A 62,997-nucleotide genomic window follows, 5' to 3' on the forward strand; every position below is an offset into this window, starting at 1 on the left:
TATATTGATCGTTTTACACTTTCATTAAATCTAGCCACCGTTAAATGAAATTAAACAGAAGACTTGTGGACATCATTAAAGTGCTATTCATTAGATTGTTGATCAAATAAAGTGGACCAAGAAAGCTAAAATGATTAAATTGAATTAGTTTTTCTACATACCTGTTCAATTCAGGTGCTCTGAAAAATATACACATGTATTCGATTTTGTGTATCCATATTTCATTTATATTAGGAAGGAAGTGATAGACATAATCATATTGAATGTTATTGGTTGGGATTTGTATTATTACAACGACTCAACTAACTATTTCTTTAACATAAAGAACTTTGAAAAAAATGAGTGTTGAAGTAAATAGTCTAAAAAAAAAAACAAAGGACTTAACAAATTAAGATATCTTAAAATTCCTAACTCTTAAAAACCAAAACATAAAAAATGTCTCATACTCTAATAACACTTTCATTTGTTTGACACTCTTCACAATAAGCAGTATAAACAATGATCAGTTTGACGACAAATCCTGGCCTTAATATCCAGTACACCAACAAACATAACATGAGCTACTGTACCTTTTTTCTCTGTATACATCTCACTCCTGTTTTTATCCTAGGTAAACTTCCTCTTTAAGTTTTTTTTCTTCTCCTTCACAGCCTGTATCAGGCAGATCTCAGTCGCTGGTCTCCCAACAGGAGGTTGCTATTGATTGGAAATCAGAACCAATGGCTGAAAAATCCGCAGTTGAGTCACACAACAGCTAAACGGTGTAACGTTAGATTTATATATTGGTCTCAAAAGCAAAACAAAAAAAGCATATCATATGTATATATGTTTATATAATATAAAACGTAGGTGTAAAAAAAATATCCAACAAATTCAAAAAAAAAGAATTCCGTCTTATTTGAAATTATTGGATACTTGGAATACTTTGCATAATTTATATTTTAAGCTACTATTTGGTATAAAGTCATTATTTCAAAATCTTTTTTAAGGGAAAAAAATATGTTGAATCGAAAATTAAAATCAAATACTAGTAAATTGCAATATACATATACATAAATAAAATTCATTCACCACAATAACTGTTTAAAAATGTTTTGATGAATGTTCTATCTCGTTTTCAATAAAATTTTATCGCACTTAGAATGATACTTAACACTGCCTAAGTGATCTTGATTTTTTACTTACTAGTGTAGTACATAGTAATATAGTAATGTATTCAAAACACTGACCTCCAAAACATCAGAGGCTGGATCAGGTGCCAGGAAGGGGTGTGCATCCCCTGCTGACCGGTCACATCCGCCGTGTGCTCCTTGTCATGATAGGGAAATAACGGAAATAACCATCGTCAATTCAGTGAATAAAGAATGGACTAAGTACATGTAACAATTAGTATGAAAACGTCAGTCAGCATTTAATCTAATGATAAAGTGTATTTGCTGACAAGGTCAATGTCAATTCAGTGAATAAAGATTGGACTACATGTAACAATTAGTATGAAAAACGTCAGTCAGCATTTAACCTAATGATAAAGTATATTTGCTGACAAGGTCAATGTATTGACAATAGAACTTACGAAATGATGACTTTAAACGAGACTGCTAAAATGCTTGTTTCATCAACACGTTGTTTGTCAAAAATTTACCTCGATTTAGATATCGTTCATATATAGAGGATGCTCTTGCCTATCGAATCAACTGAGATACATAAACTACGCATGCAGGTGATGAAGGTATATTGCTGCATAAGTAAGGGAAGTTGACGATAGAAAAGTGTTAAAGTTATCACGTTTATCATAGAGTTTGGTTGTTAGACTACCATTAACGTCTTTTTCAAGTAAAATATCCAAATATGAAACAGATGTGTCAGACTCTTTTGCATACTCACAAAGATATATCTTATTGACATAAGAATGCTAGATTGTTTGCTATGAAGACTTTTGATGAACCCCAAAGGTTTGGAAGAAATTAAGCAAAGTCCACACCTTATAATGATAACTTTATATATAATTATACTACGACCAATTCTGACATCTAAAATTATTTTGATGTGTTTTATCTGCAATTTAGTTCATCGTAAAATTAATATTAAACAGGGTCAACTTACATACAGGAATATACTATTTACATAAAATGCTTGCTGATTAAAGGCAATGCATCGAAATAGAAAATTGGAAATATGTGAATTTTGTATGATGAAAGATGTTTCTTAATTGTGTTTTAATGTGAGCATATTTACTTAAGAATTTAAGATGTCAATACAAGTACAAACACCTTGCTAAATGAAAAACATTTTATTCATAACTTTTGTTCAACATCAAGGATAAGATAAACAGACATTCATGTTTTGAATTATCAAAAGTATGTGAATAAAGAATGGGATATTAAGAGTTATTAAACAATCTATGATGCATATTAAGGGGAAAAAACAAGATATATTTTTGAATGGATGAGGTTTAAGAAGGTTTATACTGATGGGTTTAAATAAAAGAAATACTATTTCAACAGAAAAACAAAAGGGAAATATTCATTTTCTCAAGACAACTCATCACAAAATCAAAGTAATGTTCAGTAGCATATTTTAAAGTAACGAAAACATGCTTATTGTACATAAATATTCATTAGATAAAATATTTGTGACTAAATAAAAGAAAAGGTGATTAATTTTACATTTACTTCTGTAAAAATCCTTGCCATTCAAACAGAATTGAACATAATACATAATACTTATTAGTGTATCTTGACAAATAATTTCCTTCACGATTGTCATAAATGTAAGAAAATGTTAATACATGAAAAAGCTCAATAGAATTATGCCAAAAACATATGTTTATATAGTTAACCAAAATAAATGTAAATGAGATCGTAAAATCTTTCACATCTTGAACACAATTAACAAAGTATTTAAAAAATAACATTTTCATAAGTTTTATTAAAATATACTTACCAAGTTGTTAAAAAAGTTGTATTTATCTAACTATTTGAATATTTCCATACTGTATCGTGAAATAACACGATAAAATTTGAAATTAATTTTTTTGAAAAGAAACTCTGTTCATTTTTATTTTCTTCTGAGTACCAAACTCGTGCATTTACAAACATAAATCAAATGTCAAATGCAAAATGATCATATGATGAGGTATAATTGAACCTGAATACTTCTCCTATGTGGACAGACAAAAAGTAACCCCATCTTAATTAATAACAAATCTCATCTGAGTATATCTGTTGTGAGATGTTACCTAAGCATAAAAACTAACATCTGAATATCTTTCTTGTGTGAACAGACAAGGTGTAATCTCATCTTCATAACAAATCTCATCTGAATACATCTGATTTGAGATATTACCTCTAACATGTGAATTTCTCATCTGAATCATCGTACAGTCTATCTTACCTCATCTAAATAACTAACCTCATCTAAATAAATAACCTCATCTGAATAACTAACCTAATCTGAATACCTCTCCAGTCCTTTGTGAGAAGACGAGGGGTAAACTCATCTGATACCATTCCCTTGCGAACAGAAGAGATGTTTCATCTACAGAACAACTAACCTCAACTGGACACTTTCCTATGTAAACAATCTAAGTGTAACCTCATCTGAATACCTCTTCCATGTGAACATACGAGGCCTGTCTTCATCTGATTTAATCTCCTGTATGAAAAGACCAGCGGTAACCTCGTCTGATACCTCTCATTTGTTAACAAACGAGAAGTTACATCTTCAGAAAAACTAACCTTAACTGAATACCTTTCCTGTGTAAACAGTCTTAGTGTAACCTCATCTAAAAAAAAACTCTCTTAAGTGAACCTAAGAGGCCTATCTTCATCTGAATACCTCTTCTATGTGAACACATGAGGTGTAACCTCATATGATCGTGCCTCTCCTATGTGAACACATGAGGTGTCATCTGATCATGCTCCTACGAAATGCATTTTTCCTGCCTTAAATATACTAAACCTGTTTCCAATTATTCTTTTGAATTAGATGTACAAAAATGATCTCTTCATTTTGAAATAATGTATGTCTATGTACACTAATTAGATTTAGATTTCAGTTAAAGAGTCCCTGAGTGTATTTGTGCAAAAGTGCCTGAAACACTAATTAGACAATTCATTCGATGTTTTCCTGAGTACAGCACAAAATTGCATGTAGATATCATCATTCAGCCTTTTTTCACAGCTGCTGGATATTTTTCCTTGAATGATTTATTTCTGACAATGCAATTTTAGTTATTCTTTTAATGTTATTGCAAACTCGCTCTCTTAACTTCAATCCGTACAGCTATTTATCACATTTTCCCCATAGGAATCCATCTCAAAACCTGTAACATAGGGAACTGTACTTTGCGAACAGTCACTTCCTATTGAAAGTGTTCGAGAAGTATCTACAATCGCGTCACTATCACAGGAATTACTTTGTCTCTCAAGTTCTGGAGTAGGAGGACATGTGTCTAGATTTTCACAATCAGAAGCACAAGTTGAAGTGTAATTAGAACACATCACATGTCTATACCCTCCTGAGATATCCCCCGAGTCATCATCAATCATATCATATAATGCACCGCTACCTTCCTGCTCCACTCTACTATAACTGTCAATAGGACTCGAACAGCTACTAGAAATATGAGGTAATTCTGAGGTGTGATTTACTTTCGTCTTTTCTTCTCCTGGCATTATTGACACATTGCACGTTGTGAGTTCCGAGTGTGTTTGCTTGGGTTTCTTTAACATCATCTTGAATATAAGTGTTTGTTTGTCGGAGTCAGTCGGTGTAGTAGGCGCTGAGAAGACATCGGATTCACATTTTGTTGACCCAATGCCACTACTGCTGACACTATCTCTATCAACTTCCGGTCCTTGTTCTTCAGAAGAAACGGATTCCGGGGAACTATGAGTACCACTGTCACCCATTTCCTAAAAGAAATAATTTAAACATCATGAGATATAAATGAAACACCAAATATAACATTTTCCAGTAAATTGATTGAAAGTTTCTGTAGATAAAAATTACATCTAAGAATATGAGTCAATGAATTTTAAAAAACCGCCCTCTTTAACTCTGAATTATTGAAAAAGTTTCTAAACGATCAGATTTTAACAAATTTCATTCTTGTTCGTTTTAAAATTTTCTATTAACAAGTTGACTTGTTATAATGAGATATCGGCAAATAAGAAAAAGAAAGAGTGTCATTTTAAGGATGAGAGAAAAGATCAGTAATTCTAAGGTTAATCAGAGAAAAGATAAGATTACACCCTTATTTATCATTGATAAGTTCATAAAGTTTATCAAAATATTTTTTTTTACTAATCGTAGTAAATTTTATCTCATGTTTCGCATCTTTTTGTACAAAATAATTATACAACAAAATTTTATTTAACCACCCCAAATCATATTTGTTTACTTACACGTATTTCCTTTTCTTCATCTGAAAGTCCATTATTATATCCTGGATTCTACAAAATATATTTAGAAATCAATTTTATGATTAATTTTACCATATCAAAAGTAAAATTTATAAACACATCTAAAAAAAAGTCTGAATATTATGGTAGCGACCTGCTTATGAAGATCATGTTTTTTTTCAAAATGTTTATTGATGCTGTTGTTAACTTGCGAGTCCTACATATTGTTAGCATGTTCATTTTAAATTCTTATATAGTTCGTGATTAATTATATATATATACATGTACAAATCAAGGAGACATTAATTAGAGCACTTTTGCAAGATATAATGTGCATAAATAAATGTTATTCAAAGTGAAATATTAACTGTTGTAAAAGTGAGAAAAATTCCTTGATAACACGATAAATCACTAGTAGATAGAGCTAATAAGAGGTAATAAAGCATGCCTTAATCTGTACTACAAAAAAGAGTCAAAAGTTAGAAAGAACCAATCGTTAAAAAGTAAATATAACTAAGGGAGAAAAAAGATGTCGAAAAGAGAAGTTCTATCAGTGCAACGGCTTTACTTACAGTATCCTCTGAGGATAGGGGCTGTTCATAAAAGTCAAATGTTTTTGAGAAATTGAAAAGCGAAATGCATTTTAAATAGAATTAGTATGGAAGAAGTGATTGAAAAGATCGTACCACATATGATTCTATGTCCGGCATCTTGATGTCAGGTTTTTCAAAAGTACATTTTCGCTTAATACAGTACGCCATGATTATTCTGTAGAAAAAGTAAAAAAAGGTACTTCAAGAATATTGAATGAAATTTTAGAACAGTATTCAGACTTTTACAATTTAAATGAATGTAGAAAATTGCGTTGTGATATTTCTATATTTACATATCAAATATGAACTTTGGCAAATGTCTATTCGATGCAGATTTGAAATATCTAAGTATACGCATGATGCACTGAAAATATAATAACCCTTCAAAATCTAAAACAGATAAATCACTTTGCATTATATGCTAAAAGATTAATTTAAGGAAATTGTTATTAATTCCTTCGTATCCTTGATTTCTTTTGTAAAAAAAAAAGGATGCTCTCTTTTGTATAACATACCACTGTCACTTACATTATAAACACTGCTAAGATGGACACAAGAATGGCAACTGTAATTGTTTCATCGTCAGCAATAATATCACTCTCTGATAGCATAAAAAAGAAGTTTATAAACATTGAGGGGGGTCATGACTATTTAATTTTAATTTTAATTTTGAATAAAAAAATAAAAGGTAGTATATAAAGCAAGTACATGCATTAACTTTAAATACAAGTTAAGACTCACAATTTTTAATTCTCTTTCAATCCTTTTTTTTTTACCTTGAAATCCGACGGTTTGAATTTCGCTATACACCGTGTTGTTGTTTGCTAGAGTTACTGCCAGACAAATATCATATTGCCCTTCAGGACTTATATTTGTTAACGATATATCTTTTACATTGTGTGTGACATTTTCTGTTCTGTTCAATGAAAAATCTGAAAGAAAATCAATAAACAATAATTTAATACTTAAGCATACGCAAGCAACTTTGAGAAAAACATTTACAATTATCCACTGTAAAAAACGTCCTTTCACTATAAATGCTAGCAACTTGCTCTGTTTGTTTATATCAAGGATACCTTAAATGGTATTTTGCGTAAAAAGGGTGGGTGAGACACGAAATACAACTTACCATTTGGACAACTTATGTTCACATTTCTATGTTTATTATAAAAGACTTGGTAAGTTATTGGTCTGCTCTGATATTGACACACAGATGATACAAGGTCAACTAGCAGTTGTTGGTGACCGTTCCTCTGCAAATGTCTGGCACTAAAAGCTAATTTGAAATCTGAAATGCAAAAATTTAAACTTCGTCAGTAAAAGGTGTCTATTCTTAAAGAAATCATTCGATGAAAATTATTATCAAAAATTCATTCGAATTGCTATTTTGAATAAAATTTTATATCCATAAAATAATAAATTTTTTAAATACTAAAAAAAATTGGGAAGGAAATTCTATGTAGGAATTTAACATATATATATTTTTAAATAAAGGTAAAACTAACAAACCGTGGTCGATCTCAAAATTATTAAAAAAGTAAAATTTAGTGAAAATGTCATGATGAAACAAAACATGGTTACACGAAATAAAATCTTAGTATCAATAGGAACATTATATAATAAAGCTTACTCTCTATACCTACCACGCTGAGAATAAAGCAATCGATAATAACATGTTGCAAATGTTAGTCCAGATGAGGTCAAATTTTCGAATTGCACAGAGACCCCAAATATCAAATATTTGTTGTGTGCTATGTCTGTTAGATGTACACCATTCCCAGGCCTCTGGAAATCTCTCCACTCAATGTCATCCTATATAAAGATTATCTTTATTTAAATAAGATGAATATGACAATTGATTACTGAAAAAATTAGTTTGTGGAAAAGAAAATGGAAACAACTTTTGTTATCTTCCTTAACTTCTAATTTATCAATTTTTTTTTATACTTTTAACAGAGGATTTTTATTTTGATAAAGAAAAAATGGAAAGTAAAAAATTTCTCAAAAGGTTAATATAGCGAATGATATTAAATGATTTGAAATAGTATTTCATGTTCAACAATTAATTCCATAAAATAATAATAATTAATAATAAGCCGATAAAAATGATCATCTTTACAAATCAATTTTTCTGTACCTCACACGTTTTTGGATTTTGAGTTTTCTGTGTACACCACATTATTGTCACGGACGTTATAGGTGTGACGTCATCCATCTCCCAAGTGATCCAGTAACCATTTGTTTTAATTTCTTCAACCATCACAAATAATCCATTTTCTATTTTTTTTAAAAAGCTAATGTTAATCAAAAAAAAGTAGGCATGATTTTTATACTAGATAACTACATTTAAATAAAAATTAAATATAAACAAAAAAAAAATCTTACCTTTTTCGTTTATTAAAAGAATTGACGCATTTTCAGAAGGCCCAGCATTATTAATATATGTTAGTGTAGCAGTATAGTTAGAATCAGATATATCAATGGGTATCGTTAAAGATGATTCCTCAGAGGAGAAGTTTCCCGTCCATATTGTATTGCTCAATTCATCTGAGATGACCACATGAACGCCACAGTCCTCTGCATTCCAATATATTTCCTTTAATGGCTGAAATTTTAAACGAAAATTTAATCAAAAATTTTTAAAGAAAATATTAATTTATATAAGCTTTTTACATTAATTATAGTGATTTTTAATGCTATACAAAATTTTTTTGTGTGTTATCATGAAAAAAAATCACAAGCAAGATTTTTAAAAAGAATATACACTTTGGAGTGATTTTTTTGAATCAATTATCAATTAAATCCTAAGTGTGTATAACAAAAAATAATATGCAGCTTTTTAAAAACTTTCTGAAAAATATGCATTGTGTGGGAATATTTTTTTGTTTGTTAAGATTTCATAAGATTGGCATATCATTAGAAACAATGAAATTAAATTACATAATAATTTTTATCAATTTCACGAAATTTACCTTGTGAAACACAATAAGCCCAGTCTGATTATGAACATAGTATAGGCCTGCTGATGTATCAGGCGCCCAATATGGAACTAAAACGAATTTCGCTAAATTAATTATGATCATTAATTAAGAAACATTATCAAAAGTATATTTAATAAATAACAGTCTAGTTTTGTTGGTTCTATAATGTAATCAATCAATTTGCTAAGTTGACCATAATTGTACGCAACTGGCGTCTCGTTTGCTCTAACATCCTTTTTGAAAGATCAGATACCACCTGATTTTGCTTGTTTCCTATTCAATTCTTTGCAATTTCATCGAAGCGAAGGTTTGAAAATTTCCAATGCTTACTACTGTATTTGCTTATCCATTAGATCATTCACTAGTAGATAGATAGAAATGAAAGAGAGCTTAAGATTAGCAATGATTCCATCGTATGACTACTATGGAGTTTACCTTGTGAAAAACAGTAAGTCCAGTCTGCTTATGAACATAGTACAGACCTGGCGATGTTTCAGGCGCCCAGTAGGGGACTAAAAATAAAATTCATTAAGTTATTTATGTGTAAATCTTCCACAGAGTTTGATTCTTATACATCGATATAAATCATAAAGACTGAAAAAAATAATAATATTTACTTTGAATATCAAATTTGAATCAAAGGTAATATATATTTTATTGAATGATTACAATAGAAAAATAATGAATTTACCATCAGGATTGGTTCGAATTTGTTTGGTTAAGACGTCACTCCAATATAAAGAACTTTCTGGTCTTGTTGTTATTTGTATTTCGTAGTTAGTGAAAGGAATACAATCCCGTAATGTTGTAGATACACTTGTATTCCTACTAGTAAATGTTATCTACATGAGAAAAAATCGCCATTTTGTAGATCTTGAAATCTTGAATACGCACGCATTAATGACTAGAATTGTGATGCAATATCCTTATAAATATGGATCGAAATATTTTGATACATTGCTAAATAATTTCTTTTAATAACTTTTCTTTTCATGTATATTACGAATGCAAATAAAGAAGATTTTCAATGATTTGTGATTGGATATGGAATTTATTTCTCGAGTGGAACAGGATTTTTTAAAGATAAATTTTCACGTGTACAAAACAGGAGTTAAAATATCCAAAAATGTCGCCTCACGAGTGAAACACATTTCATATTCAACTAAAAAGATTTATTTTTTCTGATTATTACATTGTCTTTGATTTTGTCCTTGAAAATAATATAACAGTTAATTTTCTGACAAGCTCAAATTGAAAATAAGACTATATTTGTAAAATAAGTGGGGTGTCTTAGTAAAAAGAAAATGATGAAGGACTTTGCTTTGTTCATATACCCAATATATTTCTGTATACATAGAAAATAACAAAGAGAATAGCTAAAATTACCGTTCTTCGACTGCTTTTCCATGAAGCTCGGTATGTTATTCTGTAAATAACGATATCATCAATCTCTGGAATGTAATTACTAGTATAATCCTCAGGTAGATTCAGAAGTAGTTCTAGTGCGTTGATAGATGGTTTAATTGATACAAAAGGATAAGATAGTTTCACTGAAATGTAAGGGAAAAGTATGTGTGCTTATACATCAATAAATTTTTTAAATGTAAAAAACAGAGATATTTGAAATTTATTTTTAAAATTCTGAAATTAATTGTTTTTAAAGAAGATGAAAAGGAAATCATAGAATGGTATTTTTTGCACTGAAGGTTACCTATTCTAGGGATTGTTATGTTGTAGATACGACTAGCCACTCCAATTTTATTTTTCAGTGTTATATTCATGGTATAATTTGATGATGGATTAAATTTGTCCCAAAAATGTACGTTAACATTCTGATCATCAACTGAATGTAAATTGCATCCTGTGATGAAGTAGTGTCCCCCATATTTTGTTGAAAGATTTTCAGGGCAGGGTCTGTATGCAAAAGTCCTGTTTGAAATTTTAAAAAGTACACATACCCTTTAAAAACAGTTTAAATTGTGATAACAATAAATAATGAATTTGTTTTTTTTTTCTTTCTTAAATATATTTTTATATCAATAATTGTGTATAATATTTTTCTGCAAACATATTTAAATCAAAACTCAAATCATTTTGAAAATAAAAAATTATATACATTTAAGCATATTGGAAAAAGGAAGCTGAGAGATTGGAAGTGCGGAGGGGATCATTGGTCGGGTGTAAGTTAAAAAAAAATTTAAATGACTTACTCAATTTTAATTTTTTTTAATAATATACAATGTAAAATTCTTATGAGGAAAATATTCCATTAATATCCATGCAGATTCTGGAGTCAACAATGATAAAAATTACTGTAAATGGAAATTCGGTTAATGCCTGAGTAATTTCTAACAATTGTAACACACAAGTATACATTTCAGTTAAAATAATAATTGAAACATATATCTAAAGAGACGTAAGCTTTCTAAATTTTGGAAGAATCCAACAGTGGGACATGGAGACCGGTCCTTCGGATGAGTTCGTATAAACCGAGGCCCCGTGTTGCAGTTGCTGCTGGCACGATCAAGATCCCTCACTGCTCAATGGCCCTAAGTACCGAGTACAGGACAAAATTTATAGCTCTCCACCGGCAAGTCTCCATATGAGTGAAAAATACACGAGAGGGACATTAAACAACATACAATCAATAAATTTTGAAAAAGAGAAATACCATTTTAGCCGAGTTTATCCTTAAATTGTCAATATATATTCATGTTACAATGGGTTTTTGTGTGTTTTATGGTGAATTGTATAATTATTCTAGCAAATTTTTATAACCCCCCCCCCCCGCCGACCTGTAAATGTTATATGTAAGGAAATTTCAAAAATTTTACACATTTATATCAACATTGATTAACTAACTTTTGATCGAGGATATTGTCAATTTCAATCAATTTTGCATATTACATCGAAGTAATATTTTTTAATAGATACAAAGGATTCTTCTGAGTTTTCATATGCAGTAAAAGGTTGCCTATGAATTTAGGCTAATAGTTTAATTGGAGACAGAATGATTATTTACCCATCTGTAAAGGTTACTGTCCAGTATGATTCAACTGAGTTATCAATATTGTTTTTAGGTACTTTCCATGTGCAATGTAAATTATTCCTATCAATTGACACACAGTTTAATTCTTCTGGTAATTGAGGTTTATCTGAAAAAAGAAAGAACAAGAAATTTGATCAATAGTTACACCAGTCAAATAACCTAAATAAATTTTTTGGGTAATAACAATTGTGATCTATTGACCTTGGATTCTCAACTTTCAATGGAGAAACTTTAACTGTCACCAACATCTGCCATCGGGAACATCAGTGTTTCAAAATACAACTTGTGTTGAGGTTGCGATTTGAAATTACAAAAAAGTCTAAAAATTGTTAATTGTTCTGGGAAAATGGTCAATCCACCGCATGTTGACTGCTTTTCACCGAGATGATACGTAATTAGTTGAATCTTAATACTTTGAAAATTCCATGCAAAAAAAAAAAGTTGATCATTGTTAAACACTCCGACTTTATGAAATCCTGCAGACTTGTTAGTTACAGTTACACTCAGTAACTTTTAGAACAGCTCTCAGACTGTTATCATTTTAGACTGGGTTTGAATTGCTATAATCTAAATTTGATTCAAGACCTTTTAATATTTTATATTTTTGATGACTTTTTATTTAGTAAATTTTCTTGTTTTATCAAGATTCAATGTTGTTTGGATTAAACCCAAAAGATGTATGTACATGCTGTGCATATTAATCTAATACAAACATAATACTTACAACCAACCATGACTTCCAAAAATGATGAGTCTTCTAAGTTACTTGAGGTAGTAACACAAATATATTCAATAAATGACCCGGTAACAATGTTGAAATTTTGTAAATAGACTTTGGTGTTGTCATTGAGACTAAATGGTTCCAATCGTTCACAACCAACTTGTGGTAAACATTTATTTAAATGTAAATCATAAATGGATGCGTTAGATGATCCAAGGGAACAAGATATTGGCAGTGAACTATTAACTTCTACGTAGTTTAATTTTGAGGGTGATATCACTGGAAAAGAAAAAATATTTAATTGTAAGGTTAAAATTAATTTTTTGCAATTTTTTTTATCTAATAGGAGTTAAAACTTCTAAAAATGTAATTCTTATAAACAAATCATTTACGCAAGTGAAAAAACCCAATTGGCATTTGTTACAAAATAAACAAAAATCTCAGATTGATATTTTGCTAAATTGTGTGCATAATGCATTTACTTACTAGTTTGTGCTAAGGTAAACATAGATGTAAGGGTCGAAAAAAGAGAAGACTGTAAGACGAATTGTGGTTTCTTCATAACGATTCTGTAAAATACAAGTAAGGAAATAAAACATTAGTTTGCTTCTAAATCTACATAGATTTATTTCTAAAATTGTTGTGTGCTTTTCTTATTTTCTTTTATTTCTTTTTTGAATGTCCATAATTCATAACTAAGTTTATCCTTAGAAATTTCAGATAATTTTTCAAATTGCACAACCTGAAAAAAGCAAGGACATTATTCTCTTCAAGTTTTCATTGCTTTTGAGTGATAAAAGAAAATAGAATGCATACAAAAGGACATAAACCAAGCCATAACTTCCTGCTTAACTCAGATTTCGTGAACTAATTTTAGATTGACCAGCAGAAATGTTTGGAAATTTAAATCGTATACTGTTGTGAAAACAAGGCAACATATTTTCTTTAAGTTCCTATAGCTTAAAAAGGAATGAAAATCGGAGGAAATGGAATATCTTTAAATGGATAATGGATATAAAAAAGTATATTGTAAAAATTGACTTTTTAATTATAATTTAATACTTTTAAAAATGTACTATTTTAACGGGTTTTAAAAAAGACATTACAGGAATTAAAGAAAACAGAAATTTTTGCTGAAAAATCTCGTTCAAATAAAATGGATCATGGTTACTTGAACTTTTGTTCCCTAAACAACAAGTTATTTTGAGTAACCTAAAATTCAAGTACATTACACTTGAGAAGATTTTGATATGTAATTTGACGTGTATCTTTGACAGGCTAACCTTAGATTACTCATATTTCTTTACAAAAAAAATGCATAACAATGCAGTTCAGAACGAAAGAGAAAATCCTTAAAAGTCAAAGTAGCATTATATACAAAGTTATGATAGAATTAAAAATACCTCAGAAAACACTAGCATCAGCTTATGATTGTTAACAAGTATGTATCTCATTACTCTTCGAATCATTTGTTTTAAAAATTGATAGATAAATAATGGTAGAAAAATATTATGAAAAATACTGCATACTAAACTGTCTAACATTATTATGCTAATACCCCCTGCTTGAAAACTTGGAGAGTATATAGTGATTAGGATATCCGTCTGTCTGTCTGTCTGATAAGCATTGGTGTACCTATCTCTTATCCACAACTCTTCCTATACATGTACCACTGAATGAAATTTAATGCCACTTTCACAGATTCTTTGTTTAGAAGGTGCCATTTTCACCTCCTATTTTACTTCTTGATCGGAAACATATTTTGAGTTTCTCATATTAAAACATTGACGCTGCCGTTTTTGTATGATAATGAAGGGCACCTATCTCTTATCCGTAACTCCTCCTATACCGCTAAATACAATTTTCTGATACCTTCACAGATTCTTCATTATATAATACCATTGTGCACCTCATTTAGTGATCCCAGTGTTCACAGTACCTCTGTTTTTACTTAAAAAGATGACAGAAGAGTGAAACTTACCTGAACAACGTAATGGCGGCTTCAACATTCTCTGTGAATATTATCGAACAATGACTGATAATTCTTATCTTTACACACATGCATGATTTGACCATTTTTCTACTAATATTACTTTACTATCTTTTCTCATACACACAATTTTTTCCACTTCACAAAATCTTCTTATCGTAGTAAAGTTTAAATCAACAATATGAAGCACACGGCTGAACATAGTTAGTTTCCTTGGCTTACTGTGAGAAAGAAGGGTTCAAAATTGTATGTATACAAAATTTCAAGTGATTGTATTTCAAACCACACAATGGTTGATTTCAGGGGTAAAAATTAAAGATATTTGAAAAAAAAGTCAATAGTGGAACATTTGGGATGGTAGAAATCCAAAAATCTGATGACATATGTTTGATTTGACAGGGCTATTTCCTCATGTAAACATCTACATCGACACAATTGCTTTAGGTTTCACAATTCTATCATAAGGAGATATATAAGGGGTGGAGTTACATGTAGCAGGAGACTCATGCTTAGCCCCGATAGCTGGTTCCGAGATTGGTTCAACAGAATTCAGAGGACTAGACTTGACTGGAGGGTGAAGTAGAGGGTTCTGAGAAACTGACAATATTGAAATCTGGTGTATCAGGCTCAAATATTTCTTATGACTGGATCAGATATCGTCTGTTCCTCCGGTATAATGCTCCCTCAGTGCTTTTAACTGCGTATGACATCTCTTCCTCGTCTTTGGTGACTATTCCTTGTGTCCAGTGTTTCCCTTCTTATATTGTCTCCTACTGGAAGGGATGGTAGAGGCTTAACACTGAGATCAAAGTAATCTTTCTGTTTCTTTCTTTCTGCTTCCATCAGTTCCTTAACACTGACTGGCACCTTTGGTTTTAGCTCACCTGGAACTACTGTAAATATAAACCTTAACTTGTGACTCATTAATAGTTGGACAGGCGAGTATCATAGGCTTAAAGGCGTTGTCCTATATTCTAGTAGTCTTATATATAAACTTTCTCATCTGCCTTGCTCTTATCAAAGATTTTTTTGGTATTCTGTATTGTTTTCTTCGCTAACCTAGTGGACTGTGGATACTTTTGACTGAAAGTGGCATTGTTAAAGTCATACTTCTGGGCAAATATGGAGAAGTCCTGGCTTGCGTATTGTAGATCAATCTTCGATACGACTTTCCGTTGAATACCAAGCCTACTTCTTCATTTTCTGTACGACAGCTTGACTGGTTGTCTTGTGTAGTGTATCTACTGTGGTAATCAACTACCAACAGGTCCTCCTGGTTGTTCCATGTGAACAAATCTGTAGCTATGTTGTCTGCAAATGGGACAAATATATATAATATCTCTTGGAATATCGGTTTTAGCTTTATTGCGCCCTAAAAATAATGATCAAAAAGTTTTGAAACTGGCTTAAATATTAGTTAAATAAATGACTCTCATTGGCATGAAGGAGTTCGAGTTTTTCAACAGAAAAAGCCTCAAAATTGTACATTTCAAGGGTGATTTTCCTTTAGAAAAGCGTTAATTTTTTGATAACATAACAAATCACATAACGATGCCTGTAGACCATGTTATCTGAAAGAAAATTCCTTTGAAAACTGCAACTTTTTAAGAAAATACGGGAAAATGACTTTATGTCATAATTAGCATTTAAAACCACAAATATATATATTATATATTTTACACCAGTTTCATTTTTTAGAAAATCACAGGGCAAAATTTGTATGGAAACCATACTTTCTTCTTTATGCTTACATCATGTTTCCTTACAAGTATTTTAGATTTCAAAATTATAAACATGTACTTGCTACGATAATGGATAAATAAAACTGAAATGTTCAAACAGCTTTTTTCATTTTTCAAAGTAGAAATGCGGATTCGTTCCGCGTCTGCCTCTAAAAATCCTATTTAATATCTTACTTCAATATTGAACTTCTTTCATGACAGGACGTATGATAAACAAAATTTACAATGTAAACAAGAAAAATACCTTGACTTTTCCCTCATAACATTTTCATTGTTTGCCATTCATTTCTGGAATTTATTAAATAAGGTTGCATTAAACAATGAAGTCGGCAATACCGCATATTTTACAGTTTTAGACTTATCATTTATGCTACTGACTCTGTCGATTATAAATGTATTTTGTGTTAAAGTTAGAGTCTGCTGTAGGAACATGCACTAATTCAAAAATACAAACTGACTACATATCAGTCATGTGATAAATTGTTTAATTTTCTAGAATACATTAATTTCCATGAAGCATTCAAAATTTTATATCCGCGTGATTTTGATTTAATCATTCACTGGATTTTTCAATACAATCAGTTAAAACTTAGATTCGAGTCTTGAAAGGGACTTCTCAGTTAAACCGAACACGTCTGAAATACACATGGCATGTACAGTTGTATAGATAACACACAGTGTATTCATGATAATAACAAAATAGAATGGATCAAGAGAGTCGAAAGAGAGAGAGAGAAAAAGAAAGAAAGAGTAAAATAAATAATCCGAGTTTTTTAACTCAGGATGTGGAAAATTTCCCGAGCAAAATTGTATGCAATAGTTGTTTTTTTTTTTTTAAGTATCCATAGCAAAACCAAAACAGGCCTGTTAAAAATGGGTAGCAATTGGCACCCATGGGAATTCCAACATCTTGTAATAAACCATGGTCTCCAAATACTACATAGATATCATCAATCAAAAATACAAAAATCTATTCAATACCAGGTTGGTCGGGGTACACTGTCTCCGTAAACTCTTTTGATTGTCGTAATCAGATCCCGACTTCTCCCTAATGATCGTTTTCTAGGCTGTTTAATTCTAATAATATCGCCAAAACTTTAATCAGAAGGAATATTGATATGGAAATGTTTCTTGACCATGCATATGTATCACCTGTGCTAGAATCTCAATAAGATTCCTTAAAGATCCAACTAGGAAAATGTAAGAATAGAATAATTACTGTGCTTTTGGAGAAGAAAAATATACTACTGAAATAAAAAGAATATTGACCTTTGTCATTTTATACACGGAATTGTCTTCTTTATGTGAGCTCTAATTCCTTATTGGTGCCTTTTATATTAGGAAAGTAATTTTGTGGGGAAAAAAACCAAAATGTTGGTCTGTAAATTGTTAAAATCGTAACGGTATTTCACAGATGTAGCTGTCAGTAAAATAACTAACTGTAAAAACAGCAATCACAAGTGTAGTCACGTGACATGTCATACTGGTCACTTAAAACTAATAGTATCTCCTGTAGTAGTACAACAGTTTTACCATGCAAAAGTTGATTTGAAAAAAAGTACAAAGTTAAAGTGTTCTTGTACCGTATGCAAGGAGGTAACAACTACCAAAATAAAAGAATTTAAGCAGTTTTAATTTTATTTTAAAACCAAAAGTACAAATGACATATAATAAATGATATTTTAAAAAGATATTATTTTGTACCATCTAGTATCAGTCTCAACCATTGGTAGAGTGTGTGTGGGGAGAGGGATAACTGGTTTGATGTACAATGCAGCCAGAACGTCTGAAAATTAATTGTAGACTCATTAATATATTCACGAGAACTTTAACCCCTTTTCCTTCTACACTGACCCCTTTAAATTAATCCGCTCCATTTCTCATTTTGGCAAGATGAACTGCTTTGCGTTAAAGTTGCTAAATATACTTGACATAGATATCACAAAGATGTAATGTTTACCTGTTGTTGTTTTGCCAGTGTAAACTAAGCAGAGAAACCACGTCATTCAATACAGGACACTATGCTTCTTTACGTAATAACATGTGCAAAAGCACGCACTGCGTTTTGATGCACATATTTGTTTAGCTTGAGTACATGTAGAACTTTTTTTTTTAATTTTGAAATAGATAAATCGTGCTCGAGCAAATTTAATAAAATTATAGCAGGTGAATTTTGCTGTGAATGAAAAATAGTTGACGTTTTTCTTGTCATTTATCATTAATTAAGCCGTATTAATATTCTGTACCTTGAAGATATTTTTAACGTGTTTTAAAATTATTGAGGATTTGGTGTATTCACGATAAATCATTTAACACCTTTGTATTAATTTTCAATGCTATTTGTTTAATGTAACGTAAACACAATGACTAGCATAGTGTGCGACTCAATAATTACTTAACGTAGTACAATGTAGTCACAATTCAATCAGAAAATAATAACCCCAAAAATAGTAGGAAAGATATCAGTCAACAGATTGTATTTGCAAACAATGTCATTTTATCTACCATAAACTTTGCATGGTTACTTTAACTGGGACTGTTTATATCCTTGCATCTCTAACTATTTTGTCTGCAGCCTACTTCATTTTCTGAAATTATTTTTAGTTAGACTATGCTCTTGCGTGTCGAATCAACTGGTAGACATTAACCCTATGTGCAATTTGGAATAGTACTTAACTTTTTGTAATGGTTTTTGCTTTATGCGTTTGTTTCTATTACTCAATGTGTTAAATTGTCTTTCGTATTGTCAATACTATGTGCTAACATATTTTGGTTGCTTCATCATTTATTTATTGATAAATAATCTATTAATAATTGAACATTCAAATTCAAACTAAGCGTTTTCATTTGTGCCAAACAGAGCACCGCCATATCAGGCATCCATAAAGCCTTTTGTTACATATTGTTACAATTGAAAAATTCAAATTTTCATCGAGAACAGATTTATCAAATCAACGAAGGAAAGAAAATATTGTTTCTTAAACTTTCATTTGATTACTTCGTTAATTTTTTAATTAATTAATTTCATCGACTTTCAGAAAAAAAAAAGTAAAGACGACTGTTCATTAAAAAGATAAAAATTGATGTGATGTATACTTTGTGGTTTATTGGGAAGGAGCAATTTTGTAGTGATAGTGATACCATTTTTGGTATAAATTGCATAACTGAAAGTTATTTCTAAATAACCAAGTTATTATTTGGTGTCAGTTTTTTTTAATTCAATAATATTCTTCATATTACTTCAGCTTTGTAGTTTTGTGAAATGATTTTCTAGAAAAAAAAAACTATACTACCTAGTAGGGGAATAAGTTATTATTTATATAAAAGACAAAATAATAACCTTGATGTGACTTGTATTATTCATATCCAGTATTTGTAATTTTATTGATTTTATCATGCTCTGAAGTTTTACTCATACCCAGTTTTTTGCAACCCGGCTAGGTATAGTGTACCTAACTTTACCCAAACCACAGAGAGATTGGGCCAATTTTTTTTCATTTTGTATTTTTCATGAAAGGAGAAGCCACTCTGAAATTTTAGTCCAAAAATCAATTTTCTTTTCCTCCTTTAAAAAATATATTTGAGAAGTTGATTTTCATGTAATTTTAGATTATGTTTACTTTTGTATAATACTTCTTACTGAAGAGACACTTTGTCAATTTTTTGTCGACCCCCAATATTTGTGTTCATATTCGTCATTTTATGAATAAATGACATTTTTTCATTCAACATTGTGTTACTGGTTCTATGATTAAAATTTAAAAAAAAAAAATGTCAGTCAAAAATCAATCCTTTAAAAAATATATTTGAGTTTAACTTAATATGTACTTTTGCATACTTCACTGAAGAGACATAATTTGTCGAAGTGTGCATCTGGTGCATCAAAATTGGTACCGTTTATGATTAAAATTTAAAAAAAAAAATGTCAGAATTAAGATAAATTTTCTTGGAAACTTCATTGAACGTTTTTAACGAAAATAATTTTTGACACTTTGACATGCTTTGTCTGAGGTAATACAGATAGTAAATCGTGTCTTAATTGAAGAGATTTTTCATACATAACGTTGATATATTACAAATTTCAACCTTAATTTAATATTGCGCAATAATGAGAGAGCTGTATGTGCGAGAGACATGATTGAAGAGTATCAAAAACGATTGAAAATAGTTTTTTTTTTTAAACATGACACTTGTTTAACTATTAATGATAAACAGTTACAAGAGAAAATCAAGATCAGACTTCAACATAAAGCATATGGATATTTCTTAAGTATGTTTAGATAAGTAATTAAAAAATATAGATTTCCCTGCATAAATTTTAGAATGAAAACATTCTTTCATTTTCATACATTGAAGGAGTGTCAGAAACAAAGAAAACCCCAAATTAGAGATGGAATGAATATTTATCCGTCATCTTTGAACGATCCAAAACGATTGCACTGAATCATATAAATGAATTTAGGTACTTCACACATTAGTGCAAATTAGATTTATTGTTGGACACATATATCGGTTTTGTTCTAAGTTAAGGTTTATCTAAAATTGGAGATTAATTGTTATACCATTGTAATAAATTTCAAACCAAGAGAGTAGAATGTAAGTGGTTTCCTTTTCCAGTTAGAACTATTTACTAGTTTAATAGATTTCTATATGGAAGTTGTGTAAATGATACAATTACCAATAACGTTAACTTTTTAAATAGACATTTCGCAAACTTTATGGTCAATATAATGACTTTGTTAGCAGATACATTCTATCATTAATTCGAATGTTGCCTGATATTTTTCGTACAATTGAATTGTAAAACTATTATTTATAAAAAATTAATCATTTATAATGTTTTTCCCTTTTACACACTCATAACAAGGATCACATGGCGGGTGAGAAGAAAGGTCAACAGAGTATGCTTACTACTCCATTGTATCTGATTAAACCTCTGGTGTTTTAAGAGGTACGTTTTTTCTGCTTCCAATGCCTTTTTATTCAATAGACTTTATAACATTGTTATTGTTTTTGGTTATATTTCACTCCTTCCAATGAGATTGATGGGTGGCCTTTTTTTAAATTTTGAATTTTAGATTTTGCATGCTCAACTGGACGTTTTGTGTATTAATACTATGTGGTTTTATAAATCATCTGCGAGAAGGCGCAAATAATACTTTTAAACATTATAAAATAAGATCTGATGAAAATTTTAATAGATGATATCGAAAAGAGTCATTCCTTATAATTTAAATTTAAAATAATTAAACAACTTTTGATGTAAAATCGTGTTGCAACCGTAGTAACGGAAGTGATTGGAAGGAGGGGAGGTAATAACTGATACATAGATCAAGCAGCCATGATGTTTGTTTACATGAGGTAAGAACGAGTAATTGTCTAAAGCTGAAGGTACATTTATTAAATATGAAATTTTCCATGGTTTCTGAGGACTGGAAATGAGGGGATTGCATGGATATGATTTAAAAATGTGATTATATATAAATGTTTTGCGTTCCTTTTGTGGAAATCAACCAATGAGATTTTACAAACAAAATTTTTTTTAAAATAAGAGATGAAAATTTTAATAGATGATATCGAAAAGAGGATAAACAAAAAACAATTACTTAGATTTGAAAAAACTATTGTTCCATTTTTAAATATTAAAGGAATAAACGAAAAACAATGACTTGCTTGAATAACTCATTAAAATATGATTACACGTGTCACTTAGAGTTTTGTTTTCTAAATAACAAATCATTCTGAAATAAGTAATTTATTCAAATCATTTACACTTAAGTGGAATTTTATGTGTATTTTGACAAGTTTTGTTGACAGATTTACAAAAATTGATTACATTGCATTTTTGAACGAAGAAAATATCCAAAGAAAAATTTACATAATGTATGATTTTTCTTATCTGCAAGTGTTACCTGTGAACACCTTGTGATTTTTATCTCTTAAAACTGTCAATTAGTCCCCCGTTGAAAGTGGGGAATATTATTAAAATTTAGTTTTAACGTCACAAAAAGTGTGAAGTAATACTCCATTGTGTAAAAAAGGAACAGAGTATACCTAGCTTTGAAAGTGTAAAATTTCTTGACGCAAGCATACTTAATTTTAAAAATTAACATTTTTCTACATAAGATACCACTTGCAATGATATTCTTTTATGATTTTTGTTACATAACAAAAAAGTAATACTAGATTTAAACATTTTACATTAGTAGTTAAAAAAATTATAATGTACAATAAAACAATAATGTGAAGGTTTACTTGATACTAAGCCTGCCATTTTACTTAAAAAGATGACAGAAAATTAGAAAGATCAAGATGTTTGTTGTTTTAACATTCCTTGAAAGAATTATTTCAATATTCACTCCTTGGAAAGATGATTTCGTTTTGCATTTTGGCCTCTCCTGTTTTTTATTCAGGTCTTAATCTTCGAATTTGACACCTCAAAGAGCAAGTCATATGCAAAGCAAAATTTACAATGTAAATAGACAATGCCTTGACTTTTTCTCCATTTTTCTCTAGGTGTCATTTATTGCTGGAATAATTAAACAAGGTTGCATGTTATGTCGGTATAATAGCATATTTTAAAGATTTATCGTTTATGCTGTTGCCCTTGTCACATTTTAATAGCACGGCTCCATCTTTATCATCACCAGTATGATGTTCACATAAAAATTCAATGAGAAACATTCAAAGATATTTACATCTACTGGATATTTTTTCACTTATTTTTAATGACGACCATTGTCAGTGCATCAACGACACTGTTGAGCAAACCACGTGCATAGAGTTCTTAAATAAATGCTGTTCCATCAGTGATGCACACAATGACATATTCATCTTTAATACAATTTTAACATTTTAATTCTACTTTAATTGTTTTTTTTAATACAGATGTAAATACGAATAATAAAATGTCTTCGTTTGATTGTTAGAACAGCTATTGCAGAAAAAGGTTACATAACCAGCTGACGTATTTTTTGTGGAATCCGGATAGGGCTTCATCGCGCTATCGCACCATCGCATTATTGACCCAAACCTCGATGCTGCGATAGTCAACTGCGTGGTCCTATCCGGATTCCATATTTTTTTCCTGCAACAGCTGCGACATTAATTCCTGTACTTACAACCAATGAAAGCATTTTATTATTTGAAAAATTACATACTAGTAAAAGTTAAATTGTGAGAAAAATTTTTCACGCATTATCTCATAATAGCTAATACATGTACCTGCATATGTTTATATTTTATATGATAAAATTGTTATTCTCGATATTTGATTCCACAATTTTGATACATATATGTTTACGTGATTGTATAATAATATATGTCAATGTTATATGACAATAATTTTTAAAAAGTTTCTTATATTCCCTGTGTTTATAGTACACTGATCCCACCTCTGATGTTTTGGAGGTCCGTGTTTACTCTGCTCCTATTCTGTATTGTTTTATGGACTTTTGATCTTGAATACTGTTAGTTATCTCCATCGTTATATTTCATACATTACTTATATGTATATTTTTTAATTAAATATTAAATTATAATTGCAAACAGACTACAGAAAGTAAACAACTGTAAATTAATTATTTCATCTTAACCTTTTTATCAGCTTTCTTTTCCATCATATTAAGGAGTTTGAGTACAGTTCATAAGTCAATTGCGTTTACACGTCTTCAATAATAAATGCAATGTAACTAAGGTCAGTAGTAGCTTATAAACAAGCCTTTTATGACATTTACTTAAAATATTCAAAGATTCGCTGCTAACATTTGAAAACATTGAAGAACACATAATCTTCAGATTCCACTTTGCACTTTTAATTCAAGCCAAATAGATAATTTGTTTTTCTTTAGAAATTAGGAGCCTTTATTAAGACAAGAAGATCATTGTTATCAGAGAAAAGATCATTATTGCAAAATACTTTTTTTTTTGGATCTTCTTGATTGATTAACCAAAAAGCTTCATATGCATTTTTAAATTCATTTATAAACTCATTTGTTTTTCAAGATTTTTATGAACAAAAGTGCAAACGACATATAATAAATGATATATTAAAACAGTTACCATTTAGTACCACCTCGTATCAGTCTCAGACATTTATAATTTAGTCAGTGTATGGGGAGGAGAAGGTATAGTTGATGTGCTATACAGCGGAACCAATCCTTATAAAGATTTTTAATTTTCACACATACATACATGCTCCATTTCAGAGACATTTTACTTCTTTTTTCCTCTGTGATCTCATTTAATTACTCTGCCATTTTTTGTAAACAAACCCTGTGACCCTGTGTTAAGCAGATATGCATCATGCCATGCATCTTTAGAAGTGCAAGTTTCGAGTTTCATGGTAGGGTAAGCCTACTCTAGTTTTGTCAATGATATGGAATAAACATGCCATTCATCACACGACATTTTAAACGTTCTAAAATTGCAGTATCATTGTTACTACTCCATAAGATGGCATCTCTGTTTTTTGTTTTTGTTTTTTCTATCGTGTTTGATTGTTGAAACCCTGAAGACTTACTGGATATTGTAGCTTTGGTTTCTTGACCTTTTCTGGTAGTAGGGAATTCCTTTTTTAAAAATGTATGTTTGCTTCATATGCAATAGTTGAGAAATAAAAGACTATACATGTATTACACACTCCAGATCGTGTTGTTTTTAATCTGAAGTGGCATTCTTTTTTTTAATTGAAAACATATTAAATTACAGTTTTTGCTTCAGTGCATAACACGTTGAAATATGCAATCCGGAAAATCTGATATATTCTTTTGAAAAATAAATTTTTTGAAAGGAAAAAAAGTGGAGTTAAAAAAATCTTGATAAGCACTGAGCAAGAATTTTTTATTAAAACAAAATAAAAGGTTTCAAAAGCTATGTTGATTCTGTTTTCGGGCAAATTATAGCCGCTGAATATATACTTGTAGATGAATACTATGATTTAAAAATTCATTCAGTTGTGTAATTAGCTGCAGAACTGTGGCGTTATGGTTTTTTATATTAGTCGTGACCATACATAATGACTAATACATTTCAATATAATATAGTCTGCAAATACTCACCAGTATATAAATCAAAATCTACATGCATTTTAAGGTATTATTCACAGCATCAAGAGTGATAAATGAGAGTTTTACTACATTATAGTGATGAACAAATTGATTGAACATTTAATGGAAAATTTATTTGGTTATAAAAGTACAACTAACACACAAAATAAGTATACAAAATCTATGAAATACAAAGACAACAAACGTACATCAATTTACAAGAATATTTCACAAACTGACATATAAAAATGTATCTGTTTTTTCATTGTAAATGTACAAAGTATGAATGCTTTTCTTTTTTTAAAAAAAAGATGACATAGAGTACTAGTATGTTTCAATATTATCCAAATAAAGAGAACTTCATTTTTAAAAGAAAAAACGTACCATGTACCGTGAGGTATATAGGCTTGATATCATATTATTTTTTAGATTGTCATATTCAGATAAAAACCTCGAGGTTCACCTCTGCATAATTGTGGTGCATAATTTCATTATCAAAAAAACTCATTCGCTATTTTTAACAAGAATGCATAATTTTACATTTCAACTCATTACTCTTACTTCAATGTCATCAAGAGTAACTTGGTTTAATCAGCCTTTTCATTTCGTCCCTTTAAAAAACAAGATTGCAAAAAATATATTTCCATATCATTTATATACATTGTACAAGTATATAAAGTTTCAATTTTTAAGTTTTTAGTACAGTGTATCAGTTTTAAAAAAACAGGCATTATATTTAAACTTTTTCTCTTATTCACCGTTTTGGAGACATATACGCATCATTTACTCAACAACCTACACATATCCAGAAATCAATTCAACAGTTTCTGTGCAGTCTTTGTCTCTGCAATCAAACGTTAAATTCATTGCCGTTCTTTCGAGATCATTGATTTCTTTTTCCTCACAATATGTCATTGTTCCACCACAAGTTACACAGTAATCATTATTACACTGTACGTATGTCATTTTTGCATACCCAGATGGTAGCAATGATTCAGTTTCACCTTCCTCAGAAAATTTATGATCTTCAACAACTTTTTTAAGGTCTGGTTTCATTTCATTGTCGTCATTGCTTTCTTCATTATTCTGTTCAAATACTGAATTTAAGCTTTCTTGCGACGTTACATTACGCATAATTTGTTCCGAACTGCAATCACTTGTTGGAGTGTGGACCGCGTGGTTTAAATCTGTTACTCCAGAATCAAAGCTTAATTTCAATGAGCGGCGTTTCTCATCTTTGCAAACTGAATCAGAACCCTTAATGAAAATCATTTCGTGGTCACCATTGTTCTTCTGTTCCTCTTGGCATTTGATCAATATGCCTTCTTGATCATTAACACTACTAGTGTATGTCCTTGATATATAATCAGTTTCCAATGTGCTTCTAATATCGTCATTCCTGTATTTCTACAAAAACACATTTTATCAAAACCTTAAATCTGGATTTTTTTTACATCGATTTATTTTTGCGAATCTGGATCAAAAAGCTGTCGATTAATTTGATGATTGATGTATGTCTGATAAGAATAAGATAGAAACAGATCACGATATTACCTTCTGAAAAATTTCAGGTAGATCTATTCTCAATTCTTGACAGTACCTTTTCCTCAAGTATCTACAATTATGCGAATCCTTCAAATAACTGTGTTCGATTAAATCATTACTTCAATAAGAGAAGATATATTAATAATAATGAATCCAAAAAAACTTACTTACAAATATCACCGAAAATCTTTGTTTACCTTAGTAACAAAGGCACACCGAATAGCAACGTCAGCGTGATCGCAATGAGCACAACAACGAGGGCTTCATCTGGAAAAACTGAAATAACGAAGAAAAACACAAAAGATATATTTTCTTTTTTATTTTAGTAAAAAAAAAAACACAATTTTTTCGATTGATTGATTGATTTATAATTATAAATATAGAAAGATTTCTTGATTTAATTTTTTGCTTGCTTGATTTACTTATTAATTGAGTCTGAAATTTTACGCCGATATTTAGGCAGGCTTTCAATCTAACAATTATTTTAATCAGATAAAATCATTCAACTAAGACAAATACGTGTGAAGCGATTTTTTTACGTTTACAACTTTTTTTCATTGTTAATTTTGCTCATTTACATCAAAGTTAAAGGGTTGCTGTAGCTATTTACAAAGATCTAAACACTAATAAGATCTCAAATCGCATTCCCTCGCAAAAAAAACATATCTACATATCAACGTAACATGCGACATTGATCCCAACGAAAATTGCACAGGACATAACCCACGAGCAAACACCCTCATTCACACACACACACACACACACTCACACACACACACACACACACACCCTGGCAAACACATCCCCGTGATTGCGTTACTACTAGGCGTACTAGTATATCTCTTCCAACTCCGTTGCAAGGGGATAAAACGTAACAATTCAGAAGTGCTTTACGTCATACTGTTACTGATGGCAAATAAAAGATTCCCTTTACTCATTTCCTTTTTTTTATTTTAATGACATTTTTTTTAAACTTACCTGTCAATTCTTTTAGCTCAGACACACCGACTTGTTCACAACTGCTATTGACAGTGGAATAACAGCTAACAAATAAAATACCACCGGAAGTGTAGTCATTGGCAACTAATGATACCCCAAATATCCAATCTCCATATTGGCCACTTGGAACTTTGATTTTTTGTCGCAATATGGCACCAGTTTTATTTATCCAATTAAAGTCACTCTGGAAGATTGTTAAAATCATTTTTAAGTGTTTAAAATTGTTAAGATATCTGTGGGTTCTTTCGTTGCATTTTCAAGAAAACAGAAATTTTGGCATTACATTCTTCTTCAGTATGCATGATTTCTACTTCTTCATAAATTCTGTGATATTACATTTACAAATACTTTTTACATTTTCAGTTTATTTTATTACCTTTACTTGACAATGTAACTAACTAACCAAATGTAAACTTTATTTGAAAAAGATTTCTTGTAAAATGCAAATATAATTAAGGATATCAATCCTCAGCCAGGAAGGATAGCTCCAAAAAGTAATATTTAATTTGAAATGCATCAAAATGAAGCTTGAAAATTAAATTTTTTTCAAGTAATAATTTTCATTTTATTCATCTTTATAAGATTCAAGGTTTTTGGAAGTCTTAGAAAAGGTCTTATAAAAGTTGACATTTGTACCCTATAAAAGGAAAAAAAATTGATACAGTTTTAGAGAAATAAGATTTTTCTTGTATCCAACCTTAGATACCAATGTTTATTAGCAGGATATGAAATAAGAAGTGATTTGTGGTGTCTTGCAATGATAGCAAAAGCATTTTTCACTATGTATTATAGAATACACACAATCGTACATGGCGGAAATAGAAGACAAAAAATAACAAATAAGTATAAAAATTATGACAATTTCTCTGAATACCTGGATAGGTTTTTAACCTAAAATATATTTGTTGATCAATTTGCAATTAGAAAATGCATTGCTGATATTCCAATTCGCTTTTTCTGCAAAAATATTGGAGATTTGACAATTTTCCCTTTATAATATGATTAACTTTAATCTTTAACTAAAGAAATACTGTGAATAAATTTACATAACTTTGTGGATTCAGAGATACTTTAATGAGTATTTTTGATTACTTAACAGCTAATTTTTTAAACATGAGGATCGGACTACCTTAAAAAACGAAATATTTTGAAGTATACTTTTTTTCCGAATTGATTACAGTAGAATCGATATTCTAATGTTATCGATAAAACCATTTTATATGACAAAGACGTACGAGACAGGTATGAGTTTCCCGAAAACCACGACAGTAGTAGAAAATGGTAAACTGTGTGTTCTTTCGGAACTTCTCTCTCACATCACAGGATACTGTGTACATATCGCTCTCATCATTCTTCATTGCTGTTACACCGGTAGGGCGAAATTCTGACAAAATTTTTTATACATTTTGTATGTTACATTTGTTCAGTATCTGTGTCTTCGACTATTGTGACATTTTCCTTTTTACATTTCTGGTACACTGTTCTTTTCAGAAAATCAGATTCACCCTTTTAGAATAAATCAATCATATATGACTTCCTTACTATAAAAGTATCAGTGATTTATGATAAATACTCTTTATTTTTTTTTCCTTTCCATTATTAAAAACTAAAGATCTTAATATAAATCTGAATAATTATGCAATAAATAAACTTTGTAAAAGTATTAATTGTGGCATGTGGTCAACACAATCCTACTCCACATGCTTAATGAATTCATCAATAATTTCAAGGTTATTTTTTTTATTTTCTTTTAATTGTTTGACGCCAAAAGTGCAAGTGAATTATATGCAAAAGAAATAATGAATCGTTGCCATTTTCTGTACAAAGAATTGCCAGGCTGTGTCGGTTACAGGCAGTTGTGGGTTGAATTAAAAATAAGAACTATGCCTTGAAAGAAACTTTTTATAGCATCAAGATTAGTTAATAAGCCATCTCAGTACTTTCCCTCTAATTTTAAAGTACTTATTCCGCTTTTTTTCGTTTCGTGTTTTTTTCTTCATAAATATGCAATTTATAAAAGTGCCTCATAACATTGACAGATTGCTTTACACATATACCTTGTGTTACCTTGTGCAATTTACCTGTTTTTGCTTTGTCAATGTTAAGGTGTGTGGAAGAGTCGCTGCAGCCCAAGTCATTACACGACCTAATTCTTACGATAAATTTATCATTGTCCTTAATCCAGCTGGATGGAATTTCTATTGTTGTGTTCGGTTTTGCAGTAATGTTGGTTGTCACCTGACCATTTTCGAGTCGCTGAATGAAATAGTTATAATTTTCTGAAGTTTTGTATTTGGTAGGAATTTTCTACAAAAATGAAAACAGTATCTTCTTACATACACAAATTTAAAAGGTATGCGATTGCAAATTCTATAAGCAAATTCTGGTCATATAAGTTTTTATTTAACTTCCCTGTTGACTACTTGAAAAGATTTTATGTGCAATTTTTTCTTTGTATAGTAATCCTACTTGAATTAAAACCTAGAGATCTTGTGTTCCTTTTCTATTGCTACCCTTAAAATATAGCCCTTTTGCACATAGCCATACGAGTTGTAACAAGTTCAGAATGGCTAATTAAACATATCTTTCTTTCATTATTATGTGTATGCATGATATCCAAATGCATAACTAATTCTTTAATTGACATGAGTGTTAAAAATAATGACTTCAGCTAGGTGTATGCGTGATTGTATTATAACCTTCAAGTACAACCGAACTCGACCGCTTTCTTTTTCAAAGTAATATGCCCATTTTGTTGTCTCTGGTGCATGTGTTGGAACTATAAAATAAAAGTAAATCAAACGAGACCAATCCATTATTGTCAAATAACTTTAAGAAATGATCTTGAATGATGAAATTAAAACTAAAACAAAAATTGTACAGATCAGCATTTTAAACATGGCATTGTTTTAATTGCAATGCACAAAATACACTGTGCAACTTGATTAACTTGCAGCTTGATATCAAATTCATTGAAATGAAATATATGGAGCTAATGAACAGTATTCAAGCTCAAAAATTCTTTAAACAAAACATATTTGGACCAGAGCAATCTCAGACATCCAAAGAATCTCTCAAAATGATATAGACTGAACAGACCTGCTTCTTTTGTGACATCTTGGCCACAGACTTCATTACTCCAATGACCAATGCTTTCAGATAACTTAGTTTTTACGCAGATTTTGTATCCAGTGAAGGGTTTCAAATCTATGATATTTTTCTTGTAGGTCTCCTGTATTTCTGTTATCCACTGTGTCTTATTTGTCAACTGTAAAAAATATTACTATTATTTAAATGATAATTTAGTTTTAAAAAGAAATTAATAAAAGACATTAATTTCAGGCTTTTTCCCAAAATTCGCAGGTAGTTAACAATTACGTATAATCGAAGTTAGAGTTACCTCAGATTCTGCGCCTTGAAGTTCATGTATTTCAATCTGAAACACAATCCTACCAACTAGAGACAGATATATATGTTCTTGCAGGTGCACGATAATTAGCATTGATTTGTTGGATGGCTTTAGATCCAACTTCTGAATTGAGAGTATTGCTGAAATACAGAAAGTACAGTGTTTAATTTAAAAAAAAAACAACTCTTTTGATATATATAAAGTGTGTATGTTGCAAATATAAGCTAGTTACCATAGTTTTCCGGAATGACGTCGTACATTCTGGAGACATTTCCGAGTTGGTTCAATCCGTGTATGTATACTCGGTATCTTCGCATCTGCCCAAAGGAGCATGTTTTGCTATTGTCACATGACCAGTGACAGGATATGGCTGTATTTGAGATGGTCTGATTTGGACATAATGATGCTAAATCGCTGGAAGATTACAAGAAAAAAATCATAATTGATAGAAGCAGCAAAAACCTTCGAAATTACATTTTGTACTTTTGACAAGGTAAAAAGATACCAAATAGTTATCTTGTTATTTATAGCAAGTTTCTCTTTCTCACGAGTAAGTAATCTCGTAATAATGAGTTAGCTGTCATGTAATAAAAAGTTACTATTTATCAAATATAAAGCTTTTTTCAAGCTATATACTCTTTTAGGATAAATCAGTAATCTCTTTTATTATTTATCATAATTACAGTGTTAAAGTAACAAATGATTATAGAAATTATTAATTTATTCTGAAGTAGCATTGGTAACCCGAGCAAAACTTAATACCAATTGATATTCACGTGCATCATCAATAATATATCAACTAAAATCAAATAAAATACTAGTAATAGTTTCATCAATAAAAGTACAATTTTCAATAACTTAAAATAGGAGTAAAAATTATATAGCGTTTTGGAGGATGTTTTATGTTTATATTAGAATACTAGTATTCACATCTACTGAATACATCTCCTTCATTTCTTACGAAAATCTTTTATCAGTTTAATGTATATCACCTCTACAATGAAACGAACGATGGCGAACACATCAATAACACAATACTTAGTATTTTATCCTTTTAATTCCCTTTTAAATGATAATTTGTACAGATATAAATATGAAAAATAAAACGTTTTTCTTTGTAAGTACGGGAATGAACGTTTCAACTATTGCAGAAAAAAATGCATTATCCACTGACACAGGTCATGCATTTTTCTGCAATGGCTGCAACGTTTACTTGTAATTCCCCTACCAATATTCAAAGAAAGCACTCTGTTGTTTAACTGACAAAAATAATAAATATATGATCTACAGTAAGACCAATATTCAATATCATAAAAGTACTAAATATCAAACTGTATTACTTTTCCAAACTATTCATAAAAAGAAATGAAATATTACTAATAGACAGATTTCTATAGATGCTATTCAATGATCACCTGAACTTGGAGCCACCGTATGGCTTCCATCGAAATGTGACATTCCATGAAGTCGGTACAGTGTTTGAAATTTGAGCTTTGGGTTTATTCCAAGTACAATTTAGATCTTTCAAATCTCGAAAAACACAGTCAAAGTCTTCTGGAGGCTGGGGTTTAACTGTAAAGAAACATTTTTAGCTCACATGAGCCGATCACATTTTGTCCGTCGTCTGTCCGTCCGTCTGTCTGTCCGTCTGTAAACTTTTCACATTTTCGACTTCTTCTCAAGAACCACTCAGCCAATTTTGTCCAAACTTGGTACAAAGCATTCTTGGGTGAAATTTAAATTGTTAAAATGAAGGGCCAAGTCCCCTTACAAGGGGAGATAATCAAGAAAAGACAAAAATAGGGTGGGGTCATTAAAAAATCTTCTTCTCAAGAACCACTGGGCCAGAAAAGTTGAAACTTATATGGAAGCATCCTGGGGTAGTGTAGATTCTAAATTGTTAAAATCATGACTCCCGGGGGTAGGACGGGGCCACAATGGGGAATCAAATTTTTACACAGAAATATATAGAAAAAATCTTTTAAAATCTTCTCCTCAAGAACCGCTGGGCCAGGCTGAAACTTATGTGGAAGCTTCCTGACATAGTTCAGATTTCAAATTGTCCAAATTATGATCAGTTGGGTAGGGTGGGGTCACAATATGTATTACAAGGGGAAAATCTGGTAAAGAACAGAAAGGTCAAAGCTTATCAGGTAAGCGATGTGGCCCATGGGCCTCTTGTTTTTTCTATTTCCAAGATTGAAAGAAATCTGAAAGAAACTTTTTTAGTTTGTATTAATAAGATCATTATCTTTGCCGCATCCGATTTCAGAAGCTTTGTCTATTGATTTTAAAAGGTAAGTTATATAGTAACATTTCTCACGACAATAAAGAACAGATTGATATGAAAGTATTAGCCTTACAATTTGCAGTACAGTGTTAGTCTGAAGAATACTTCTAATTTAAATGGAATTTTTCAAAAGTGATACTTTTCATTTTATTTGCATACCTCCTACTTTCAGTATGATGTTCGCGTTTTCGGTAGTATTATGGTCCAAGCAAATGTATGTCCCGCTGTCATTGGCCTGTAAGGACTGAAATCTCACTGTGACCTCTGAACCCAAACTCTCTACTTCAGTGACATTTCTGCAATCGCTTGAATTGATACATTGCAAAAGCTGCAATTCAGCTGCCAGACTTTCGGATGAACGACACCGAAGATCGAGTTTTGCGTTTGCGTGTCGTATCAGGGTTGTTGAATTGTACTTCGAAAGCGGCTCCATCTCTGTTTACAAAATAATACCAAAAAATGAGCACAGAATGTTGTGGCTGATTAATACAATGCACGAAACATCTGTTTTACTCAAAACGGACGCCTTCTTCAAGCCTTCAATTCCTTTTTTAATGGCAAATTTGAAAAAAAAAATCAAGGTTCCCAGCGAGTCACCTGTCAATTGGGGATGCTGTGTTTATGCCCTGATCACAGTCTTTATTGTTTGTAGGGTGTTTTGTAGGGTATTTGAGATGCTATTTCAATTTTAATTTTTTTAATGTTTGTATTGTCCGATAAGATAAGATAAGATAAGATTTATTAATACCAATTTAGGGCCCATCAAGGCATACAAGTAATGAAAAAAAAATACAAGAAGAAATTTAAATTTGATAGTAGCAACTAACAAAAGATATATATGAGTGTGTTTATACAAGTGATAAGACCAAAATATATAGCGTTTTAAATGAATTTTGTCTATTTTTAGTAACCATTGCAACACCGCTCATCGAAATCAGAAACTGATGCACTATTTTATGCATCTTGGTGTAGTCTACTTGTATGCCAAGTGATATTGAAATGAGACTAAAACTATAGAAGGAGTAGCGTTTTAAAGGAATTTCACAGAAAATTCTATTTTTAGTAACCATGGCAACATCGTTCATCGAAATCAAAAACCGATGCACTATTTTATTTATCTTAGTGTAGTCTACTTTTTCAAATTGTCTGTTACGTTTTAAAGGAATTTCTACACACATTCTATTTTTAGTACCTCTCACCGTTCATCGTTGATAAAGTGGACTTGTGTGCCAAGTTATACTGAAATCAGACCAAAACTGTAGAAGGAGTAGCGTTTTAAAAAAATTTCTCAGAAACTTCTATTTTTATTAACCATGGCAACACCGTTCATCGAAATCAAAAACCGATGCACTATTTTATGTATCTTAGTGTAGTCTACTTGTGTGCCAAGTTATATTGAAATCAGACTAAAATTGTAGGAGGAGTAGCGTTTTGAAAAATTTTTTACAGACAGACGGACAGACAGACAGAAAATGTCCCACGCATTACTATCGCATAAGCTCCTCTTGTAGGTCTAAAAAACATACAAGAAGAAATTTAAATTTGATAGTAGCAACTAACAACAGATAAATGATGATACAGATATATGCTATGTTTTAAAGCAAGTATCATTAAAGCTACGTTCATTATATATTCGTTTAAAAAGTTTTTAACTACACACAAACTATGACACAATTTTAACTGTGTTCTGAATTTTACATCAAAAAAGGTCATCTTGTGGTCTCTTCTGCCTTTATCAAAATTAGTGCTGGTTTTAAAACAAGTATCAAAATTAATTTTTTGCTACAAGCTATCACAATTTTGTTGAATTTCAAATAAGGGGTCAAGAACGGCAAAAATACCTTCTCCTTTATGTGGTCTTCGGAGAATAGACATCGTACGTTTATAACGGACGGAATATATGAGATACGTCTAATATGTAACCGATGCAGATTTGTGTTTATTATCGACTGATACAGATGAGATACGTCCAGGATAGAGGATGCTTACTCCTCCATGGCACCTGATCCAACCATGAATTATATGCTAAACATTGAAGGCGCTAATTTATGAACGTTTGCAGTATTTGACCAATGAAGAGTTACGTTTATTTAATATTGACCGACAAAGATAAGCTATGTTTAATGCAGATGGGTACCTTTTCAAATTCTAGAATATGATTTCTGGTGAGCTGCATCAGATCACAAGTTACATGACGGAAATATCTGACTTTTAGTGACTGAATAAAACAAAAATAAACTTGACGTAATAATATTTATCAAAAATTATTATCATAATCTCCGGGATATAGGTTTCTGTTTCTTTTTATATGAGGACAAAAACATACTGCATCACCGAGTCTAGAGAATTTTAATGTGTTTCCGCAGCTTTTGAAAAAACATCAACACTCATATTTCAGTTAACACACAAAGGTTCATTTAAGATACTATCGATGCAATGATATATCTATTTGAAGACGTCTTTAGAACCTACTATTTAGTAAATGACATTCAAGGTAATTATAGTTAACGCAATTATTTTTTTCATACAATCCAAAATCCATAAAGCTGCAACATTTTGCATTAAGTCTGGAGTTAACTTGTATGGATTTGATCGAGAGTAACCTTCACCTCTTCCTATATTTTTCACATGTACACTTTTATCAAAAACTGATATGTGTTCAATGTACATATATAATTGTCCATGTTTTTGTCGGTTCTGGACATTCCTTATAATCAATCTCAAATACCTGCATAAACAAAAATACTAAATATGAGGTACAAATATGAGCTTGTGTCTAAAATATTCCATTATGCATTCATTGACGTGACAGGGATATACATGTACTGTACATATATGTTTGGCACCTAATATTATAACTTGGTTCATCATTAAGACGACTTCCAGAGAGTAAATGTACAGCTCGAAAATGCTGAATATGATTGATTGATTGATTGTATATTGTTTAACGTCCCTCTCGAGTATTTTTCACTCAAAGCCGGTGGAAAGCTGCAAATTTTGTCCTATACTCGGCACTTCGGGCCATTGAGCAGGGAGTGATCTTTTTCGTGCCAGCACCTACTGCGACCCGGGATTCAAACGCAGAACGTATATAATACGCATAGTTACTGTATACAGGGAAAATTTCGCCCCTGTATACAGGGTTATTTTCGCCCCGTCTAATTTTCGCCTTTTTGAACTTGTGAACAATTTTACCCCGTTTTAAATTCGCCCAATCTAAGTTCTGTTTAAGAAATTATGTAGTGTAATTTGAATTCGCCCCGTTTTAAATTCGCCCAATCAAGGAGAGTATTGTAGCATTCAAGATATCAAAACCTCACACAGCACAGTTTAACTATGCGTATTATATACGTTCTGCGTTTGAAACTTTTTGAAAGAAATGAGCATTAAATAAATATTTCATCAAACACATGGAATGAAATTCACAAATTTAGTTTTTACCTATTATAGTTGGGAATGTTGCGTGTGTGTCTAGGTTATCATTTACCATGTAATATTTACGCATAATACATTTAGTATACGGAAAATACAGAAGCAAAGAAATTTCAATCCAATGCGTGAATTATTGACCAACAATTTTTTAACTTAAAAAGATACTTTTTATGCAATCCCGGATGAATTTGTGCATCGGGAAGTCATTGCAAATGAGAAATTATTGATAATTGTTATGATTTACATACAAGTATGAATGCACACACATACCTAAATTGGCAGAGGCGAAAGTAAATCCAACGATGCAAATAACTGCTAAGGACAAGCACATTTCGATTATGTACGACCTGGATGCATACATTTTAGGTTTTGAAATAAGGACAAAATTTATAATAGGTTATGCGTACACTTGTTGTGTAATCGCTCACCCATACAAAATGTAACAACAATCCCTAAACTCTACCTCACCACAAGGACGAAGGTACAAAAATAGTGATCAAATTTCATTAAACTGTGGAAAAGGCTGTTGGAAATTGTATCTTATTTATTGAAGTTTTTTCACTCTGTGCATCAATTGTTATTTTATCACGGTGTAAAGTTGTCATGATTTGTATGAACTGCACAGATGTTCAATATATGTAGAAATATAAACCTGCGAAATCAAAGCCTAGCGTTGTTTTTTCCCGATGGATCTATTTTTTGTAAACATGGTGTTTTATCAAATTTCAAGTTATTTTAGTGAATATTTTTATGCCTTAAAAGTGTGTGAAACATGTATTAATTTCCTAGGAAGATTCATTTAAAACACTTCAACAGGACCTCTTCTGTCTATATAGAAAACAATACATGTACATGTATATATAGTGGGTAACTTAATTTTTCTGTTTAAAAGATTTTAATGCATAATTTAACAAAATTTGAAATATAATATGCATTAATATAACATGCAGCTTGATTTTTATTTTTTTTAAAGCATAGTGTGCTATAGTATGATTAGTAATTTTTTCCTGTTAATCTGTATAGGCGTCAGGTTGCTTTTCTCCTTTCATACGACATTAAAAAGTGTAAGAGAAACAAAATTTCTGTATAAGCAACGCTTCTTATATATTCAACAAGAGGCCATTGGGCAACAGCACTCACCTGAGTAGTTTTGGTACAGAAAAACAGAAATGTTCATTACTGATTCAGTATTGGTCAAGGTGCAACTCATCCATGGGGACAATGCTAGGTTCTTATTACAGACATTACTTACCACTGCTTTTTTTAATTTACTTGAAATGAAGGATTTAATCTGAACACTCTCAAACGACCAAACTATATGTAGGTGGCAAATGGTCCCAAATTAATATAGTAATGAACGGCGAATTAATTAGTTCCCTACCGTTCAACCGGTTTCTTCCTTGTATGTCCGTCTGCTTATATAAACGTGCGTTTGTCTGTCTTTCTGTAAACATTTTTTTCCAAACGCTACCCCGCCGTCTGTTTGAGTCCAATTCTATGAAAAGCCAACGGGTTCAAAATTCCAACTCTGTAATTCTTAAAATGTACACATGTAAACCTAAATTTGTAAATTGTAAATCTTAATTTCATAATCTTTCAATTCTTCTTTTACAATTTGTTAGTTGTAACTATCCATGCATGGGTAATTTGACAAGTCTAAAATGTTAATGCAAGTTTTGCCGATGCTCTCGCGTAATTCGTAGACTTGCGATTTGTCAACTTGTGAAATGTAAATTGGTAAATTATGCAAGGTTGCATTATGCTACCACCTATTTAGACGGAAGGGGGCGGTAGGTTAATTCGTTGCTTAACAATTTAATCATTTCCCCCAATGCGTCCAGCAATGCACCAGACCTGAGGACCATTGACGCGGCTGGCCAAGGATAGAAAAGAGTGGAGAAAGTTCGTTGCTGCCCTACACACCACAGGGTGTAAAGGACGACAAATGATGATGAATGCGTCCTACCAGGCAAAAAATATAAAGAAAGACTGATGAAATATTTATGAATTAATTTCATGTCTGTCTTTGACTGTCTTTAATTTCATGACTGTTTGTAAATACAATATGTAATAATGTATTAGCAGGGGTATACTCTTGTAAAATCTCCAACCAATCCTAAAAAAAATTAAAAAATCTTTTCTGTAGTGTTACTGGCAGATTCGGCAGGGGGAGTTGGGAGTTATAGAAGCCAGAACCCCCTCGGGTTTTTATTAATAAATTATACAGTGAAACAATTAAGAAATAACCTTTGACCCCCCTTTCAGGAGTTATCGACCTCTCGTACATGTATATAAGTAGGAAAGTCATATAAATATTTGAAACAGCTTATCAACAAGAATTGTCCATACCCCTCCCCCCTCTTCACCTGCACACACATGATTTTTTTTTTTTTTGCGATTGGGTGAATTTTTTGCGGACATGAAGCTCCATTCTCATTTTGAAAATATCCATGTATTGACAGACCCATTCATGTCTTTGTAAAGTACACATTAGTTTGTATATAAAAGGAACATTTTAATTAAAAATTATTTGAAGTGATCATATATTAAATAGTTTTTCACTTTTTTAGGTTACCTGAGTCACTCAGGTGACCTATTGCTATGCGTTTTTGTCCGTCATCGTCCGTCGTCCGTCGTGTGTTAATATTTGCACATTTTCAGCTTCTTCTCTGAAACCACGGAACCAATTTCAACAAAGTTTGGTATGCAGCATCTATGGATGAAGGGGAACAAAAATTGTGAATTTTATGGTCCCTGCCCCCTGGGGCCTGAGGGGTGGGACAAAAATCACTAAAGTTAATGAAATCTTTAAAATCATTTTCTTTGCTCCTGGACATGCATGAAGCAGTCAAACTGTTGGCATGAATGTAATGAGCATTGAGTCCGCTACAAAAATTGTGAAATTCATGGCCCTGGGGTAAGGGGTTTTTAGATTATATAGTGAAAATGTATTATTCCTTTGAAAATCTTCTTCTCTGTTCCTGGATATTAAATAAACCAACTAAGTACATAGTTATGATGAGCAAGAGTGCCTCTTCCAAAATTGTGAATTTTAAGGCCCCAGGGTCAGGGATTCTTGTGTTAGGGTGGGGCTCTATTAATAAAATATTCTGAAAATGCATTAATTCTTTGAATATCTTCTTCTCTGCTTCTGGGCATTAAATAAACTAACTAAGTACATAGTTATACCCCCCGCAAACGAAGTTTAAGGGGGGGTATATAGGAATCAGCTTGTCCGTCCGTCCGTCCGTCTAGCTGTCCGACAGTCTGTAGTACGTGTACGGTCCATATCTTTCTTACGGAGGAACATTATAATCAACTACTTCACACATAGATTGCTTAAGACCTTGACCCAAGGTCATTTGGGCAAGTTCAAGGTCACTAGAAGAAAAATTTCATTATTCGTGTTCAGTCAATATCTTTCTCATGAATAAATTTGATAAGTTCCTATTTCACACAAAGATTGCTCATGACCTAAGGGTGTGTCATGACCTTGACCCAAGGTCATCTCTGCAAGTTCAAGGTCACTGAAAGAAAAATTTTATAATTCATGTTTGGTACATATCTTTATTATGGAAAAACTTGAATCTACTACTTCACACAAAGATGGCTTATGACCTGAGGGTGTGTTATGACCTTGAGCCAAGGTCATTTAAGTTCAAGGTCACTGAAAGAAAAAAATTCATAAGTCATGTACGGTCCATATCTTGCTTATGGATAAACTTGGTAAGTCTTATATCACACAAAGATTCCTCATGACCTTAGCGTGTGTTATGACCTTGATGCAAGGTCATTTGTGCAAGTTCAAGGACACTGACAGGAAAAATTCATAATTTATGTCCGGTCCATATCTGTCTTATGGATAAACGTGGTGAGTTCCCATTTTACACAAAAATTGCTTATGACCTGAGGTTGTGTCATGACTTTGAACCAAGGTCAATTATGCAAGTTCAAGGTCACTGACAGAAAAAGTTCATAATTCGTGTCTGGTCTGTATCTTTAGCCTTTATTTTTTTTTTTATTAATCTGCACCTTCGTTTCATTCATAAAGAATATATTGAGCAAATACACTGCACTGAAAATGTTTTAGCATTTCTCTCTTCTCTTAGATACATAAAATATTCATGATTTGGCACCTCTGAAAAACCCTGCGGGGGTATTTTGTCCCGTTTGGACAGTTCTAGTTGCACATGTATTCTCCTAAATTAGTTAACAAACGAGTTTTGAATTATAATTCATTAATTATGCTGCAATGTCTTTTCTTTTACCATTCCTAAAACATCACAACATGAGCTGAGCAATATGACCTAGATTTTTAAATATTGACCTTGAATCAAGTTAATGACACCTTTTCACCTAGTTTAATTAAATTAAGAACATTGTTACACTCTAAAATCCTGATAGTTGCGATACAGTAACAGTGAGAATTTCGGAGCCTTTTGATCTTAAGGAACAACATAGTCATGTTGAATAAATAGATATCAAGACTTTAAAATTTGCTGTAGCATAACGTCACATCTGTACAAGATGTGTTGCTGGTCCCCACAAAGATATACATATAAATGTACCTTATAAAAGTAATCACTGTCTGCTTCCGCCCACAAATCTTTGGGTTTTTTATTGGAATTTTTGTAGGTTGACCTCTTTGACCTTGACCTTTCAGTGTTTTTACTTGACGTATAATTTAGGGTCATAATAACGGCATACTAAGCTTTGATCCTGTTTCATAAAAGGTTTAAGGATTCCTGCCAATACACATTGTCTGGTTTGTCATATCTTTACAGGATTCCTATAGGAGATGGGTGAACATGACGAGCGAAGAGCCTACAACGTGACACACAAGAAGGTGAATAATTAAATCTCAATTATATCAAAATTTTCCTATCTAATATGAAAGAATACTTCCTGTAAAACCTTTACAACTTCGAAAACCAGAAGTCTCTGTCGAGACTGAAGCTCTACTGGTTTGTACTTATGGCAAAGGAAGAGAAAAGTACTTAAGCAATTGGGAATTGAAACTTTACAACAGCAATAATAAAGTCTTTTTATGTTCTTAGTGTAGTCTACTTGTGTGCCAAGTTATATTGAAATCAGACCAAAACTGTAGGAGGAGTAGCATTTTGAAACAATTTTACAGAAATTTCTATTTTTAGTAACCATGACAACACCGTTCATGGAAATCAAAAACCGATAAACCTAATTATGTATCTTAGTGCAGTCTACTTGTGTGCCAAGTTATATTGAAATCAGATCAAAAGTGTAGGAGGAGTAGCATTTTGAAAGAATTTCACAGCAATTTCTATTTTTTGTAACCACGGCAACACCGTTCATGGAAAACAAAAACCGATACACAGAATTATGTATCTTAGTGTAATCTACTTGTGTGATAAGTTATATTGAAATCAGACCAAAACTGTAGGAGGAGTAGCATTTTGAAAGAAATTTCACAGAAATTTCTATTTTTAGTTACCACGGCAACACCGTTTATCGAAATCAAAAACCGATATATAGAATTATGTATCTTAGTGTAGTCTATTTGTATGCCAAGTTATATTGAAATCAGACCAAAGCTGTAGGAGAAGTAGCATTTTGAAAGAATTTCACAGAAATTTCTATTTTTAGTAACCACGGCTACACCGTTTAACGAAATCAAAAACCGATAAACCTAATTATGTATCTTAGTGCAGTCTACTTGTGTGCCAAGTTATATTGAAATCAGAGCAAAAGTGTAGGAGAAGTAGCATTTTGAAAGAATTTCACAGAAATTTCTATTTTTAGTAACCACGGCTACACCATTTAACGAAATCAAAAACCGATACACAGAATTATGTATCTTAGTGTAGTTTACTTGTGTGCCAAGTTATATTGAAATCAGACCAAAACTGTAGGAGGAGTAGCATTTTGAAAGAATTTCACAGCAATTTCTATATTTAGTAACCACGGCAACACCGTTTATCAAAATCAAAAACCGATACACAGAATTATGTATCTTAGTGTAGTCTACTTGTGTGCCAAGTTATATTGAAATCAGATCAAAAGTGTAGGAGGAGTAGCATTTTGAAAGAATTTCACAGAAATTTCTATTTTTAGTAACCACGGCAACACCGTTTATCGAAATCAAAAACCGATACACAGAATTATGTATCTTAGTGTTATCTACTTGTTTGCCAAGTTATATTGAAATCAGACCAAAACTGTAGGAGGAGTAGCATTTTGAAAGAAATTTCACAGAAATTTCACTGTGAAGTAACCACGGCAACACCGTTTATCGAAATCAAAAACCGATAAACAGAATTATGCATCTTAGTGTAATCTACTTGTTTGCCAAGTTATATTGAAATCAGACCAAAACTGTAGGAGGAGTAGCATTTTGAAAGAATTTCACAGCAATTTCTATTTTTAGTAACCATGGCAACACCGTTTATCGTAATCAAAAACCGATACACAGAATTATGTATCTTAGTGTAGTCTACTTGTGTGCCAAGTTATATTGAAATCAGAGCAAAACTGTAGGAGGAGTAGCATTTTGATTAATTGTTTACAGACAGACGGACAGACGGACAGACAGACAGACGGACAGACGGACGGACGACGGACGCATTACTATCGCATAAGCTCTTCTGGTCTCTGACCAGTAGAGCTAAAAATCGCATGAACATTGAAGTTATTTGCCTATGCTGATATTTTGACATATTACATATTGATACTTTAACATTATATGCTGACATTTTGACATTATTAAAGACGATGAAGACAAATATAACTTCTTAAAATCATTTATTTTTGATTTGGCGATTGTGGCCACGACCTACATAATACAATATATATTTTATTAAACGTTATAACATAACTCCTTATAAACCTTATCCTTATAAACCTTATATCCTTGTGATAACCAGATTTGTTCTTTTTATAAGTTTATTAATTATGAATATCAATGATATTACAAATTAATATAATGGTAATGATATTGGCAGTAATGACAGTGTGCTGTACAAATGAAAAATAAGAAAAAAACATGACATTACTTACAAATGTAAATTCACATGAATATTATGATGCATTACTAAAAAATGAATAAAAATAAATTTACAAAATATGACAGACAGTTGACCTTTTCATTATAAAGATTTATAACATATTACACTCATAATAATCTCATGAATAAATATATAACATGCTTTCATATAAATCTTACCCCAACTAGGGCCTCAATACATAAACTCAGGTCAAGGTCACCGTCGACCACAGTGATACTGTACAACCTAACCAAAAAATCAATATACCTATGTTACCTCTAATTGTAGTTGTAAACAATAACAAAAGTATATCTCGTAAAATAAATTTAAACTTCTTCATAACAAAAGTCTATTAAACATCACTAGAAATAAAATGAATAGCCAATATGATATGGAACGTTTATCAACAAAACATGCTGAACTTATTCTATTAAAATAAATATTTTCAGACTTTACAAATATTAAAATAACCCTACCAAAACATAGTTTACTATCATGAGCAAAGCTATATTAAAAAAAATGTAAACTTACAGTTGGTACACCTAGCTAGAAATAATTCAGCTTCAACAATGTTATTGTTCAACACACAGCCTTCATAGCGCGAAACATTTCGTGCAAAATCATAAACTATGAAGTCACGTGATCACAGGAAGTGATGTTGAAATTATCAAAATATTAATCAATACATTTAAATAAAAACTTATGTGTATTTTCCATCATTATTTGAAAAATGACAATGACAAAAATTATTTTAAATGAAAATCTTAAATACTTTAGCTGAACAGAATTTCTGTTACTAAAAATAGATGCGGAAATTACCCTCAATGACAAACAGTGTATGAAAACAAAGAGAGATAACTCTATTGTGAAAATCACCATATCACATTCTTCCCTGCTAAGTATTTTTGCTTTCCACAGCAAAAAATTGAAAAATATACACACACAAAAAAATATTTTTCCAGAAGACAAATATACACTTATTTTCAAACATATTACAAAATGTCTGTTTCAAATCAGTATTTACACAAAAATTTCTTGAGATTCTAATACGGATTGTGGCAACTTGTTCGGATTCGAATGTTTTCCTGCGGTAGTTCTCAATGATCTGCGCAACGGAACCGGCTTCCCTGCTTTTTCTCTTGCATCCTCTGAATGTACGGAGTTTCCAGTATTTGTATTGAATTCACATTTTTCACTTGAATCACATTTTTCACTAGAATCACATTTTTCACTAGATTCACATTTTTCACTTGATTCACATTTTTCACTATGAATTCCCACTGAAGAATCATCACCATTCACATCTGTCTGTAACAGGTCTGCTGGTATGTCTGATTGTGTTTCTTTATCCTTGGAATCTTTCTGCGCTGAAATTTTCTCCATAGGTTGAGGATAGAGAGTTGACCATCCACTTCCCTCATCTTTTTCGGTGTTGTCCACAGCATCGACTTTCTTCAGGGAATCACAAAACTCTCCTGTATTTAACAGTTCTGTTCTGGTAACTGTTTTCTTTTCTCCTGAACCATCTAACAACTGTACTGTGTATACGTTATTTTCACGTTTTTCAAGTACTTTGTATGGAGTTGAGTTCCAATGATCTTGAATCTTGTTTCTGCCCAAAATGTGATTCTTTAATAACACTATGGATCCTACTGGAATAGGTTTTTCATGTGCGTTAGCATTATAACGATCTCGTCTATTCTCAGCATTTTTCTCTATGTTATCTGAAGCTAACTTCATCATATCCTGCATTTTCTTGTTATGCTCTAGAATCCAGTCATCCACACCTTCCTGATTCTCCTCTGAATTTAAAAGCAAGTCTATCGGTAAACGTGGGTTTCGTCCGAACATTAAATAGTATGGCGACAAACCTGTAGACGCATGTGGAGTTGCATTGTAGATGTATGTCATCTCAGCTAAATAATCAGGCCATCGCTTTTTCTTCTCGGGTGGTAAAGTTTTTAATCTGTCATGCAACGTACGATTATATCGCTCACACTGTCCATTCCCAATGGCGTGATAGGGAGTCGTCCTTGACTTTTGAATGTTATAGATCTTGCACAATTCCTTGACTACATCACTTTCGAAATTCCTTCCTCTATCAGAATGAATACGATGAGGTATGCCGAATTTGAAAAACCAGTCTTTCACCAATACCTTTGCCACTGTAACTGCCTTTTGGTTTGGGGTCACTATAGCTTGTGTAAACTTTGTAAACACATCTGTTATGATAAGCACATTTTCTTTTCCATCACTAGATTTCTCGAGGAGAGTAAAATCTATGGCAACAATTTCCAATGGCTTATGAGCTATCAGACTTCCAATTGGCGGTCTAACAGTTGGTACAGGAGCCTTGGCAATCATACAGCGCTCACATTTCTTGATCCAATGTTGAATGTCGGAATACATTCCTGGCCAAAAACATCTCCTTTTCACAAGTGCAAAAGTTCTCTCAATTCCTTGATGACCAGAATAATTATGCAGAGAGTCCAATACTTGATATTTCAAGGATTCTGGAAGTATTAACTGCAAAAATTCTCCCTCTGAGTCTTGACATTTCTTGTATAGAACACCATCTTTGAGAACTAATTTGTCCCATTTATGCAGTAGTTTTCGTGCAATGGGTGGTTCCTTCCCGATTAATCTCAATGTTGGTTTATGTCCTTTCTTTAACCACGATATAACGGCAGCCAACGAAATATCTTCCAATTGTAATTTTGCAAGCTCTTCCTTGGAAAATTCTGGAAACATCTTAGTTGCTGTAAACTCGGAATCATCTTTTGATTTTTCCTTAGACTGCAGGCTCTGAACATCAGTTAACGTTGTACTTTTCACCAAATCGGTAAGAATTTCTTCTGAATATACATGTTCTGTTTTATCTGCACACCATGCCACTGACATTTCCTCGGTTGAAATGGATTCTGCATGAACAGTTTTTCTACTAAGTGCGTCAGCATTCCTATTTGAACGTCCTGATCTGAACATGATCTCAAAGTCAAATTGCGCCAGTTGAGCAGCCCATCTCATTTCTACAGATCCTAACTTAGCAGTCTTAAAATGGCTTAACGGATTGTTGTCGGTGTAAACAACGAATTTTCCTCCTAACAGATAGTCTCTGAATTTTTCTGTTATAGCCCATTTCAAACTAAGTAGTTCAAGTTTCATAGAACTGTAGTTAGACATATTTCTCTCTGTTGGACGAAGACTTCTTGAAGCGTATGCTATGACAACACGTCCTTTATCCTGATCTTGCGATAGCACTGCGCCTAACCCGTTGTAACTTGCATCAATTTCCAAGATGAACTGTCTCTTGAAGTCCGGGTATCCCAAGATAGGAGTTGTCGTAAGTGCTTCTTTTAACTTCATAAATGCATGATCACAGTCTTCATTCCATCTCGCACAAAATGAACCATCTACCGTTTTTATCCTTGTTTGCTTGGTTTTCTTCTCCTGTTTGGTAAGGATAGCATGTAATGGGGCAGCTATTTTACTAAAGTTTTTCACAAATTTTCGGTAGTACGAACATAATCCTAAGAATGAACGCAATTCCCTCTCAGATTTTGGTTTAGTCCAAGTAGTGATGGCAGATATTTTGCTGGGATCAGTTTCAATGCCTTTTCTGGAAATTTTATGTCCCAAATACTTGACTTCTTGTTTGAAGAAATGGCACTTCTTTGGATTAATTTTCAAACCGTGTTTGGTCAGTCTTGAAAATACAAAATCAAGTCTTTCTAGGTGTTGTTCAAAAGTTGATGAGTAGACCAAAATATCGTCTAAGTATATCAGTAGAAACTCAAAATTCTTGTCTCCAAGACATGCTTCCATCAAACGTTGAAAAGTTCCTGGACTGTTACACAAACCCATAGGCATTCTAAGGTATTCGTACAATCCTCCGGATCCTATACGGAATGCGGTCTTTGGTATCGACTCGTCATCTAAAGCGACTTGATAGTAACCTTGTGCTAAATCAATGGTGCTGTAATACTTTGATCCGCATAAAGCATCCAATGACTCTTCAATTCTCGGTAAGGGAAAAGCATCCTTTACTGTCTTTTGGTTAAGAAGACGAAAGTCTACACATAAACGAAGTGATTTATCCTTTTTCCGAACCAATACAGCTGCAGCTCCGTATGGACTAGTACTTGGTCTAATTACTTGCTGATCAAGGAACTTCTGAATGAGCTGTTTCACCTCTTGCATCATGTGGGGTGGTACCCGTCTATGTGGAACAGCGATGGGTTTGTTATCAGTCAGTTCTATGTGGTGCTTTACCGTGGCTGTAAATCCTAAGTCGTCTTCATCTTTGCAAAATGCTGCTTTATGTTTCTGCAATAAGTGTACAAGTTTTCGCTGTTGTTCACTACTAAGAGTGGTGTCTATATCAAAGTCATATCCGTGTAATTTGATCTTTCCATTTCCATCTTCGGTAATATCTGATGCTATTTCTGTCTCTCCATCAATTTGGACTTGAATTTCATTATCCTTCACTGTCACTTGAACAGAATTATGTAAGGAATCTGCTATTTCTGCTTCTTGAACTGTCCCTATCCTCGTCTTAGGATTTAACCACACATCCTCAGTCCCTAGATTTATCACTCGTACTGGCACTCTTCCATTTGAAGTCTCTGAATAAGAGTCTATCACCATCACATTGCGTGGTAAATTTCCATGAGGACTTTGAATTGCCTGTACTAGTACATTCGAACATCCTCGGCTTTGTCGTGTAGTACACATCACAGTTACCATGGATTCAGCTGGTACTTTTACTGGAATTCGTCCAACTTTGGCAAAACTAAGCCTGTTAACTTCTGATGTCATTTGATACATGGATAACACAACATTCCATGTGTCACACAAAAGTTTATCTTTGGTATCAGACACGGACTCCAAATGAGTTTTCAGAAGTTTGAAGAAATTACTTCCAAGGACTCCTGGTACTCGGCTCTTCCGTTCTCGACCAAAATCGTCATCGGGATCCCTCACTACTAATACACCAACATTTGGAATTGTGACTATATCTGGGATGCTAATCTCAACTTCCGCATATCCAAGGTATGGAATAGGTAGGTTGTTAGCTCCAGTCACCTTCATCCAAGAAGTAACATCATGAAGTTTTGGCTTATTATCAAGTAGACTTCTAAAAAATGTTTCTGTCACTGTTGAAATTTGAGAACCAGTGTCTAACAAACACATTGTATCTTGGTTTTCAATTTTCACTGACTTTACAGGACAAGGTCCAATTCCTTTGTCAAAAACTCTGTCACGAATGTCTGTTTGCGAGTCTTCAATTTCCACTCCTGCAGTTCGACTCTTCACTACAGAAGTTGTTATTCCCCCTGTTTATTAACATCTTGCTTGGAGTTGCTTTTCCTAGCTTCTGATGGGAAAACAGATGGACATTGATTTGCTTTATGACCCTTGCCACTGCACTTGAAACATGTCACATAGTTTTTCTTAACATTGTCAATCTGTCTCTTAGGCTGTTTGGGTTCTGCACATCTTGCGGTAGAATTGAACTTTTCTGTTAGCGTCTGCAATTCTCTGCTGTGTCTGTCCAGTTGCTGTTGTTGCTTCAGTAGTAACTTCTTTATGTCTTCCAACGAATCAACTAATTGAACTTTGGCTCCTTCTGATGAACACTGTTGTGGTAGATTACGACTTCTATAATCTTCTGACCAGTCAATCACTGTCTCTCTAAATTTAGGAAAGTTCATATCCTTGAACTGATGTAAGTAACGTCTCATCTCTCTTCTCAGACTGTCATCCCGAATTCCATCAACAAATTTTTCTTTCAACATTGTGTCCTTATCGGTAATCACACTTGAATCCTTGTTGTGGATCTTCTCCATAAGCTTCATCAACGCCAGTGAGTACTTTTGTAGAGTTTCACCCTGTTCTTGGTTGCGCTGGTAAAACTGCTGTTGTAGTGCTGCAATAGTTTGGTAATTAGTAAACACTGAACGTATAATGTTAAATATTTTTTCTGGAGAATCCCTTTCGTTCTCTGGTCGTAAGCGTATTTCGTCCTTACATTGTCCACCAATGTTATCGTAAATGAAATCAAGTTTGGCATCTAATGGTTCAATTGTTTTTAAGTGTTGTTTTACATCATGAATCCACTCGCATATGTCTGGGTCATTAACACTTATAGGTCGTCCACACAGTTTTGGTATTTTCTTCTCCCTTGCTATGAAAACAGTTTTATGTTCTTCTGATTTAGCGAAACTCATGTTATGTACATCGGCATTTAATTTTTCAATAATGGTGTTTGCTTTTATTAGTTCATGTTCTAATTTTTCAGTCTTCATAGTTTGAAATGTCAATTTGGCTTTTAATTCTTCTTCCGACATGGTAATAAATAATACACTGTAACTCTCCTACCAAATGAATCCTAAGTTGCTCTAGTTGTCCGAAACAGCTCTTCACATCATATCGTCACTGAACCATTAACTCTCATGTTGATACTGGAGACCTAAATTATGCACATCACACTGCCATATAATCCGAGTTAACCATTAATATATCCTGTCCACGACGCCATTTTGTGATAACCAGATTTGTTCTTTTTATAAGTTTATTAATTATGAATATCAATGATATTACAAATTAATATAATGGTAATGATATTGGCAGTAATGACAGTGTGCTGTACAAATGAAAAATAAGAAAAAAACATGACATTACTTACAAATGTAAATTCACATGAATATTATGATGCATTACTAAAAAATGAATAAAAATAAATTTACAAAATATGACAGACAGTTGACCTTTTCATTATAAAGATTTATAACATATTACACTCATAATAATCTCATGAATAAATATATAACATGCTTTCATATAAATCTTACCCCAACTAGGGCCTCAATACATAAACTCAGGTCAAGGTCACCGTCGACCACAGTGATACTGTACAACCTAACCAAAAAATCAATATACCTATGTTACCTCTAATTGTAGTTGTAAACAATAACAAAAGTATATCTCGTAAAATAAATTTAAACTTCTTCATAACAAAAGTCTATTAAACATCACTAGAAATAAAATGAATAGCCAATATGATATGGAACGTTTATCAACAAAACATGCTGAACTTATTCTATTAAAATAAATATTTTCAGACTTTACAAATATTAAAATAACCCTACCAAAACATAGTTTACTATCATGAGCAAAGCTATATTAAAAAAAATGTAAACTTACAGTTGGTACACCTAGCTAGAAATAATTCAGCTTCAACAATGTTATTGTTCAACACACAGCCTTCATAGAGCGAAACATTTCGTGCAAAATCATAAACTATGAAGTCACGTGATCACAGGAAGTGATGTTGAAATTATCAAAATATTAATCAATACATTTAAATAAAAACTTATGTGTATTTTCCATCATTATTTGAAAAATGACAATGACAAAAATTATTTTAAATGAAAATCTTAAATACTTTAGCTGAACAGAATTTCTGTTACTAAAAATAGATGCGGAAATTACCCTCAATGACAAACAGTGTATGAAAACAAAGAGAGATAACTCTATTGTGAAAATCACCATATCAAATCCTTATCCTTATAAACCTTATCCTTATAAACCTTATATCCTTATCCTTATAAACTTTATATCCTTATCCTTATAAACATTGTATCCTTATCCTTATAAAGTCCTGAAGATTTGAATACTGACAACATTCAAGCTGGTACTGGGTTAGCAGATACTCAGCAGAAGTTGTGAAAAAATAATTGTATCATGGAAGGCGTCTCGAAAACCGCAGTGACTCTCCTTCACATCTCTTTATATGCAGGTCGTGACGAATGGAATTTCTATCACGAGTGTAACTGTCCAAACCAATGTCTCTCACATTTCACATGACACAGTTCAAGGTTGCCTGAAAATATTCAGAAAACTACGGCAGAAAAATGCACTGGCAAAATAGATTAACTTGACAAATGCATATAAATCATATATATATAGATATACTTAATGTTATCAATAAGGGGAATGGGAGGGTGGGATTTTTAAGCTAAGAGACAAACAACACCCACCTCTTAATTCAACTGTAACAAATATTGTGACGTCAAAATTTAACAACAATAACGTCATCTATGGCAGGGCATTACGCGCACAAATCCATGGCGCGGATCTGAGACATAGTATTAACCATCGCTATAATAATTGGATTTATTTCAAAAAGGAAATAAATCTTATTATTAAAGACGATGAAGACAAATATAACTTCTTAAAATCATTTATTTTTGATTTGGCGATTGTGGCCACGACCTACATAATACAATATATATTTTATTAAACGTTATAACATAACTCCTTATAAACCTTATCCTTATAAACCTTATATCCTTATCCTTATAAACCTTATCCTTATAAACCTTATATCCTTATCCTTATAAACTTTATATCCTTATCCTTATAAACATTGTATCCTTATCCTTATAAAGTCCTGAAGATTTGAATACTGACAACATTCAAGCTGGTACTGCTGATATATTGACATTATATGCTAATAGGTTGACATTATATGCTGATACTTTAACATTATATGCTGATATTTAGACATTATATGCTGATACTTTAACATTATATGCTGATATTTAAACATTATATGCTGATAGTTTGTCATTTTATTTTAAATAGTTACACTTAATAGCTTTTAAAATAATGATTCTGACTCTTTCAGTCAAGAAAAAAAGAAGTTTAAAAAAGTATCGGACTTCTACATATACATAAAGTACATAGGTGTGGTTCATCTTTTTAAAAATATATATAGAAGGAAAAAAAATAAGAGGTTGAAAGAAAAAAATTAGGAAAACTTTTATGTTCTTGATATTCAATAGAAAAACCTGAATCTTGAGAAAATCTTTGCTCTTAAATACTCATTTTTACTACGAGTATTTCGAGTTTATGTTATCATTTTGTCGTTAATATCACCCTCTCCCCATCCTGAAATCCTGTATACCCCTCTGGAATGTGTTTACTGGCTTACAAGTTACACGATGGTATGTATTATTGCAAAAAATAAATAAATAGTTCAAACTATCTTCATAAGGTCAGTTTCGGTGATTTCACATTTTTCCAGAATGATCGCATGCATAGCACTGGATGTAAGACCAGCTTAAAAAATGCAGTGGCATCTAGATTTGGAAAAGCTTTTGCGTCATTAGTTGCTCAAATTACTATGAAGTATTACAATGAAATCCCAGAACAACAACCCCTCGTCGTACCGATTTGAACATTACAAATAAAAAAAACAGAGCTATCAAAAATTAGCTGCTGGTGAGTTGTTCTGTGACCGTAACGACCACACAATACGTGTGGTAAAGAGGGGGAGGGGTATCTTGTGTGAATTAAATACCTGAACAAGGATGATCTTTGCGTGGTGGCATGCCCACCCTTCTCCCCAAAGAAATGGAGTTTTCGATTTTGAATATAGACTTTTGTTTTGTGTGAAAATAAATAACCTGTACTTGGCCATCTAGAAAATGAATAAAATATTATTCACGTAGTGACACAAAAATAAATGATCTGACTCGAAAAATAATTGCACCACCTCCTTCCCGAGAAAAAAAACGAATCAAATATTTGTCCCCTAAATTGTATTATTCCTCTTTGATGTCCTGTAACATCATTGATTAAAAAAAAAAAAACATTAAAACTTTAATACAGAAAATTCGGAGTAGAAATGTTCGAAAGTATAACACCCTCACTAGTATTGCCAGTCTATGATTAGTATTCTATACAGACTAAATAACAAATTGAATACATCCGTGAAACATAAAACTGTTTGTAAACAGGGCACTGTGTTCAATTGTTGAAGTCTGCACACACCACTGAGCACGGACTGACAACATACTGTGAGCACGTTTTCCTTTCGAACATTTTTACTCTGAATTTTCAGATTATAGTTTTAATATTATCCATTAATATACAACAAAATCACAACTTTTCTTAAGTATTAAGAATTAAAAAAATTGTAATTTGTGAAAGTGCAAGGACGTTTCAATCAAACCCAACAAGAAATTCGAAGATTCAATAACTTCGAAATAAAATAAGATTTTCATTATATTTTCTTGTGAAATGCTAATTGCAAATATATAAGTTGTAATATTATACAGAAAATTTCAGAAAATATTAACTCCCAACTTCAAATCTGTGTCTATGCACCTGTAAGAGATATTGATTGATTGTATATTATTTAACGTCCCTCTCGAGAATTTCTCACTCATATGGAGACGCCACCACTTGCCGGTGGATAGCTGCAGAACTGTAGCTCTCCGAAAAAAAATTATATTAACAGATCGGAGAGCTACAGTGCCACCCATTGAAAAAACTATATATTTTTTGTGCACAAAAAATTGCGCTTGGCTTTGAATTAATTCTTCCTAATTCTTACAATGAAGCGCATTGAAGTGGTAAAATTTTCCGTCTGAATGAAACGTTCTGAGTCATGTTTTGAACGTCAATTACAACATAATGACACGCCCATATTTTTAGAAACAAGAAAGAAACATTCGTCGTAATGTTTTAGGACACCCCATTCTTCGCGTCAAGCAATATGAGTTACACTGATATTGAGCTTTAAAAAAATTAGAAGAGAGAGTTAGAGACCCTCCGCTTCTGTAAAACACAAATTGCAATGAATATGTACACATTTTTGAACTTATCATGTCTATTGAAGTTACCACAACACATGTTTCGGTCGAACACGTGTTTACTCGGTATTTATTTAGACCGTTAATGTCATTGGCTATTATATTTATGGAAAACCTGTTCTACAGGTATTCGAATAAACAAATTGACCATTTTATCCATTTCTAAAGAAATAGGCGTGTCATAAAGGCCGGTATACACGGTAAGATTTGTATTATAAGATTTGTATTATAATGCAAAATCTTACTGTGTATACACTCTTAATACAGTGTATCATAAGATTTTTCGAATCTTATAAAACTGTATTAAGAATAGAGCAATGCTCTATTTCCTAATACAAGTCTTAACTCACCTTTCACTTTCAACCAATCAAATGTACTCACATTGGGGGTCATCCTATTTATATCATTACTAAATAAAGCACATGGTAAATAATAATGACCGACTTTTCGAGTAAAGATATCTACAAACTCATGGTTTTATGGGAAGGGGAAAAGGACTTGTGGAATATATCAAGCTGTAGCTACCACAAAAAAGATGCTAGAAGCAGAGCTTATTATTATCATTTAGGAAAAAAACACGTGGGAATAATACTAGTAGTTTATTAACAATCTTATAAAACATGTATTAGCGTGTGTACAAGAAAGTATTATAATACAAATGCATTGTAATACTAGTATTATACTACAAATCTCATCGTGTATACCGGCCTTAAGATGACAATAAACGTTCTAAAGATAGCTCAAAACGTTCCATTCGAACGGAAAATTTTACCACTTCAATGCGCTTCATTGTACCTCAATTGCAAAAAAGCAAGATTTTAATAAAGTCCTTACTTCTCTATCAATTTACTCTCGTAGTTTACATGTACGAACCGTGTTGCACCGCATTATCTTGCAAATCAAAATGGCAGTATATATAAAATAGGCGAAACTTTCGATGATCTCGATTTCAGGGCCATGGGGGCTATTTAAACAATTATTAGGAATGCTTTGTTGTGGAAACATTGAAAGAATATGTAAGGAACACACGTTTAGTAATATTCTAAGATGACAATTTTAAAAACATGGAGAAAAAATCGAGAAACAACGCACTTTTTTGTGCGCAATAAATAAACACTTTTTTCAATGAGTGGCACTGTAGCTCTCCGGTCTGTCGGAACGCTACAGTTCTGCAGCCAGCCGGTGGAGAGCTGCAAATTTTGTCCTATACTCGGTACTCAGGGCCATTGAGCAGGCAGGGATCTTTTTTTGTGCCAGCACCTACTGCGACACGGGACCTCGGTTTATACGGTCTCCTCCGAAGCACCGGTCTTCGTGTCCCACAGTGGGTTTCGAATTAAGAGATATTGAGAGTTGAAATTCAAATACGGCAATATGATAATATGCATATTTATGTCTGTCTGCCTACCACTCATAATTAGAAACAGAACAACTCCTCCATAAAGATAAAATAGGTCATTTTTGAATATAAATGACAATAAACAAATTATTTAAATGGATTTCGGCGAAATACTGCTCTGACGTCATGACGTCACGACAATTCTGATAAACAAGTTGATGAAGCAAGGATATTAGAAGTCTCGTTTAAAGTCATCATTTCGTTTACAAATTCTATGGTCGATACAATGATCTTGTCAGCAAATACAATTTATCATTGAGTCAAACGCTGACTTACGTCTTTCATACTAATTGTCAGCCTATTATTTATACACTGAATATTGACGACGGATTTATCCGTTATTTCCCGATCATGACAAGGAGTGACCGGTCGGCAGGGGATGCTCACTCCTCCACCTGATCCCACCTCTGATGTTTTGGAGGTCCGTGATTGCTTTGCTCCTATTTCGTACTGTTTTATGGATTTTTATACTGGATACTGTTCGTTATCTCCATATCTTTTATGACAAAATATGCTAAAAAATTCCGTCCCGATGAAAAATCGTCCGGATACTGAAGAATCCTGATATCTGGCGTCCGGATATCTGACTGTCCACTGTACTACCCCCCCCCACCCCCCCCCCCCCCTTCCCGATACTACGTGCTTGCGATTATGGAAATTGTTCATACACAAACAAACGTGGTAACAAGTGTATTGTGCGAGTATATCATGGATTTTATATCTAAAGAAAGGTCAATGTTTTAAGGAATGGCGCTGTGCCTTACTGATGCAGCATAGGTAAAATATACAAAGTCACAATTACAAACGATACAATGACGTTACTTCCGTTATACCGTGGCGCAAACTGGTCTTTTTAGAATAGCTAAAGGCCTTTTCGCATGCATGTTTCTAAATTATTTAAAATTAAAAGCAAGTTCCTTATGACCACTGTTTATAATTGGTCGTACTGAGGAAGGGCAAAAGGTTTTACTTGGCCAACGAAAGAGGCTTATATTAAAACAAAAAAGTCCCTGAAAAGTAAAAAAGCGGTATTATTTGTTGCGGAAAAGCAGAATTTTTTTAAGGAAAATCAATGTTGATTTGAGATAAAGTAGAACTGTGATGGTAATGTTTTAAAATGGAGTATCAAGGAAAAAATGTAATAATTGAGAGATGATTTTTTTCACTTTTATGTTAGTGGCAAAATAGGCATTTTGCTCGCCTTGTTCGTCCATCATATAATTATTTTTCCCAGACACTCTCTTTGTTCCATCTGAGCCCATTTTAAATTCAACACATTTTGAGGCTTATACGAAACAGAACATCTATTCATCCCTGGGTATTTTAATTAAAAAACATAATTTTTAAACTAATACTATAGGCACGTAGCAGTGGAAGGGTGCAAAAGGGCTTGGCCCCTCCGGGTTTTTTTTTCTTATAAACATGATTTTTAAGGTAGTCTGATCCTCAGATTGATAAAATTAGCAGTTAAGTAATCGAAAATACTCATAGAAATATCTCTAAATCCACAAAGTAATTTAACTTTACCCACAGTATTTCTTTAAAGTTAAACATTAAAGTTAATCATTTTATATAAGGAAAATTGTCAGATCTCCAATATATATATTCTGAAAAAGCGAATAGGATTATCAGCTTTGCATTTTCTAATTGCAAATTGATCAACAAATATATTTTAGGTAAAAAAAAACAATAGGTATCCAGGCATTTAGAGAAATTGTCATGATTTTTATACTTATTTCAATTCTATGTGCTCTATTTCCTTCATTTATTACAGAATACATAGTGTAAAAGGCTTGTGCTATCGTTGCAAGACATCACAAATCACTTCTTTTTCATATCATGCTAAAAAACATTGGTATCTAAGGCTCGATTCAAGAAAACCTCATTTTCTAAAACTGTATTTTTTTCCCTTTTAAAGGGTACAAATGTCATCTTTTTATAAGACCTTTTTTAATTTAAACAATATTTTATTATGATAAAACATAATTGGATTGGACAGCAGGCACTGCCTATATAAGTCCTTTCCACAATACAAGGTCAAAATCATACATCATAAGACCTTTTCTAAGACTTCCAAAAATCTTCAATCATATAAAGATGAATAAAGTGAAAATTGTTGCATGAAAAAAATTCATTTTCAAGCTTCAAATTGATGCATTTTAAATTAAATATTAAGTTTTGGAATTATCCTTCCTGGCTGAGGAATGGTTATCCTTAATTACCGTTGCAAATGCTCATTAGAAGGCCGGTCCTCCCCCTCAACATTTTTCTTGCAGTATACTAGTTGTAAAAATTTGGTACTGAAAGATTTTTTTCTCAGATAAAGTCGATTTTTTTTCTCTTGCCCCCCTCCCCCCTTTTTAAAAAACTTTGCTACGTCATTGCAATAATTACTTGCTCAGTGAAATACATGTCTCAAATTAGTGATCTGTGAAATGCATATGCTATCTATCGCTCTTTCGATCATTGATCCTCATTTTTTCTCTTGTTGTTTTCTTTTATTCATTCCTTCATTAATTGTTAATTTTATTTTATATTATATTACATTTATTACCTTTTTGTCATAGGATGCGATGAATTAACCACCCTTATAGTATTTTGAGTTAATTGAACACGGACTTTAAATTTGTTGTACTGCATCGTCTTCAAGGGTGGCTAAATCATCGTATTGACTAAAAAAAACCACCAAAAATATTCTCATATAAATGGAACGAACCATATCTTTCTTGATATTTTACATCTGATAACGTCCTAGCCAAAAGCAATTAAAAAATAAATAGTGAAAATAAACATAAAATATATTAATCTGGAATATCGTAATCTATTGAATAGATGATACATTTATGTTATCCTTCGGATTTTTTTCTTTCTTTTTTTATGAAGGACATGGTTACTAGTGAAGCAGTAAAAGATAGTGCAGATATATTGAAATGATTTACATATTAAGGCGTTGGAAGTATATTGAAAGGGGGGTGGGGGTGGGGGGCTAAACCAACAAAAAAATGTAAACCCCTATTTCTTTGCCTGTATTATGTATATATTTGCAAAAAAGTGGGGGGCTAACCCCCCTAGCCCCCCCCCCTCCCCGGTTCCGACGCCTATGATTAAGATAGTAAATGTAAATTTGATGAATAAAATTAATACTTCAGAAAATTTCGTATCATATGTGCTTAAAATAAATTAAAATGTGATTCAAACTATATAAAGAAATTTAAGTAAGGTGGATCCTCTATTGAATGTGAAAGAGAACATTACTCACAGTTAGGTCAATTCACTTTGATGCTATAAATAGAATATATCGATTGACGAACCTTGCGTTTCATTGGGCGCACTTTGGTCGTTTGATCTTCAGTCACGTGTTCATTTTGGTGGAATTCTTTTGTTGTCCATTCGTTTGAATGTTGCCACGCTGAATGTCAATGTGCGTGTGAGATGTTTCCTTTGAATCCTCTGCCTTGTTCTAAAGTTGACATGATTTTTAAATATTCACCCCAGGTGAGTTGTCTTGAAATAAATGTATTTTTGTTCCAAGTAAAAGTGCGAGTTTGATAGTTTTTTTTGTTCTAAACTTGTGAGACGGAGTTTACAGTAATGTGAACACAGGAATTCCGAAAGTTGGGCAATGTTTCAATGCTTTTTTCCTTGTTAATCAATGTGAACACAGGAGAGTTGGGCAATGTTTCAATGATTTTTCCTTGTTTATCAGATGTACGTCCCGGACGATGTGGTGAAATGAGAAACCCCCAGTTGACGGTATCTCTTCATTCGAGCAGCGGTCCCTATAGAAATGTGTCTCTGCAGTCCTCAGCAGGTAAGATCACACATCAGCTACAACGTGAACAAAATTGTCACTGTTTTAGTAGTTCTTGACAGCTACTTGGAATATGAAGATGAGGCCTATAGGAAATCATATCACTTGATGGGGGGGGGGGGGGGGGGGTATTTTATATTTTCAGTTGGGTGCAATATCAACCACCAACAAAAGACGCCCGGATCTATGGATTCGGGTGCATAAAAATTCGTTGGCAAGCATGGAGGGGGGGGGGGTTCCTACGGTGTGAAGGTAACAAAGAGTACACTATGGTCAGGCAAAAGAATCAATTACAAAGGTCTGTTACAATCACTAGATTTGGCCACATACATTGAATTAGCCGTATTTCTTTCTCTGATTTATCCAATATATCAATAGATTGATTAAGCTATGAATTGAGTCCCCCCCCCAAAAAAAAAAAAAAATCAGGCTTTTAATATTGGAATGAAATTGCAAGAATATACTACTAATCAATTTTTTTAGTCAGGGATTTTAAAAAAGCCAACCCAAAGCCGAACATAGAAAAATATTTTTCTATGTGCATGTGCAGTAAAGCAATGCAAATCATTTTTTTTATTACCAAATTCTTTTTAAACAAAATCATGATTCTTTAATTAAGATTACTAATGCTTAAATGTGAAGATTTAGGAATTTTTCAAGAGGGGTCCACCCTACTAAAAAAATTCAAACAAGATATTTGTTAGGCGACACTTTTTTAATTTCTTGGTTTACGGATGCGCCAACCCTATTTTTTGAGGAATTAGGAAAAAATTCAAATGAAAATTTGAGGATTTTTTTTAGTCTTCCGACTTCATTAAACAAGAAAAACCAAAACTGAAAATAAAATATGTTATAAATGTTACAAATGATCTTCATTTATTATTCAGAGGGGAAAATTTAGTTTTCCCTGAAAATCCCGTTTGTACAGCAGCAGTTCTTAAAATCTTAACAGGAATCAACATGGTACAAATTCTGGGGGGAAATAACTACTGTTTTGTCAATAGTTATTTTGTTTACTTTCATGTTTTTTAGACACTAGTTGATTATAAAATCATTAACAGTTAGCATGATAGTTGGTAATGAACTTATCTGTCCATCTTAGCTTTACCTTGATTACAAATGTTTATACATTCAGGGTTGGACTATAATTACCCCCCAAAACGCATAAATTCCCTATCATTCATCTTTTTCATTTTCTCATTTTAAATAATCAAGAGAAGTCGATCTTCATTAATTTGTTTTAATTGTGTATAGTAACATTTTTATGCCACACTTCAATATATTTAAGAAAATGAAATTATTAAAAAAAAATATACACTAGATTTATAAAGATTAATCATAAATGAATATAAAAATTAAATAGGCTATGTTCATATGTTTGATGTGCTGTATTTTGACCCCTTTTTTAAATCTAGATTTGGCATGGAATTTAATATAAAACAACATATAAATAAATATATCTTTTAATTGCTTAAAGAGAGAAGTGAAGTCTTCCAATTTTTTATTGGGTAATGTGGTCCCTGAAAGTGTAGTATTTTTTAATTCATTTTTTTCCTAAACAAATTGTGTAAACAGTTAGCAAGTACTGTGAATGCATGTATCTTTATTATTGTAGACAACAAATAAGGTATGGAACATCATAGGAAAAGAAGTGTCTGAGTAAAATAACTATACACTGTACTCATATAATACAATTTTGTAAAATTGTTGCTTCCTCACCTTTTTTTGCTGGAAACTGCATTTTTGTCAATTATTATATAATCACTGATAATTATTAAGGAAATAACACAATTTTTATAAGAAAACACAAAATCTTCATTTTAGTGTTTTTTTTATTTTTATTTCTCATAAAATTCACGCATAAGCCTTTTTTTATTAACCCTGTAAAAAATAATTTTTCGAAATATTTTGTTCAATACACAGCCCTAGTGCTCATATAATAGTAAAAAAAAATCAATAAACCAAGAAATTAAAATAAATATATAATAAATAAATAAATAATCTTTATTGCATATTACACCCATTAAAAAAATATTAATGTGTCCTTTAATGACAAATGAAAAACAACAACTTTCTCAAAGCTGAATAATTATGAGAAAGGGGTGCCTTGTTTATTTTTACCTGTCTTGGGATTCTTCATTCCCATGGTAAAAAGTGGATATCTATCAGCAACAGTAATTTATGGCATAAAACTCAAAAAATTTTAATTTAAAAAAAGTAATTTTGAAAAGAAACAGACTAGTCTAGCTTGTGTAATGAAGATTCTTAATTATTCAAATCAAGGGCCAAATTTTGTCCTTCCAATTAAGAGGAGAAAACGACAAGGAAAGGGAAAAAAGTGAAGTAATCAAGAACTACTGGGCAATATAAGATGAAATGATCAAGCTTCCTGGGAAATTAGTAATCAATAAATTCAAAAATTTTCAAATCATGACTCAGACTCCATGTGGATAGGCTGGGGTCACAATGGGGGATCAAATTTTTATAATGAAAAATTTTGGGAAAACTTTAAAAATTTTAAGAACCAACGTACCTGAAAACAGCAATAAATTTTGAAAGCTTCAAGGGGTATTAGAGCTTTTAAAGTCTTCAAATCATAGATCTAGTGGTAGGGTAGGACCATAATAGAGGATAAAAGTTGTACATGGTACCATAAAAGAAAAATATATGTCTTAAGAGACATACCGGTAATAGAACTGAATAATTAAGGCAATAATTAGTTAAAATTTTCATTTAAGTTATATGGATTAATTCACTTTACATGTATTTTTCAGATCAAAATTTGTCTGCTGTTTGTCGTGGTCATAAACTTTTCATATTATTATCTTGTAAAGAAAATCAGGGCCATGCAATTTTTTAAAAAGCATGTTTGAATGATGCTATAGGGATGTACACAATCAG

The 62,997-nt window shown here is 32.0% G+C and overlaps 2 protein-coding genes across 4 annotated transcripts; both read right to left on the reverse strand.

Moving 5' to 3' along the window:
- Positions 1 to 2,912: 2,912 nt before the first annotated feature.
- On the reverse strand, positions 2,913 to 12,839 carry LOC134245502 (interleukin-6 receptor subunit beta-like). 2 transcript variants are annotated; one of them, XM_062727787.1, is made up of 16 exons: positions 12,753 to 12,839; positions 12,002 to 12,134; positions 10,691 to 10,908; positions 10,366 to 10,529; positions 9,671 to 9,821; positions 9,415 to 9,491; positions 8,384 to 8,603; positions 8,136 to 8,275; positions 7,642 to 7,810; positions 7,128 to 7,286; positions 6,775 to 6,930; positions 6,527 to 6,599; positions 6,092 to 6,173; positions 5,978 to 5,998; positions 5,409 to 5,456; positions 2,913 to 4,916 (listed from the first exon to the last, which is right to left on the reverse strand). In XM_062727787.1, the coding sequence occupies exons 1-16, from the start codon at positions 12,760 to 12,762 to the stop codon at positions 4,272 to 4,274; spliced, it is 2,466 nt and encodes an 821-aa protein (XP_062583771.1). In that variant the 5' UTR covers positions 12,763 to 12,839; the 3' UTR covers positions 2,913 to 4,271. The 2 variants fall into 2 exon arrangements, with proteins under 2 accessions (XP_062583771.1, XP_062583772.1); XM_062727788.1 differs by lacking the exons at positions 5,978 to 5,998; positions 9,415 to 9,491 and adding an exon at positions 8,971 to 9,047 and having other exon boundaries at positions 2,914 to 4,916.
- A 12,984-nt stretch (positions 12,840 to 25,823) lies between these two features.
- Positions 25,824 to 37,756, reverse strand: LOC134245503 (uncharacterized). 2 transcript variants are annotated; one of them, XM_062727789.1, is made up of 13 exons: positions 37,474 to 37,756; positions 33,931 to 34,206; positions 32,897 to 33,053; positions 31,714 to 31,895; positions 31,473 to 31,621; positions 31,172 to 31,340; positions 30,772 to 30,851; positions 30,154 to 30,379; positions 29,308 to 29,456; positions 28,052 to 28,256; positions 27,271 to 27,349; positions 27,083 to 27,143; positions 25,824 to 26,935 (listed from the first exon to the last, which is right to left on the reverse strand). In XM_062727789.1, the coding sequence occupies exons 1-13, from the start codon at positions 37,562 to 37,564 to the stop codon at positions 26,324 to 26,326; spliced, it is 2,436 nt and encodes an 811-aa protein (XP_062583773.1). In that variant the 5' UTR covers positions 37,565 to 37,756; the 3' UTR covers positions 25,824 to 26,323. The 2 variants fall into 2 exon arrangements, with proteins under 2 accessions (XP_062583773.1, XP_062583774.1); XM_062727790.1 differs by lacking the exon at positions 33,931 to 34,206.
- Positions 37,757 to 62,997: the final 25,241 nt, after the last annotated feature.

The sequence above is a fragment of the Saccostrea cucullata genome, unplaced genomic scaffold (assembly GCF_032062105.1).
Source record: "Saccostrea cucullata isolate Sc308-1 unplaced genomic scaffold, CSIRO_AGI_Scuc_v1 ctg923, whole genome shotgun sequence".
Classification (NCBI taxonomy): domain Eukaryota; kingdom Metazoa; phylum Mollusca; class Bivalvia; order Ostreida; family Ostreidae; genus Saccostrea; species Saccostrea cuccullata.

What these genes read in the sequence shown, in the direction of transcription:
- LOC134245502 (XM_062727787.1), bottom strand. An exon ending in TCAAACCGTCGGATTTCAAG is followed by an intron (nt 6,600 to 6,774) that starts GTAAAAAAAAAA and finishes TTATGCTATCAG; the next exon opens with AGAGTGATATTATTGCTGAC. An exon ending in CGGACATAGAATCATATGTG is followed by an intron (nt 5,999 to 6,091) that starts GTACGATCTTTT and finishes TTTTATGAACAG; the next exon opens with CCCCTATCCTCAGAGGATAC.
- LOC134245503 (XM_062727789.1), bottom strand. Translation starts at nt 37,564, where the DNA reads ATGTATGCATCCAGGTCGTACATAATCGAAATGTGCTTGTCCTTAGCA. An exon ending in TTTCGCCTCTGCCAATTTAG is followed by an intron (nt 34,207 to 37,473) that starts GTATGTGTGTGC and finishes TTTTGTAAACAG; the next exon opens with AGATGGAGCCGCTTTCGAAG. An exon ending in TGAGCTAAAAGAATTGACAG is followed by an intron (nt 27,350 to 28,051) that starts GTAAGTTTAAAA and finishes TCGTTATTTCAG; the next exon opens with TTTTTCCAGATGAAGCCCTC.